The sequence below is a fragment of the Pagrus major genome, chromosome 22 (assembly GCF_040436345.1).
Source record: "Pagrus major chromosome 22, Pma_NU_1.0".
Taxonomy (NCBI): domain Eukaryota; kingdom Metazoa; phylum Chordata; class Actinopteri; order Spariformes; family Sparidae; genus Pagrus; species Pagrus major.
The window spans coordinates 21,673,660-21,728,854 of NC_133236.1; the positions used below are offsets into that span (position 1 = coordinate 21,673,660).

At 41.0% G+C, this 55,195-nt stretch overlaps 1 protein-coding gene across 1 annotated transcript; it reads left to right on the top strand.

Annotated features, from left to right (window-relative positions):
- The first annotated feature begins 233 nt into the window (after positions 1-233).
- LOC141018321 (low density lipoprotein receptor adapter protein 1) lies at positions 234-47,589 on the top strand. Its single transcript, XM_073493254.1, has 11 exons — positions 234-318; positions 23,511-23,653; positions 26,856-26,968; positions 34,788-34,902; positions 36,408-36,480; positions 36,788-36,874; positions 37,986-38,012; positions 39,136-39,263; positions 40,489-40,523; positions 45,360-45,388; positions 46,761-47,589. The coding sequence occupies exons 1-11, from the start codon at positions 234-236 to the stop codon at positions 46,805-46,807; spliced, it is 882 nt and encodes a 293-aa protein (XP_073349355.1). The 3' UTR covers positions 46,808-47,589.
- Positions 47,590-55,195: the final 7,606 nt, after the last annotated feature.

Here is a 55,195-nt window from a genome sequence, read left to right on the forward strand (position 1 = left end):
TTCCTCAGCCGGTGATCAGCCTGTGTGTGGAGAGAGCCAGCGACACACATTCAGGGGTGGGAACTTGTATTATCACTCTTCGTCTTTTTCTCCCCCTCCTCCTCCTCCTCCTCCTCCTCTTCTTTGGCGCATCCGCCCGCCGCCGTCGAGCCCAGCCTGCCTGCCGCCTTCAGCTCCCTGTGGTCCCGCAGACTGGGGGGAATCCACCTGCCGGAGAGCGGACACACCTCGGGATGGACGCCCTCAAATCCGCCGGCAGAGCGATTATCAAGAGCCCCGGAGTTCCGAGGCACACATGGGGAACTTCCAAGCACGAAAGTGAGTGAGGCAATGTGTGTGTTGAAGTGTTTTAGATGTGGCACGGCGTTGCGAAGGCGGTGAAACGTACCTAGAGAGGGGAATAAGGACAGTGTGTGCCTCTGGCTGTGCGTAGTGAGCTGACGGACTGTTGACGGAGCTTTTGTTTGTGTTGGTGCCAGATGAAGCTGAGCTGATGTGCAGTTGCAGGCTGAGTCCAGTCTCAGGTGTAAAATGCTTTACTTTTACTTCCCTCTGAGTGATGATGGATACTCCCACTGCCAGCTGTAATTACCAGAAGCAACTGTAACATAAATTAAAGCCAGCTAATTAGAACTGATGCCGAAAATGAGTTGAACAACGGAGGAGTTGATCCACAAAACAATTAGCTGGCAAGAGTCAATTATTCATTCTTATTGTTTAATCAAGCACAAAAAAAGCCAAATAATTGCTGAAGTTCAGCTTCTCAAATGTCAGGATTTAAATGTTTTTTTTTTGGCTTTAGATCATTGAGAATTGAATATCCTTGAGTTTTGGATAGGGATGCATGACATATATTGGGCCAATAATAATATTTGGCTGATATTGGGAAACCTCAGCAGGGTGGTGCAGTGGTCAGCACTGTTGCAAGAAGGACATGGGTTCGAGACCCGGCTGGGGCAGACCCTTTCTGTGTGGCTTCCTCCCACTATCCAAAGACATGCAAAAAAAAAAGTTAGGTCAATCGGTTTTTCTAAATTGTCTGTAGGTGTGGATGTGAGCGTGAATGGTTATTTGTCCCTATAAGTCAGGGTTATCTAGGGTGAACCTTGCCTTCGCCCAATGTCAGCTGGGATCAGCTCCATCCCCCCCCACAACCCTGAAAAGGATAAGCAGTTTCAGATAATGGTTGGATGGTTATCGGCCGATAATGAAATTGAATAGAGCTGATAATCTGAGGCCAAATTGCTTTCACTAATTTTACACAAGCAGCGTCTACACACCTTTTTAAAGTTGGTTTGCAATCTGCTGATAAACACAAAGAAGAAGACAACGAGAGAGCCAAACACGTGGTTGCCCGCGTGGATCGTTTTTTTTACAGTTTAAGAGGAATTCAACGCAATTGCAGGAGACAAAAAGTCTTCGAGTTGTAACACAAGAAATCTTATTAGAGCTGTGGTTACCCTCATGTTAGCTTCACCTACAGGAAAGGACTTGTTTTAGATAAAAAAATGTAAAATTATTGTTTATCTTATCGGTATTTGCACATGAGAAGTAGGTAATCGGTTATTGTTAATGGCTGAAAAACTCCATATCGTGCGTCCCTTGTTTTGCACTGTATGTCGGACAAAACATGACATTTAAAGGTATCACCTCGCTCTTTTCATTAGACCCCGACAGATACTCGTTTCTTGGGGCTGATGCTGATATGAGGTCGATAAATTGGCTGTTATATGCACATTTTTTGCAATGATCCCTCAGATGTGGCTATCAAATACTTGTGACAAAGATGGAGACAGGATTTTCAGACTAACAATAAACATTGTTGTCTGAAATGACATCAGTGTGATGAAATGGTAAACTTCACTGGGAATTTAATAATTACCTAAGCATCTTTTTCCTGCATTGTAATCTCTAAAAAATAAATGTCGGGCAACATACAAGCGGGTACTGATATCTGTGATTGGCCAATACTATATGCTAATTTCGACTGACCGATAAATCAATCAGGCTTTAGTTTTCATAGAATAAACATTAGACCTGCAACAATCACTATTTTCTTAATCACGTACTCATTTTGAGTACATTTTTGAGAAAAATGAAAGTAAAGTAAACTGAATATCTACGTTTTGTGGACAAAACAAGACATTTGAGGACGTTTTTCACATTTTTCTCATATTTTTTCAAAACCAAACAATCGATTAACCCAGCCTGAGTAAATGGTTACTAGAGTAATCAATGAAATCACTTTGTAACTTTAAAATATAGTAAAATCCACCAATTTGCACAGCCAAATCCTACAACTAGAAATGAATATACTGAAGTGGGATCATTTTTATTTTAGACCCAATACTGAATACCATAATGTTAATTTTTCTGTCTCCCTAAGGTAAAATCACGAGGTAGTTCATACTGCGCCTAACAATCTTCTACATGCGTATTTTTCAGCGAAACATTCAAGACGATATAATAAATACTGTTATTTCAGTCAAGTTTATACTTTTTAAGGTAGTTTACAGTAGTACCATACAGTAGAGGTCAATTGAGAATGGCTAAAGACAGATAGATAGACCACAACCAAACAAGAGTAACTACTTGAATATATTACCGTCAGCTTATCAAATTATTCAGAGGGTAAATCTTCAAAATGTGTAAGGCTGCTCCTCGGGTTACTACAGCGTGAAGTACAGCAGGCTGTGAGCGCTGAGGGAAGAGGTCATAACAACAAACCTCATCGCACCATCAGTGACAGGCAGTGAGGAGTGAGGGGCTGCTCCGCTGCCTGCAGCCCTGCTGTCTCACCGATGTGTGAAGTGTTGTCTTGAACGCTCCCTCCCTTGCAGCAACATCGCCTGCAAGCTTCTCCCTGCCTTAAATGCTAGCACGCTGGTTTTTTCCTCCTCATCCTGGATTCCCGCTTGGGGAATAATCAGCCGCCCGTGCCAGCTTCCATTAAACATGGCTGATTAATTCCACAGCCAGGAAGATGTGCTTGGTTTCCTCAGCCTCTCTAGGAAATGTTCTACATCCATTATTGAATATTGAATATTGAGTCAGTGGGATTTAAAAGTTTTCTCACTGGATTAGGGCTTTAATGAGCCTCCCCTGATGGCTTTGCATGCATTACATCTCGTGATGTCAACGTTAAGTGACAGGTTGTCTTCAATGGTTCAGGCTGTTAATGGCAGCTGGACTAAAAAACTTCAAATCTTTGGCTTCTGTGCAAACATTGATGGATGGGAGTCGTTATAATTGTACCCAACACCGCCAGCATCACGACACTCTCCATCATCACCATGGCGACTTTATCACGACAAAAGCTGACAAACAAACAACCACATGTTATTGACAGAAATCGTCTGTGTCACATTGTCAGCGGGAGCCACCTCATTGTGCTTTTCTTCTCTTACTGTTGTTGGCGCCGGATAGAGAGGGGAAGAAAAAAGGCAGAATGATTTTTGTCAGAGGCGAATCCAGCTGGATGCGAGCGCCTGGTGACAGAGGCAGTTTGCTGTCTGGTTGAACCCCCATCAGAGGGAGTCAGGCTGTAAAAATGTGAACACAGCAGCCACACACTGTACAGACAGACAGACGGACGGACAGGGTGACAGCTGATGTCCAGAAGCTACTTAGCAGGCAATTTGGAGAGAGGACAGCAGTCTGTATGCCAACATGTGGCAATGCGTCAAAACCGGCCGTCGGAATGCAAATAAGGCGACATTGCAGCTGCTTGGCACATTCGCACAAATTAGGTGTGAGTAAAGTTAAAAAAAAAAAGTGATAGATCATTTGTGTCCTGTCTACTGCCTCGAGGAAATTTCAAGTAAAGTAACAGCCAAATTAACAGTTAATTTGTGCGCAGATTCCCTACATTAACTGTGCTAAGTTGTTTAATAGTGAGATTATGCAGGAACATTATGTAAAGACTCGGTCATATAATGGAAAATCAATGTGAGTGTCTGCTGAAAGGATGGCACGTTAGTGCTTTGTTCTAAATGAGACTAAAGTAAGAGGGCGAGATGAGGGCATTTGATTGGACGGTTAGGGGCCACCGTAAAGTAGGGTTACAGACATGATTAATTAGCTGAGCGCCTGACCTTTCTGCTAACATCACTGCAAGGCCAAACTCTCCCCTTGACCAACACTTGGGTCAGTGTGTCTGCTGAACCCCTTTCAGACACGTACCTCGTTAGGTTAATGACAGTTTTTCATGTCGGTCTGCACGCCCTGGTCACTTATTTTAAAAAGTCGTGACGGCACTCTTACTGGGTTGGACCAAGTAACCTTTCTTCAACATGTCCGATGCTGCACAAGTCTGAATTGGAAGCTGTAAAGGCTCTAAATGAATAGTTATTAAAGTGCATGTCTCTTATGCTGAAAGAAAATAAAAGTGGGTTAATATTGAGACTTGTTTTAAGATGGTGGGGAGCTTCTTCTCAAATCAAATCAGTCAAAAAGAAAAAAGATTTTATTTTTCCTCGTAGAACAAAAGACGCTTCAACCACAGTAATAATCAAACCAGCCCTCCCTTACTAAATTTTGTTAACAGCATGGAAGAAATGATGAATATCCAGCGAAATGCTTTACATACATATTAAACGCACATATTACACTCACACACTTCTGTGCTTGGGTGCTGTGCTGACATTATGAAACGGACAACAGAATGTGCCGTCTAATAAATAATGGAGTTGATGAGAAAATGTGTTCACTGATAGACGAGAGGCTGAGGGTCTCTCTCTGTTATCCAAAGCTTTAATTGCAAAATAACTTGCCTGTGAGTAAGCACAAAACACTTTTCTCCCTTGGTAACATTATTTTACTGCAGTGTCAATACTCATCTGAGCACGATGTGCCAAACATCACACCATCACTGTGGCTCTTTCTGCTACAATGAATATTTAAGCACCTGCCACCTATTTCTAAATGACCAAACACTGTCACTTTAACAGATAGATGGATCCGGCAAAGAAATGTGTTTTATGTCTGAGAAGGGCTAAAAAGTAATCTTGTATTCTCATGAAATTCACTGTAGATGATAACCTCCTTTTTTTTACAAGGTATTCCTGATCCCCAAAAGAAGATTCGGATGAATTAAAACAAAATTGAAATGTCCTGTTACTGTCCCCACACCTAATGTACGTTTTGAACACTGTATTCTGCAAGGCTGACTGATCCCTTAGTGCTTGTTTCATCACTATTTATAACAACCAGATCTCTTCCTCGGGATGAGACACACAGTCTGCATGATAAATAAGTGAAATACAGGCTGCGTTAGCCCTAAAAAGAGCCACTGTTGTCACAAATTAAAGACCAGGCAGAATCATTTCATGCTCACTTTGCCTGACTAAAATAAAAAGCTCTATTTCCGGACATGTATGAAGCCAGTCTTCAGTTCTTTGTGCCAGCAGAAAGCTGACATGTACAGCACTTCCCCATCGCCCCTCGTGGCCATCCGTTGTCATCTGTTGAGGTCAAAGCCACTGGCAGGACGGAAGAGGACACAGCATGTGCCTGGAGTACAAGCCTTCCCCTTGGATCACATCACACAGAAGCGGTACGGACCTCTCTGCATCTCAGAAGTCACACACACTTGCCCTTGGCGCCAAGGACGTCCGTGCTGTTACAGTCTGCATCAATTTAAAATGTTGTGGCTTTGGGAAAGAGTTGAATCCTGTGAGAGTGTGTCCTTGGGTAATAGGGTTGTCTTTCTGTAATGGTTTTAGTGGTGTATATATCTGAGCTTTTTTCTGCTGCACAGCCGTGTGATCGGCATCAAATAAAAAACAGAAAAGAACTTAACTTTCTTCTTGAACAAACATCTCAAGCGTTATTGCTTTGAGGCACATGTCAGAATTTGCAGCTTGTATTGCTGTGCTCAGCAGCCCAGAGACGAGCTTGATCTGAAATTAGTGGACTCGGCAGTCGTTAGGTTTCGACCGGTTTGGAAAGTCTGGCAGCGAATGCAGCCTGCAGTTCTATTAAACCCGACGGAGGCTTGACTGAATGACGCGCGGGAGGCGGTGGTGTCAGTTAGCACTGACCCTCGTGGAGCAATTATCTCTCAATGGCTCGTTAAGACTCAGGAAGCCATGAGTCAGGGACGTACCAGTGAGGAGGAGGAAGAGCAGAAGCAGTGGGGGGGTGGCGGGCATGATGGGAATATCCAGGATAATGAATGACAGAGGGAATGTCAGCGATATATTGGTAATGAGGAGGGTGAATGCTGGGATTAGCGGGGATTCCTCTGCTTTCAATGTGACAAAAAAAGACGAGGAGCTGATAATTGGGGACTGATGGAGCATTTGAAAATTGTGTTATGATGCAGAATTCAAGTGTCGACAATGCTGTTTTGAGTATCAAGCTTATTTAAAGGGAGGTTTTACTCAAATTACAGAAATCATATTTTCTCACCACCTCTAGAGATAACAGGCCAAGTAGATGGTTGGGTTTTTTACTGAGGTATTCAGTTGGTAGACCAGGAAAGGTTGAATTTGCATACAGTACGTGACCTGTTTACAGTGCACGCACAAACACACATACTACATGAACAGACAGAGGAGGATAAGAAACAAGCAGGGTTCAAGAGTGTATACATTTGTTAGTATTGAAGTGGCTTTGCAGAATATTCTTGCTGTAACATTTCTAAGCCCTGTATCGCATCATGCTGTCACCAGGATCTACAGCATATAGAATATATGCAGTTATTTAGACCTGGTTAAGCCAATATGTGCTCTTAGCTGAGCGTCAGTGTATCAGACGACAGTTTAACTGAACAGATTTCCCACCGATACCCTGCATAATTCATGCTCACACACTCATCAGTCTCACCAGTCGCAGATTAGATGATAGTGTTGCTAATGAGTTTTTCATGGAACGTGCTTTTAGGAAAGCAACCTGTCTAATGGATTTCTTATTTCAAAGTTCAGCCGTTGCCAAAGTTGCGGGCTGCTGCTGGCATCACATTAATGATTTTAAGTCATTTAAATCTACGGCGTCTGCCTCTGGATCCTTTTAATTCATGGCTCAAAAAACTAAATTATTATGAAATAATCAGGCCTTCTCTTGTCTTCTGTAGAATAGAGAGGAAATAAAACGTGGCGCACGGGGAATGTGCCTTAAATAGACTCAACACTGTATTTTTCCCATCCAGAAGTACCTTATAGCCCTGTTTGGCAATGACTCAGGGAGGCTGATGCTCAGTTGTATTCAGTTGTATGAATAATAATCAGGGAGTAGAGGATTTTGTGTGAGTGCACGACCTTTTGACTCTTTCTGCTTTTCCCAGAAGAGAACTTTATGAGCCAAATCCCCCCCCATCATTGTGATTAGTTGGATTATTGTCAAAACCTCAGTGACAGCTCTGCAGACTTTTTATTTGTCTGCTCCCTACATGACTCTTATTTTCACCACTAAGTTTTTAATTTCTGTGGAACATTATGCACAATTCCAGTGACAGACTTCTTTGACTTTATTTCCTTTTCTGTGTCTCTGACATTAAGTTAAATATTATATTTTGTCAGTGTTTGACTTGTGTCCCTTTCAGCCATGCTAGCGACAGGCTCTATGGATGGCAGTGTGTGGTCGATCGGTCCAGACTGAAATATCTGAACAGCTATGACATGGATTCTGATGAACTTTTGGAGACATTCCTTGTTTCCCGATGATGTTTCCTCATAACTTTGACGATCCCCTAACTTTTTCACTAGTGCCTGAGCGAGGTTGAAATTGAATTTCTCTTGTGAAGCATCTTGAAAACCTTAAAGTTGGATGGACTGCCACTAAATTTGGTACAGATATCCATGTCCCTCTCAAGATGGATTGTAACAACGTTGCTGATATCCTGACCTTAACTCTAATTGCATCCTCAGGTCGCTCGCCGACACACTAAACTAAGATGGTGAACATTATACCTGCTAAACACCAGCATGTTGCCTCTGCAAAAGAGACTGCAGGGGGTTGTTTTTCCTGAGTCATTGATCTCTTCTCGGCCGATTGATGTTCAGTAAGTTAGGCTCCACGGCCTTGACCATGGCTCTGAAGTATCACTTGCGTAAGTGTGCTGTGTATTGATAAATCCACAGTGCTGTTTGAGGCGTTGAAGTATCAGACAGGTTTGTAACGGCACATTCGTCTCTTAGTCCTTCATCTACAATAGTCTCTCAACCATATGCTATAAAAACTCAATTCTATACCATCTCGTGGCCGATATATTCTTTAGAGTGATGTCACCTTCACGATCAAAGTGACAAGTACCATCATGTAGTCACAGCAGAGCAAGGATCATAGAGACACAATATTTCTATGATCATTCAGTAGCATCTGTGCTGCTGAAAACACAGCCCAGAAAAAGCCACCTCTTTAACAAAATAGGGTATTTTGGGTTGAAAACAATGAATACCAGTCTGTCTATGTGGATTTATTATCTGTTTCGGTTCAATCACCCTCTTGTGAATCCACTTCAGGTTACAAAGGTGCCATTTTTGGTCGTACTTTCCTCCATCAAGAGGATGTATTAAATGGATTTAGGATATTGTCACACTCAACATGCTTCGAGCAGGTTAAATGCACCTGCGGAGCAATTTTTTCCGGGTTTGTTTGGGTGGGCAGGTGAGGACAAGGCTATTCAGCCCCACGCTGGGTTGACAAGTGCTTCACTCCACTAAATGCTCCTCTTGTCGCACTTGTCTCCTTGTGTTTTAATCCGGCGGTTGCCATGGGTATTTTGAAATTTAATAATGCCCCATTCTTTTCCTGTCAAAGGCCTGGGTTTAGTCAAAGCTTATCAGGAGCCCCTTCTGTCCTTTATTCCTCAACTATCATTTCTGTATTAATGCCTAAAAATCCTCAGTGTGCCAGGGAGATTCAACTTAATTCTTCCTTTTCGTTTAAAGATAACTTTATCACAATTTAGCGGAAGATACGGTGGGGATCTTAGCTTTCTTTGTAGTCACAACAAAGGCGTTTGTGTGAGGGATCTAACAAGATGTGTGTGTGTGTGTGTTAATGCTGCTGTCACTTTCCTTAGTGTATTAGGGGGGTTTAGTTTAGCTGGAAAGGTTACTGCGAATGTTACGTAAAATCTCCATCAACTGTTGACTTCTGTATTGATTTTATTGTATCTGAGGTTGAAGATTATCCTCCAGTTACCCAATTTCTACCCAACATTCATATGCTGAATCAAATTTGTCATGACTTTGATTTTGTCCCCTCCTTCACATGCTGTCATATCCCTGCTACATCTGAAACTGCGAGTTTATTTTCTGTTGCACTCAACACATATTGATTTCTAAAGCCTCGGCCTCATGTTATTAAAAACTGCTCCACATCATACTCTATATTGATTTCTTTGTGAGGCCTTTGGGACTTGTTATGGCAAGTATATAACGTGGCCAACAGTATATATAGTGTGAGTTGTAAGGGGATATATTTGGTTACTCGTATGATCTGTTTAAAGCTTTCCGGGTTATCTAAGCCTAAATCTGATCACTGTGTTTGCCGGTTTAAAATTGACAGCCATGAGAGCTGAGGGGGAACACAGACTCAGTTTCACCCTCTGTAAGCACTAACACATGTAATCAAACCACGGCTCAGGGTCTTATCTACAGCTCATTATTATGCAGCTCTGTGCCGTCTCTCTGGAGTGTTTTTAGCACCAACAAGGTTCCCTGGCCTGAAGTAAAGTGAATTATGCAACGAGAGGAAACTGAGAGACCCTATCTTGGGAAAGATGCCTGCTGCAATGATAGCGCACACATAGGCACAATCCAGCTTCCTGCTTAGTGTGTACAGTGAGGCCCTAACATCCGAGACCTTTTTGTGTGTGATGTGTGTGACAGCTGTCTGTGAAATGGGATATGCTGTCAGTCCAGTGTGGAGAGTCTTTTTTCAGCATGTTTTCAATTGTGAAACTCTGTGTATGTGTGTGTATGGAGGAGAGAGATTAAGTGCTGCAGATGCCTGTGTGTACTCTATGTGTGTGTGCGTGCATATCAACTGAACCTGCTCCTCCACTGAAGAGCTAAATCCCATCTCCGTGTTCTGTTCCTCTGAAAAATTCAAGCTCGCCTCGCCATTTCTGACACATCATGTTCCCATCTGAGCTCAGCACCAATTCGAGGAGCCCACACCTAAAAATAACTTTGTACCTTCATAGTGAAAATGGAAAACTCCTGTCCGCTGTATAGAAAGACAGCGTGCGTGCCATTACGGCTCAGACAAAGCACAAAGAAGCCCAGCAGAAGTTTTCTCACAAGACCAGTTATCCTGATGTTGTGGTTGTCGGTCGAATTGAGATGAGCTGTTGATGTTCAAACCAGCTGAGATTACTTGAATTAGCTTCCAACTGTTTCCTCTGACAGACGTGATTTTAAATTCTGAAGCCAGATGATGGGGATTGACTTGAAAAGCTGCAGAAAAACGTAAGAAAATCGCTGCTGCTCTTTAGTCGTCTTGATACATTTTTCTTTTTGTTTCGTCTCTAATTATTCACATCTATTTTACATAAAGTTATTTTTAGGCGCCCTTGGCTAAGTTGGATAAGGTCACACCATGAATATAAGGGCTTAATTTCCGCTGGGATTGTGGAGGACATGTTTACTTACGCTTTTCAAAATCCTATTTTTGTCTCATTGTTCTGTTTGCGTCCTCTCTCTGTTCAGCTGCTTAAATTTAGATGAGAGAAGGCGCCAAGGTGATACAAATGTTGATGGGTACATTTGAGTTGCCTTCGGTTGTAACTGTGATCACAGCAATAAGCATCAATAGCAACAGCAAGTGATCTGCAGTCTTTTTTTTTAATTTGCCCTGGGTATCACCTTTCAGGCAAACTCTGACAGGCTGTAAAGATGAAGAAAGCACTTCTACCTCCTGTGTATGCTCTTCAGGTTTTGTTATTCTCCAAAATGATGGTACAAATGGCTCAGTGCACTAAAGAAGATGGAAAAATGTAACATCATCATAAAGTATCAAGTTTCTGTCAAAGTAACTTATGTAGCATTTGTCATTTTTAGCCATGCTAGAGACATGATTCTGTGGATGGTAATGTCAGTTTGTCAGTGTCAGCAAATTCCTGCAAAACAAGGGACATCCCCACAGTCACCATTGTGAACATATTAAGGTTGGGTGATATGTTAAGATTTTCAACCGTTCACCAATGATGTGATGAGAAAACGATTGTTTAAAGGTCCGTCTCTTTCACCTGCTACTAGTGAACTGTCTCATGAACGTTGTATTTTCGAGTTAGGACCATTCAATTCAATCCAAATAAGAGAGCAACAACAATGTTTTTTTTTTAAACAATTGTTTATAGGCTGTTAATAGTGATGCGTTACCAGTAGCACATTTTTAAATTAGTTTATTTTATCTGCATTCAGACGAAAAATCACAGACCGATAATCAGAAAAATGCGGAATATTGGCCCCGATAATCAGCCAGGACTATAATCAGTCTACCCTTGGTATATGTATCTCTTCAGCATGTTGTAATTGTTGGTGTGAGCATGCTAACATGTTTCTAGCGTTTAGCTTAAAGACACTGCTGCCTATTACAGCCTCACAAATCTAGTAGTTTAGCTGAAGGCACAATAACCAATTTTATCATATGTCATTTGCTAGAGCTTAATTATGCCCCCCTCACCTCTGAAACAAACCCACTGTATGCCCTTTAATGTACAGCCCCATCAACCCTCTGCAGCCAAATCCAGCCCAGGATCTTTTTCATACACATTCATATTAAGTAATGGCCAAAAATATATCAAGAAGAAATGTCTAATTTAGTTTGAATGAGTCATTTTTGAACTGACCAGCACAGCTCAAGCACTCCCATTGATTACCCCGTCAGTGCCCCCTGCTATCCCAAAGACGTGAGACGTGAGAAGCTTGAGGTATCCGGCTGTGTCAGACTATAGCGCCCATCAGTCAGCTGGAAGGGTCTAAGTGTTCTGCCGCATTAGAGGGGATTCCTGTGGGAAGCCCTCATCTATTAAAGGGGCTCAGAGATGCACTGTCTCAAATGAGATCAGCAGCTCTCGAAGGTGACTTGTTTGGCTTCGGTGCGATGATGGATGGGAAAGCTAATGATTGCCCAAGCAAAGTGTTGTTTTTCTCGCACACAGCTTGACACAGGGATCGGAAAACACAGAGATTCTGTTTTTCTTTTACGAGTCACAGCTTTACCCTTGAATAGAAAAAAAGCAACTGAATATAATGCTGTTATTTCATGAATGGATTCGTGTTGAGGGAGCTATTTATGGTTGATGAAGATGTACAAAATAGGAGCCAGTAACTCCAGGGGGAATAAGATCTGTATCGGCACAGAGAAACTCATGCCCTGTTTGAATTGCTAATGAAAACAATCCTTCCACGGTGCTGAGCGATTATGCTTTATGAATAAATAGCCGCGAGGAAAGATTTCCTTCGGTATGTAAGAGTCTGCGTTGTTAATGTGGTTAATGTCATTTGGCATGATTCTTACTCTTTCTCTATCTTAACTTTACTACACCTCATAATAAAGGTGTTGATGGAGTCCTTGTTCTCAAACTGCTATCAAAATGTTAAAGTAATAAACTTTAGGATTTAATATGCTTACAGCTCAGTGGGTAGAAAAATGGATGTCGGTGCTGCGGACCTGTATGGAAATCTCAAAAGTATTAATTTAAGAGACAGCAGCATTGATGTCTGACACTGACAAACAGTGTCTGCTGAGTCACTCAATAAAAATGACACAAGGCACTTTCAGTGGACATTTACTGTTGAAGTCACCTCCGTATTTAGTGCCCTTTTGTCAATGATAAGCTATAACTGTCAGCTTGTAAACAGTCTGTCCTCTCTTGCGCCGTTATGTTTTGATTAATTAGCGCACAGTGAAGTCGATAAATGAACCTTTAAATGGCTTTACACAAGAATTTCTACATAAATCCTTTATGTAACAGATGCTAACAAGTCATTTTACCTAAACAGCAAAATAGATTGTGGGTATATAACTGCGAATGATTCATATGAGATTTTTTTTCAATCTTCCACCTCTATGATTTAAGTCGGTGTTTTTCAGTCCTGCTGGGTTAGATGTTTCCCTGCTCCAACACCCCTGATTTGAATTGGTCGTTATCAGGCTGCTTCATCAGGCTGACGAGCTGATCATTAGAATAAGGTGTGTTGGAGCGGGAAAGCATCTAAAACATGCAGGAAAGGGACAGGAACAGGACTGGAAAACACTAGTTTAAGCAACTTAAATTACTTGGTTGCTGTTGGAAAATGGCGATGGTTAAAAAACAAAAATCACAATGTTGAATATACAGACACAGGCTGAAATCTGTGATCAGCTGTTTCCAAGTCAGAATAAAGTCATTATTTTCACAATAATAGGCCGCTAGGTGGTATTTTCTTGGCCACTTTGGCAAAAGAAAAGAGACTACTTGGCAATATTTTAGGCTTTAAACCCAATGCAAACAGGGAACCTGATAACGTTAATGAGGGAAAAGGAGTTAGTTACCTCACTGAGAAGTTGGAGGTGTGCAGCCTGTTGGGTATAGCTTTTTATCTAACAACTCCATCTTGTTCATCACTGACTGACTACTCCTTGACAAAGGCCGAAAATGAACTTTGTTTTGCTCTGTAGATGAATTTTTGATGAACGATAGCAGTGTTAAACTCACTGAACATGTTGCATTTCCTGTTACTAGTCAACGTCAAAATAGTTTCACCAGTTAAATGATTTTAATGTGAAGGTGCAGCGGTAGGAAATGTTAATTTTGCATTAGCAGTTCATTAACTCAGTGCTTTTTTTGCAAAACGCCGGTGTACTGGGCATTACCACTGTTGTTCAGGCTTATCAGTCGGTGGAAAGATTTTGTCCCTGTGGCAACCCTACCAGCAGCATCACTGGACTTGGATTTGCCAGGTGACCTGGAAAACCTAAAAGCTGAAAGCTAAAAAGCTAATATCTCAGTGAAGCTGAGGGGAACTGTGTCTGATGATAATTCTCTGTTGACTTGTCAATACAAGTGACCCGTTTCATAGACACACAGACATTTGATCCATCCATCCATCCGTCAAGGGAAGAAAATATAGATTTTTAGCTGCTTTAATCATTGAAAATATGACTTATGCTGCTGTTTTTTGAGGTGAGGACAGTTTCAGATAGGCCTGACTATGTTATACGAACTAGGTTAGGATATGATCTTTCCAGCCCTTTAAAAAAACATGAAAACAAAAGGTTGCTTAATATGGATTACATAAGAGCATTGTGAATTAATTCTGGCATTTCCACCTACTCTTACTTTGTAAAAAATAACATCCTTACTAAGCAGGAAGACACATGGGGTTTAAAACCTTGTTTTCCACCTCCACTTTAATGGAAAAATGCTGCTGCAGTGACATCCGAGTCTACTTTGAATATCATTTATTTGACTTTAACCAGATACACAGCACAGCGTGATTTTTCCTCAGTCCTCTGGGGGAAAAAAATGCTGCTCCTGGTTTAGAGAGATTGTTATTTTCATGTATTGTGCTGCCACTGTACAAGATGAATTCTGCATCCTGGAAATGTCGCTTTATAAAAAAAAAAGAAAGAATCATTGTGTGCTTTTCTGGCTCAGTCCTGCCCAGCATCGTGCCAACCAACTGTCACTGTCTGCGGAGCAAATATTAGCACTGTGGGACGCCAGCTATAAATAGAGTACAGGAAGTCATTCAGGAGCCGTACTCAAATGTCTGTGTTGACTTTTAATTTGAAGCATGTAATAATGCCTGCCCGCAAAATAACCCCTGGTGTTAATCCCATTTCAGTCCCTGGACACTTCTGAGGACAAAAACATGCTTCTTAGAGTAGAGTAGATAAGACTGTTTAGCTGCTGTGTGTGAGAACGTTTGTTTGATCCTTTCTGAATTAATGATTCACATAACCTTTGGAGGATGGATACTGATGGGGGGAGTCGAGGCCTATGTTTTGCATAATAACTGCAGTCAAAGGCAATTAGCATTCAGGAGATTATAGGGAAGTCTTTCATCAAGTTGCGATCATTTTTTTGGTTATCGTTTTCTAATAACTTGCTTATCGCACATAATGTATCTGTCATGCTTCAAGGCACACTTAAAACAGTTATGAATGCTGATATCTTTTATGTAAAAATGAAAGCTCAGTTTTTATCAGTTATACCATAAAGTCCTACATACTTGTATATTATAATAGCTTGCCATTTTTGGGAATACTGTACAATTTATGCTGAGACCTAAACTAATATCTCTCACGTGTCTGCATGCTAAATATTAAGCTACAGCTAGCCGCTGGTTAACTTAGATGAGCACAAACTGGAAACTGGGACACAGCTAGCTACATAACTAAGTTGTTTTTACACTTAACAATTACCTTTTGACTAAACTGAGCCCATTGTTTGCCTTTTTCCGGTCTTTGTGCTAAGCTAAGCTAAGCTAAACTAAACTGGCAGCTACATATTAGCTCTTGGCTGGAAAGCAATTGAATGTATTTCCCAAAATCTATAGCTGTTAAAAAATCTAACCCCTATTAATATATTATAAAGTGTTATTTTTAATTATATTACCATATCATACAGTTATTCATGCTAGGTCATATTTGATATCTCTAAGCGAGGCTACTTTGTTAGCCTTGGTGTAGGCCTTTTTCATGAGAAGTTAATCCAGTCGAGATGTGTCCACAGTCTGGTAAGCATATACACAGGTTTATAACACTTACATAAAAATGTACTTTAAAAAATTGTACTTTAACATTGTAGAAACATTTAATGCAGAGTTTGGAGCTCAGTGTCTTGGAAACGTCCGGACATGTTACACAGACGCCATCTTGCCGACCCTTTCCCAGTTTTGGTGAGGATGGCTGAACGTGAGCAAAGATAATGGAAGTAAAGGTGCCACATAAATGGTAAAAGACATGAAGTTTGATCACGCATTTGATCATCTTAACAAACAAATACAACTTTTGAAAACACAGGAACATTTGAAAAGTCCTGCTCCCAACAGGGTTTGTGTATTCCAGCTGTGTGTAACGCTTCTTTAAGTAATGGGTGCCGAAAAAACTTCTGTAAAGGAGACACCTGTGCATCCTCCCTCTCCTTCGAGATATCCTTCAAGGTAGCCCTCTTAGATCGATTTCTGGGCCACAGGCAGCAGGACGGAGGCGAGAGGAGGCACAAAAAAGAAAAATGAGAGCCCATAGAAATCAAACAGTTTGATGCATTGATAATGTTGTGAAATTGCATCGTAGCTCTCTGAATCACATTAAAATGAGTCATGGTGTGCCTACAGATTCCCACCCCTGGTAAAAATTACGAAGCTACATGATGTCAGTCTCTTGCAAATTTCTTCCTTTGTATTCCCAGACTGTCCTTAACAGCTCCCACTTTGCCGTACCTCTATTTGCTCAGCCATGCATATACTTGATAACTCACATCATCATTATGATTAAGAGCAGATATGGTGTTTGAAGTGAAAGCAATTAATGAACGGTTTTGGTGAAAAGAGTATTATGTTGAAAGATCCACACGAGCACTGATTCATTCAAGGACCTCCAGGGCAAATAGTTGATTCACGAACCTGAATAATTTTACTCCAGATATATTTCACCTGTCAGTGAATCTGAAATAGAAAGCTTAAAGGAAAATGTCTTTCTAAGTAGACACAAACCAAATTGAATCTTGGTTTAGTCTTCAAAGATTTCAATCATCTTTCTCTGACAGCTCTTGTCAGCAGAAAAAGAAACCCTAACCCATCACGCTGAAATGAGACTTCAATGAAATCTCTATTAAAACAAGGCTTTTCAAGGAAAATATAATGTTGTAATTAAACAGTGATGTAGTGGCAAATAAAAAGGTGGCTGCGCTTGAGTTAGTGATAATAATAAAAGAACAGAGACATCATAGTTTCAGAGGATTTTTGCTGTCTGCCTCTCGATCTAAAAGCCATATTGTTATATGATTCCCATCAATTTTACACCAGCGATGTAAAAAAGAATACACCACGGAGTAAGCCCAGTTTCTAAAAATGTGCTCTTCTTGCGTCTATTTATTGCTAGAAAAACAACTCGGTAACACCGGCTTGTTGGAGGTGTTTGTGTTTATTTAACCACCGTGTTTTGGCATCGGGCCTTCGTTAAGATGTGTATTCATTACAGGGAACAAGAAGAAGCGGAGATTAGTTGATCAACGGAAAAAAATAACTGCCAGCTATTTTGATGAGTTATTTTTAATTTTCAAGCAAACCTCCCTCAATTCCAGCTTGATTTGCTGCTTTTCTTGATGTTAAGTGATTGTAAATTGAAAATCTTAGAAATCTGGATAGTTGCTCAGACAAAACAAGCAGTATGAAGATGTCACTATTTTATGTTATATCTCACTTATAGTGTTTTGTCTGTAGTAGAACTTGCTCCTTTATCTGCAACACGATGTTAAGGTTGACGGTGCTCTGTAATGTTACTGTTATGTTAGGGTAGTGTCAGTGTAAGGTAGGGGTGTGTCATATCATATTTTGAATTTTTTAATATGATTAAAACAAAAATCATATTCTGATGGTGGACTTATTTGTTGACACAATGACGTCATGCTATTAAGCTTAGCAACAATAAGCATAACTGAAAACGAAAGTATCAGTGCCATTGGCTCCACAGTGGAGGAGTTGGTTCTAAAAAGTAGTCTGAAGATTAGATGTACAACAAACCACCCCAACATGTGACTGTTATGGTTCCACAAAAAAAAGGACCCGAACGCAAAAACACAGGCATGCAGGTTGAAAAACTAAGAAAAGTCTAAGGGAAAAAAAAACTAATGTGGAATACAAAACTGAGGACAAACCAGAAGCCACGGAGAACAAAAAGGACACACGAGGACTGGACTTAAATATGTAAAGTAGGGCTAATGAACAAATTAAACAAATTAAACGCATGTACACAGAAATAGGGCAGGAAAACAGACAAAGACAGGAAGTGGAAAAACACCAGACACATGAGTATATCACGACAAAATGAAACCGTCGAGTACGAGGCAAGCCAAAAACCGCTATTGTGAATTATAAACCAAAAATATTTTTTATTATTTTTTATTTTTAATATCAAGAATATCATTGCAAAACTACCCTAAAATATTGTTACAATATTTAAGGGTCATATTGTCCATCTTTAGTGTGAGAACAATCAAATGAAGGGAGTCAAAGCTGAGTTATCAGCAGTTTGTAACAGGTGGTTTTGTATTTGTGCCCATTGGATGTGTAATAATCAGTTCTGGAGGTGGGAGCTTTATGTACTGCTACAGCAGAGTGCAGGTTAATTCCACCGGGCACTTTATGTGGTTTGCACACTTCTTTGATGCCTGGCCAAGGTGTTCAGTCATGTAATTTGCAGGTACCACCTCCTTGTTGCTGCCGATGGTGAATCTGCGGTCGCTTAGCAACATTGGCTGTTTGATCACATGCCTCCGTATCTGTTACTGTTGATGTTGTCAAGGAGGAGCCGGTACTGTAGGTCTGATTGACAGCTTACTAATATCCCCAAGCCCCTCTAATAAGCCGGCCTGTTTGATATACGTGAGGAGGGGGGGATTTATTTTAATTTGTAGGTTCGATCGCAGCCAGAGGGAGTGACGGTACAGTAGGTGAGCGAGGTGAGTGGAGGGATAGAATTAAGAAAAAGACAGTCAGAAGAGCTTGAGCTTGAAAGGAAGGACTTAGCTTTACTTGGTTCCCCCTCAAGGCAGAATCAGGAAACCAGTTACAACCCCCCCCCTCCCACACACACGCACACACATACACACACACACATCCCAGCCCACCATCTTCCCTGAATGTGCGGCCTATTTTCCCTGTCAAGGTGGTGTCCTAGATTCAAAGTTCCATCGGATGAGTAAAACAGTATCAAGAAGGATGTGGAGGATGGGGGTGTCAGTTGGATCGAAAAAGCAACTGAATGTTTCCTTACTCGTGTATTGATGTTGTACTGATTTCATTGGATTAGAACCAAGATGGCCTTTTAAAAAAAAAAATGGCCTACTTTCTGACCTGCAGGGGAATTGAAAACAGGGAATGCTTTCGTTATTTTGACCCCGGAGCACGCACTTATTCAAACAGTTTTTGCAATTAACTGGGATGACGGTGTCTCGGGGAAATCATGTGTGCGTGTGTGCCCCACTCGCCTGCTTTTTGCATTTGCCCTTTAGTGCAGTATTGTGGCTGCGTGCACATCTGTGCTCTCCTGTTTGCTTTATTAATTAACCGTCAGTGGAGGTGTTCAGCCAGAGAATCCACCCGGGTACGTTTTTGACTTCTTAGTGCAAATTAAATTACTGAGCGTGGAGCTCGCAGAGACAGCTGGTGAACGCCGCGTGTAGCTGAAGGCGTGCTGAGCACATGGTGCCCATTATACTACAACAGTCAGATCAGCTACTGTGAAATGCTACACTTGTCAGTCGTTCGTTCAACAGAGTGTTGAATATTTTACTGTGCTCAGCATCTCAGGGCAATGGTATTATAACTTCTAACTCGAGGCCCAGTGCAGCAGAATGTCATCAAATTGCTCTGCGACTTTGTTGTAATGCGCTGATTTTTTTTTAGCGTGTGTCCCGGCAGTGAGGCTTTTGTGTGCGCATAATGGAATCAGGGTTTGAAAGTGTTGCCAGGCATCAGTTTAATAAAGATGCACACGTCACCAGGGCACCACCACCTCCTCGTCCTCCCTAATCTTGTTTGGTGCTCTTTTGAATTAGATTACCTTGACACCCACTCTCTCTCTCTCTCTCACAAATACACACACAACCACAGATGGCAAATGTACAGTGTATAAAAAAAAATAAAAGTTCAAATTTTTAATCTTTCACTCTATTTTCTTGCGCATGTTAAAATCCAATTAGCCTCCGCGCGCTTGTTCCTGTCACTCTTATCTGTCCCGGTCCCTCTGTAGACTCACACAGGATTTATTAAAAATTTAAGCGCTCCTCTTTTAGGGGGATAATATATTGGAAACCCTGCAGCATCAACATGAAGCTGTTTAATAATTCATGTGTGTAGCCTGGCGAAGACACAATATGGACTGTAGCACTTCAGCTTTGTGGTGCTGTGACATTTTAAAGAATGCGGCCACACAATAAATATTTTCTGGAGTTGCTGTACGATTGATATCGGAGTTGATCAAGGTTAGGTCCATTTGAATTGTTTGGCGTTGACACTGTCAAGTTTTCCATTCTCGTATGCTGCATATGCAGTTTACAATGATAAGTGTTTGTGGTATGATAGTGTTAGATTAATCACACAAAAAAGCCCAATACTTTTACTGGCACGACACTGGTTTAGATGCCTTTTTTTTTGTTTTTTCTAGGATTAGTACACTCAAATCTTACATGTGGCGGAGACCCTTGCTGGTAGTTTGGTTTTATTAGATATCAGACAAGAATGTTGAATATTTACTGCTGCCACTCCAATACAATGGAAGTAAATGGAATTATGTTGCTAATTTAAATCATTATATAATGTTTTTGTGAAACTTGGCAGTAAAACAGAAGACGTGTCCCGTATTTTGTATTACCTTCATGTTGTTAGACTGAAAAGACTGAAAGCCTTTGTGCTGTTTTCCAGCTGACCCTGACCTCTGACCTGGATGAATTTCTTCCCTCATGGATCAATAGAGCATTAAGGAACCACTCTTGTGTGGTGGTGACCCTGCTGGTTTAGACCAGGATACATCTGACATTTACTTTTTGAATTGCTCAGTATTGTTTAAAGGCACAACTTTCACGGAAGACTCTTAATCCTCACACGCTTCTCATCCGGAACGGTCAAAAGCAATGAACCATGTCGACTGTCCGCCATGCGCCTAAGCAGTCACATTTGATAACATCAACTGAGCTCTCTGGTTTTGAGGCAGCTCCCACAGTGCGATAGACGATTAGTTAATAATTCAGAGTTGTTGGAAGCGTTGCACGGGGATGGTGTTCTCTGCTGTTCGCCTTCACAGCTGCATGGGGCCTGCCAGTGACAGATGGCTCAGCCCATGTGGAGGATCTGGTGCCAGTATAGCCCAGCAGAGGGAATAGTGTGTGTGTCTCTTTCTCTTTATTTCTTCCTCTATGTGCTCTTTGTGTTCATACTCTTTTTCTGTCTCATTGTTTTTCCTGCTTATAATACATACTGAAAATGAGACAAAGGAATTTTTCAGTTCTATGTCTACTCATCTGCTGGCTGTGCATGGTCGTCTTTATCACAGCGACGTCGGCGTTTCGAAGAATGCTTTGAAAGGCTGCGGATTAATGGATCGTGTTTCGGTTTATCGTCCCATTACGTTCAACACAGAATGTGGTCTGTTGCACAGTTTAGTAAGTCATTCCTCTCCTGATGCTCCACTGCAGGGTGTCCAGGTGTTGTCGAGAGATATTTTAAGTTCTCCGCATGGCCGCAGTCCCCCCCCCCCCCGCCCACAGTAGTCAGCTAGAGGACAGCTTGGTGCTACCTGTTGGAAATCACAGCAACAGCAGGACACTGCAGCCGTCATGTGCAGTTTATCAGAGTCCAGCTGATACTGGCTTTGTGGTATCAGGTGGTGGTTTTTCAGAGATCCATACTGTTTCCCCCTATAGAAACCTTCCTATCCAGTAAGAGATGGTGACAGATCAGAGTAAGATGTAGTGGTGAATGTAAGGATCGCTCACGGATGGTTTCGTACACAAAATAAATGATCAGACCATGTGTTCGTTCTCTCAGTAGAGTTGGCGTTTTTATCTTCTCCTTATCTTCCGATGCACATATGGTTTTCAACTTTTCTTATCACACAAGTGCAATAAAAAACATATTGCAGAGCTCCGACAGAGAGACATTTTAAGCACTCCAACAAAAAAATAAATTCATCTGAAAAATTCTGGGTGATCTTTATATCACACATAATCTGTGCAAAGTCTGACTCTATATCCTCGGCAATGTCTGCCCAGCTGTGATGCTTCTCTGCCAGCTCTCATGCTGTCTGTCTCAGCATTGTAAACAGTCTGCTCAACAAACTAGGGAAGAAGGCCTTGATTTGAAAAGACAGACAGACTCTGACAGACTTTTAAATGAATATTTTAAGGGTTGTGACACATTTCTGTCAAGGTGATCGAAACGAAACTTGAACCCACTTTCAAAACAACTTCTAATTTGATCTCATGAGTGGAGTGTTATGACTATTTAAGTGGATGATGTGACATTTATCTGACATTTGCAAGCATCAATCCACAAGAAAAATATATTTCTTCCCTACAAAGCCAAACTGTGATAACTGCATATTTATTACAAATGTAGCTACAACCAAAATCTGACTTGTCGACATTTATTTATCCATCTAACAATTTTTTTATGGATGACAAATTTATAAATCCAAAGTAAGAAGCATATTAAATGTGAAGTTACAACCAAACAAAGCTAAAAAATAAAAGATCAGCCAAAAGAGCCAAATCCCTGAAGCTAACTAGAGATAGTCACACCTAGACGGCAGCCCCAACTGTTATAAATACATCAAATTTGGTGAACAAACAGTTATCCCACATAAGTAAGACAGAAACTAAAGTCAGTCATGGGGAATATAAACAGCTGAATTAGTCCTGCTAAAAGTTAACTAGTCTAAGGTGAGGCAAAAATGGGAGAAGGAATCTGGAGGATTGGTTGACTATGTGTCTGTGCAATCTTCTGCAAGTTCAGGTCTTTGGAGAGAGTTCTGTAAGTGGAACGTGATCAGATATTTGTATACTGGCAGGTGTGATGGGAAGAGGTCTATGTTGGAGGAAATGTGGTGAACAGCTGGCAGATCATTTCCCTGTATTTTGGGGCTGCCCAGCCATTCAGTCATATTGGCAGGAGGTAACACAAACATTTATTTGGGCAACATTGCAGCTCATTTATTAGCACAAGACGAATACCCACTAAAGATATTATTAGCTGCCAGCAAAAAAGCTGTATCAGGAAAATGGTTACAGGCCAAACCTCCACTTACTGCATTAGGAACAACCATTTCCTAGGTGAAAGTCCCACGCTTGTTTGACCCGACCGGTGCCTAACCTCCTCCTTTGCTGCCGTTACAATTGCTAAGCCCAATGGAGGTTGACGCCTAACAAGAAACGCAAATACGGGTCGTAATGAGCTGCCTTCGCATTCGATCCATATGTTTGTTTTTCTGAGGACATGCTGAAGCTGGAAGAACAAATTGTTGGAACTGTGTTTTTCCCTTGATGATATTCCCTGAAGTTTTTCCAAAGGCTTACATCAGTAATTTTATTGTTGTAAAATAATAAGCCCCCAAAAGTGCATAGAATAAAGGGAGTAAATCCTAACCATCTGTTACAGTTTACACAGTCAGCTTAGAAACATTAAACCCTTTTTTCTCTGCTTAAGCTTTTCAGGAATTACTCCCCTCTGCCTTTTTAGGACAGAATAGTTGTACAGAAGATTTTTCTGGACTACAATTTTTTCTAATTCCCTTGTCTAGTCATATCAGAGCATTTTTATGATTTCCTGTGTCCTGTCTTTCTGTCCAACCAGAGCTGCCAGAGAATTGGACGGACACCAAGGAGACTCTGCTGGAGGGGATGGTGTTCAACGTGAAGTACCTGGGAATGACTCTGGTGGGCCAGCCCAAGGGAGAGGACATGGCCTCGGCTGCCATTCGCAGAATTGTTGCCACAGTGAGTCACCGGTCCCGTTCTGACTCACACGACCCTGTGATAGAAATTAAATTGACTCTGACATTTTATGATCACTGCCTGTCTCGTCCTGCCTACCGCACCTGGATTTCATTGTAAGCACTGACTACTGTTTGTACTGATGTTCACAAACAATGTTACATAAAATTCTCTCAGCAAGGTCAGCATCTTCAACAGCAGCATCACATTTCAAGAGTGACATTGTGAAGATTTCAATCACAGCGATGCTTTTTATAGAAGTTCTCCTGAGGATTTGTGAAATTACAGCCTCAAACTGCAGTGCACATTATGAATGACTTAAAGGGGAATTTAGCTTTTTATCCATCATTCGTTATTCCGATGACCCAGGACAATATTTTGCCATTTAAATTGCTGCACCATATCTACAGTATAATACAACTTTGGGTACCACTACAGACGATAACGTGGGGACAGAATTTGGAGATAAAACGTCATTTTTGTCTGTAATTCAGACTCAGCAAATGTATTCTCATTGCCAGAAAACTACTGTGGACTCTTTCATAATCAGCCACTTCATTATTCATGCATGAACTTTCAAATTAGTGCGCAGGACAAACAGTCCATTCAAGAAAAAAAGGTTCAGATCAAAATGTTCTTTTTTAAATATGCATCTGCACACTGAAATTACTTTCAAATACAGTATGTGACCTTCACTGCCACTAGTTATCGCATTAGAGCACCAGCATCACAGAGCAGAACAAATGAGTGCATCTTTCACCCAATAAAGTTTGAAAAAAAAAGAAGGAAGTTCAGATTAAACTGTAAAATTAGGCAGTGCAAGATTCTGTTGCTGCATAGCGTATTTCTCACCTCCAGCTATAATCTGAGAAAGTTTGTAACCAGGCCACTATGTTGACATGAGGAGGGCAGAGAAAGACTCACAAGCACTAACATGCATGCACGGCCAGCCCAACTAGGCTACCTCAACAAAGAACAGAGAAGGTCTGCTTACAATACACACAGAGCAAGTGTGACACCATTCTCTGGTCAGAGTCTGGTCCAGCCATGACTCCACTATATCTTTTTTATCGCAAATAGTTGTTTGCTGCTGAAATACTGTTGAAAATGTAAAAGTCTGTACCAACAGAAGCTCCTCTCTCCCACAGAAAACACTGCTCCTATAACACCTCGTCAGTAATCTCGCCTTAAATTTCATGACTTTGTGACATCACATTATATCACCATGTCACACATTTGCATAATCTATGCCTAGTTTGGCACGTAATAATTGATTTAACACAGCTGCTCTGTTGATGTTAGCGGTGCTGGGTCAGGCATGTGTGAGCTGACCAATCAGAGCAGACTTGGTATTCAGGAGGGGGGGCCTTAAAGAGACAGGAGGTAAAACGAAAGAGCGTTTCAGACAGAGGGGGAATACAGTGCTGCAGTACTGGACAGTATGAGAAAACTGATTTTTTTGAGCACTAAAGCATGTAAACCTGTTCTAATAGTAACCCAAAATAAAACAATGAACCTGAAAATGAGCATAATATGGCTTCTTTAAAGTTAGCATGCAGTACAAACAGTCCATTCTTGGGAAAAAGTTGAGATTTAAATGTTCTGTGAAATATTCAGCTACCCATTTACTTGTAAACTGACTAATCTTTTCTTTCCCCTTCAACATTGTGCAATTCTCCTGGCATGTAGTTATAGCTGGGCCATGTTTATATCAAGGTCCCTGCATGGAAACACAGCTGCTAATCCAGGATTATCAAGGCTTGCACATGTGCAGCAGTCGAATCATTGATATGATGTTTACCTAACAACACTGAGCCATACAGGGGATTTCTGAGCACGGTTTTCTACATCAGTTCAGAATCCTGTCAGTTCTCACAAGACTGTTTTGAAATAGACTGTTGCATTTAAACCAGGCAGACGCACAAAACCCCATTATCGGTCTGTTTTTTATGCACACAAACTTATACATTTCCTCCTCATTTCATGCACACCTTTTCACCAACAATAAAGTAGCCTAATCTGTTGGAGGGGCTTTCTCTGCAGAAAGAAAAGCCTGGCACAGGCAGCCTAATCATAAACCTTCTACTCCTCAATTAGAGACTGAACCGAACCTAATGGCAGGATTAAGATTCAATTGATTTACGCCAGGACAGAAAAAACTGAAACTCAGTTGTCTCTGTCTGTTCCCTTGGAAACCAATCAACCTGAATGGGATTACTGAATACATTTGTGACATTTCCATTCGCTACATGCGTCAGTCAGGCATGATAAGACGAGACTGAAGGCCCAAACGTATAGAGAAAGGCTGAACTTGGCGTATCTCACGCTGACAGATTGGTTTTTGCCTTGTGGCACGACAAGAGTAACATGACAGAAGAAAATGTGGCTGTTAGCACTTCCTAACATGAATGAGCTGCCACAGTCAGCCAAAGCACACGTTCCCTCCCTATTATAATGCCAGTTTCCAACATTGTAAGTGCTGTGGGTTTAAGGAGAATGAGCCGTTCACCGTCTCCAGGGCATTTAGGCTCCTAGAGCACGCCACGGCACCGTTCCTGTTGTCCTTCAGAAGACCTTGTTTTTGTTTAACAGTAAAAGCTTCTTTTCATCCTCAGCTCCTTCCCTGTTCGATTTTATTTTACCGCCTGTTAAAATGAAAGAATCTCTAATACAGGGTGAATGTAGAGATGTGCAGTAAATGATGAAATTCTTCCCTTTAATTTCCATTCCTCTTGCCCTCTGTATTCCCTCACAGTCGCTCAACTGATTCTTAACCTGATATCATTTGGGTGTGAAGCAAAAAGTGCTCTCATTTGCTAGCTAATTGCATGGTAAGGAGGTCATTGTCATTGTCAACAGGCACTCTCACAGACCGCAAGCTCAGCACTATGGCCGTATTTTCTGAAACTCCAGATGGAGCAGAGCGGCAGGGTGAGTCGCTGGCTGCCAGCCCGACCTCGAGTACTCACTCTGGGCTCCACATTGCAGCTTTCCTCCCCCCGTTCTGTCGCCTTTTATAAATTCCCCACATTTCTGGGACAACTCATGCAGGGTGCTTAATTTTGCTCGGCAGCTACTGTCGCATTTGAGGGCTCTCTGCGTTTAATCAGAAGTACGATCATCCTGCTCTGTCTATACCGACTGCAAGATTCCCTGTCTGATTTTTTTTTATGTGCATATATGTGTTTTTCTATTTCATATACAGGCCAGAGCCAGTGCTAAGAAGTTCAGGAAGGTAACGCTGACAGTCTCACCCAAAGGCATCATCATCACAGACACAGAGACTACAGACCTCATAGAAAATGTCTCCATATACAGGTAAATAAAAAGGAGTGAGTTCAAATAGATTTTTAAGAGGCAAATGCACAGAGGTTGGTCTGACTGAAGCAAGCTCTCCAGCAGAGTCCATGTTTGACTTTACTAGGCTTCCCTTTCACTGCAGGCATTTTTCAGCCATGCTAGCTGCATGGCTCCTTGGATGTCAGACTGTTCATCTGTTCATCTGTCTGTCTGTACGTCAGCCGGTCCACCCATTAGCTCAAGACTCAACTATTGGATAGATTGACATTCATTGTCTGATAGATCCCCTGACTTCTACTCTACTCTCTATTTTCTCTTTTCTACTGTCAGGATGAATAGAAATCACCTTGGTGTTTTTTTTAGTCATAATTAGTACTATTAAATACTTAAGTTAAGAGGACAAGTTCACCCAAAAATGACAATTCAATCATTATCTTCTCAATCATAGGTGAATTGAAAGTTGGAGTTTTGCAGTCCACAAAACAAAACAAGCCCTGGGATCCCAAACTGATGTCAAAACACGTAGTTTACACCCTCGATGTACGGTCGAGCTTGAGCACCCACTTCAGACGTGATGTGCGCTAACACTTTTAGCGTTAAAAAACAACTGGGAAGGCTCTAGCATTAAAAAGGGTGTAAATAACGTCTTTTCAAATTAGTTTGGTAGCTTGGGGTGTCTGGAGTCTTGGATTACACCGGGCAAGCTGTATTGAGCCATTTTAAAACAAGTCCCCATTTTCTGCAGTTGTTTAGGTGAACGCTGCAACGCTGTTTTGCTGTGTCCAGAAATGTTTTGTGGGTGAACTTGATTTTGATTGAAAAACACTTAATTACTATCAAACTATACAGAGAAACCTGAAGAGTGGCAGAGTCAGACAAGCACTCCAGGAGAGTGCACATGTACACTTCAAGGTTCAATTTAGATTACTGTCAGTGTGGAGCCTTTTACCGTTCAATGGAAAGCTGTGCTTTTAAATGTTACAAGAGGCAATTACCTCACTAAGGACTATCGGCTTTGTGCAAATGATTGAAAACATCGTGCAAAGCATTAAGAAATGTTTCTTTAAATATTCATACGGTTAGCTCAAGGAGTGAACGGCTGACTTTATGAGAATGGTTGAGCAATATCACATGATAATCACTTAAAATGGGTTTATTGAATGGATGAACTAAATCATCACTAATCCATTTATTTCTTCTCATTAAACGGTTAATCACCTGTGCCTAACAATGATGGTAATTCTTCAAGTTGAGTCCTAAAAACAAAGAAGCAGCCTTATCTGATACAGGAAGACACTGATATCCTCTATGTAGGTCACTTTCCCCCCTGTCCATTGCTAAGGCTTCTTCTGGCGGATTGAACCGAGCAGTTCTCGGCTCCGAGCTGTTGTGTGTTTCATGTTTGATCAATTCGCTCGGAAACCAATAATGGGAGGGCAGGAGAGGGGTCGCTGGGGGGATGTCTGTTACTGTGCCTCTGTGTCAATGAAAGCTAACCTTTTTCAGCACCATGCTAGGTTTCATTCTATCCTGAATCATTGAAAAGTGTGTGTGCTTGTGTGTGTGCGCTTGTGATATGTTTGGCTGACTTCCTCTCTCTGGATGGCATCCTGTAGTAGACTGGGCCTTGTTACATTGAGGATTACAGTGTAAACATCATATAGTTGGACTATGATTACAGAACGGGCTGTGATAAAGACTGTGTGTGTGAGAATACATGTGGTTGGTGTTCATGTGTGTGTACGTGCACACACACAGGTCCGCATCCCATTCTGATCCACCTTATCAGCGGTAACAGACCACAGGCCAGGGGAATCAGCCCCCGTCTTTGATCTCCTTCCCTTCTCTCCTTATCTCCCCCTCCTCTCCTTCCCACTCTCCTTTCTGCTGTCTAGATAGGAATTTTTCTTTTCTGCTCATATTAACATAAACAGGACTCTGAACGCAGGCGTACCCACGACTAATTGACCACTTTGAAACTTGCGCTGCCGCTCTCGGCCAATACTCCCGAGTAATGATACAGGAGAGATTGAGGGGCCACATGCAGAGCTTGGGTTGGCTGAGGATTGATTTATCCCCTTTATGAGACCCCACCCCCCACCGCCACCTCCTTACAGCCCCTTTCCCCTCTTGCCCCTCCTTTCTTGTGTCTTATTTTAGTTGCACATAATCCATTTATTGGCCAGGAAAGGAAGCGAAGGGTGAAAAGAAAAACTGGAGGATAAGAGAATGGATCAAATCACAGTGTTTATTGTGCATAACAAATGAGGAAGAAAAGAGTTAGATGCACAAGGTGTATGTGCACATACTGTGGGCACACATGGATGGGCATTTACTGTAAGTATGCACCTCATACAGCGAGTGTGTATGTAAATGTTTGTGTTTTTAGAGTTAATTGTGTATTCACACTTACTGGAAGTGGGGCTGTTTCCCTCAGGGGAAGCTTAGTGGGGGATAGAAAAAAACAGACAGGAAGACGTTGTGCATCGCATTGGAAATAAGATCCTCACGGCCATGACCCTCCCACCTCCTCCACCCACACACATACCCACATCCACCCACCCACCCACCCACACAAAAACAATGGCATTTACGTTTTCACAGTTTAACAACCTGATATTGAATTCAGCAGCCTTGACAGCACACTTCACAGAGCATCTGACTTGCAGCATCAGACACTCAGATTTTATTATCACAGACTTGATCTTCAAAAACCAAGTCTGCCTTGTAGTGCTGCTGTAGGTCTAACTGCTGGCACTGTAGGGATTAGACCAAGGACTTAACCACACAGGAGGTTAGATTGGATTCTGCAACAGTGGTTTAACCTTTTTGAGTTGAATTATTCAACATGGTGATATCGCTGCAGTTCTGGTCTCGACTGGTCTTGTAATAAATTCCAGAGTCGTCTTAGTCTGAGATCGAGATGAGACCAAGTAAACATGCAGTCGATTCTGAGATGTAACCGAGGCGAGTACTACAAACGGGATCAAAATATGAAATAAGGCAATATTTTGCACATGAAAATATGAGCCTAGATGTACATATGTTGATATGATGATACAAAATGCATTTGCCAAGAGTTGTCTTTTAACGGTGACCAGGAAAACTCAATTTAAAGTTGAAGGACAGGAAGGCTCTGGAGGAGGTGAAAAAACCACCCAGTGCATCATTGGCATCAGTGATATCGGTGAGGGGAGGGTGAGGTGTCTGCACAGAGCCCAAAGGATACGAAAAGACGATACCCACCCTGCTGCCATCAGACTACAGAGCAGCTTCTTTCCTCAGGTTGTGAGGTTTACCATAAAATGAAAACCGCCCATTTTTCCAAAACAACAAAAGTTCGATAAAAACAAAAGCCACTGCTCTGAAGCCCTGGTTTTATCAAAATTACACCCCTCCCTATTTTCTATCCCTTATTATTATATTGCCTAGTTAGGGTGAGGGTACGTCATTTGGTTTAAAAGTGTGGAAAGTGTGTATTTTCAGAACAATGGGTCTTCAGAGCACTGGATGTTTGTTTATTTTGGGATAATGGGCTGGTCCAGTTGGGTATTCTTGGGATTTTGGAATAATGGGCCTTCGGAACAACGGCACGGCACCCATAAAGGGACTACAACTTACATTTGTTTGTAATCCTGCGTTGCAGAGTGACAAATTAACCTTGAGCCTTGAAGTAACCAGACATTCGGGTTGGCTAAAGCCCCACGTGATATCTAATCTCTTGGAATGGAAATTTTCAACACCAGAGCTTAGCATGAAGCAGGGGTGAAAAGAAGTTCTGGCATATATGAGTCAAGCTAGCTGTTTTCCTCCTGCTCTCATTCTTTATGCAGAGCTAAGTTGACCATCTCCTGGCACTAGCTCCATAGTTCATGCACAAACATGAGGATGGTATTGATTGTGTATCGTACGTTATTGGGTTTACTTCTAAAAAACTGAAATTGAATCTTAAAAACACAGACGGTGATACTTGCAACTCCCAGTGAGCGACTCATTGGATGGTGTTCAGCCTCCGTCTGGACTGGTCTCACTGATTCATATTCTGACAGAAGCTCTCAGACACCGACCAGCATATCAATCAGCAAAAAACATGCAGGTCGGAAAAAGGAGAGCTGGAACTATGACTGACACTCCACCTGGTAATGATGCATTTGCTCTAACATACTAATAGATTTGTGAGACATGCATGATTCCTGAACAGCGGGGATGAACAGGAATGTGCCGGTGTTTGTTTTGACTTTTCTTTTTCAACCATTTCGCCCGTGTGTTTTGATGACTGCTTCCCCTGCAGCAAAAGCATAAGTGCTGTTTTTCATTATTGCACATGTGTCGGGTAAAAAGTTGAACGGAAGTAGTTCATTGTTGCGTTAAAGAGTGTACCTGCTTTATTGAGAGTATGCAGAGAATTTGAGGCTTTGAAGTGTGAAGTTCTATCCAGGCTTTGTTCAGTAAATATTTAAATATTTCCATTGATATTCCCGCTCTGCCTCACAAACACCGGTGCTCTGCACAGTGAGGAGATCAAAGGCTTGCCGTCCGCAGAGCCCCTTTGGAGATATGATGCAGACTGACAGCTCAGCTTCTGTTGTTCAAGCTTAGTGAAAACTCTGCGATGCTGTCAATTATTTATTTATCTTTCTCCGTTGTTGTTTCAAGCTGAAGGCTTATTTTCTGAATATGATCCATTGTGTGGCGGTAATTCAATGATCTTTTTGTCTTTATATAATGAGTGAAATCTGCATGCAGGGGAATCTTAAGAGACCTTTGCAGATGCACATATTCATCACACTCCATGTGCAAAGCGGAGAAGGAGCGTGTTGGTCTTTGCCAAATAGATGGAATCTTAAATGTGTATTCACTCCAGTGAGATGCCTTTGTTTAGACATTCACATTATTGTCACATGGATGCCTTGTTATAATGGCTATAACAGCTGTCTGTGTTACACATATTGTATAGTAGATTCTTGTATGTGTCACAATCCACCATCGTCATATGATTTTGTACACAGTTCAGTGTTAAGATTACACTCGTGTAGACTCTTGCTGGTACTTATTAAGAGATATAGGCGAGTTGAGCTGTTTGTGCTACGCTCTGACCTATTTGCTCATTTTGCTTATGCTTGCAGCCGAACGTTCTGAGAAACCAAACGACATGTTGTGGACGACGAACAGCACTTCTTGTTAGAATTCATTCGTAAAACTCTCTTCTCTAAGAACTTCTGGGTATCTCTCTTCTGCACTGTGCGATAAGAGAGAGGAGTTTGCTGATTTCCAGAGACTGGATGTGTTTGCAGACTTTATCTTCATGCCGCAGTATTTATCTGTCGATGGTGACTTAGAACCTTTGTGGGACATTTATTTCAACTTTGTGGAACATGCTCAGAGTGGGACTTTTTCAAAAAATAACTTTCATTCTCTTACTTCTGTTTTATATTGTCTTTTATTACTCTGAAGCGTTGGTTCCTTAAAGGGTAACTCCACCAATTTTCAACATTAAAGTGTGTTTACAGGTCTTGGGGAGTACTACTGCACATGTGAAAAAAGGAGTATAAATCTGTCACGGCTCCAGAGGAAGCTGCGTGTAATCGGATAAATTGCCTCCGGTGATGCCGGCGTCTAGTTGCATTGTGGGTAATGTAGGTGCCAGTTTTTTAAAAAAAACAGAACAAATGTCACTGTCTTTCATTTGATAAAGATAAATTGTGTCACAACATACCAAAATGCAATAATTACCATTCCCATTGAAATTGCGACTCATATTGCAAACAAACACTCAAAATAAATGGGACACGATCATGTTCAGCCCCTGTCTTACTCATTATATAGTGTATAATATTACTTTATAGTCATTGATTTATGCAGTTATTCATTTTATAGGAAAACAAATTGAAATTTAGAGAGCACACACACAGCAAGAGTCTGTTGAGGCTTAAACAACACAAGTTCAAATAGGAAATAAGTGGAGTTGAGGTTGCGTGAAATATTGGAGCTGAGAAAAAGTAGATAATGAGTAAATAAGATGATAATTAAATGTATATTGAGCATATTGAGTACTTTGGTTACATCAGGCTTGTTTTCCAAACTTAAATAGGTCAACTCTTTCAACTTTTTCTCTGCTCATATTTCCGCAATTAGGGTCCAAATATAAGTTAGAGCACAGGGGGGAAGAGGGGGAATATATAGAGCTGGGTGTCCTGGGCATTGCAATGTGGGTCACGCATCAGCGGTGCAAGGCAGCAAACAATCTGAGAGAGAGGCGTGAAGGCTGGTGATTTTATGCTTGTTGTTTTGATCGGATAAATTACATCATTTTAGGGCCCCTCTTGAAGTGCAGATGAGTGGCTGCCAGCTGCAGATCCCTTTTGTGTACAAGTTCGTGTAATGATGGCAGATTTTTACAGAGCTCTGCACGCCACTGACTGCAGTCCTGTGGTGTCTTTACTCACTGATGGTGACGACATGCACGCAGAGACCCCGAGTATCTAAGTCTTATTGAGATGCAATGACTTGATGTCTTCTAGTCAGAGAAAAACAAAAACTTCTGTTGAGATCTATACCTGGAGTGATGAGAATAAAAGCACCCAATCTTGTCCTTGTGCTGCTGATATTAAAGGTTGTTTCTTTAATTATAGCGACAAAGGTCGAGTGCATCACTCACTGTGTCTCATTTACACATCTATTTAAAGCAACAAACAAGGCGCGTGCTACTGGTTCAGGTAACAACATCAGATGGACACACAGGGTGACTCGAGATCAATACAGCCTCTAATAGCCTGCATAAAATCCGGCAAACCGAAGCCATCAGGTCTGTGTGCGTCGCTTCAGTGAACCCATGCGGGCCATTGCGGGGGAGCGAAATGGCTCGGTGGACTTCGTCTAGATTGGTTTTAGATAACCATTGAAAAATAACGGGCCATGGCTGTCGGTGGGTTTGCAGACATTGGGCTTTCTGGAACAGATATTAGATCCGGGAGAGATTGGGCATGACTGTCGGGAATGAGGTCTCGAGTGCAATGTAGTCACAGCGGAGATAAATTTCGTAATCCGAGGCTTTCCATTTCCCACTGACAGTAGAAATTCAGATATTTCAACACAAGTCGCACTTGTATTATGTAACCGCCAGGGAGGTCACTTTGGAAATGAACAGTTTCTATATCTCATTTCCTGCAGCTTCACATGCCTTTCTATATTCATTCATGTCCTCAAGAGATAACGAACACAAAACTCTTACCTGAACACACCGAATTCAGCATAAAATGTGCACTTATTATGCTGGTGTGTTGGTGTAAAGGTTGTCCCTGTAACTTCATTAACATAACACTCAACTAAAAACCTTGAATCCAAAATATTATATCAGCATTATTTCAGTTGATTTTGCATCAAAATCATACTTTATTGTAAAATATGAAGCACTGAAGAGCTCAGTCACAGATTCAAGCATCACTCATGGATGTCACCACCGCTCATCTGTCTCCTGTTCCACTGTTCCCAGCTGTGGGACTTAAAATCAGCATAATATTCATAACCATTGCTCTCATCCTGCTATGATTGGACTGCTTATGCATATGCAAAAGGTTGGGCGCTAAAGCAAAGTTGTGGCCTATATTGACATGTACGCAGTGTCTCTTACTTTGATGTATGTGTTTTTTGCTAATGCGCGGTACATGCCGTCCTTTTGTTCTGCATGTGAGTCCTGTGATTAAAAAAGGATGTCTGCCCGTGGTTCCTGTCTGCTGTAATTGCTCATTTATCATCGTAAGTGCACTTATGTCAGGTGGATGGATAGTGTTGGGAAATTAGGATAATGGTTGTTGGTATTTTTTTTCTTCTCTTCCAGAATCTCGTACTGCACAGCAGATAAAACTCAGGATAAGGTCTTCGCATACGTCTCTCAAAGTCAGTTCAACGAGACCTTGGAGTGCCACGCGTTTCTCTGCCAAAAGAAGAAGATTGTAAGCGTGCAACTCTTGTGATTTCTTTGTGTATATCTGTATGTATCTCTATTTATCTAAATGTATGGAATATATGCTGTTGGAGTTTCTTTGTGGAAGGAGTCAATGTGATGAACTGCACTTTAGGCAGCAAGTAGCATGAATGTAGATGGTGTGTGGCTCCATCTTGTGGCAGTTCACCTGACAGCTCACTAGTGCAGCATTTCCCAGTTTAGTTTTTCTCTGGGGATCCACTTTTTTCTTTTTTGACAAACAATCACGACCCACCTCACAATAGGCCTTGTAATTGTGTGAGGAGCAAATTTCCGTAACAATTTTTACCGCCTTTTCCCCCATTCCCTCTATATGATCCTAGAGAGATAAACGAGCAATATCAAAGAGATCATTTGATAAGTCACAACTTTGTTTTATGAACATGTTAGTAGGCTCATTGTCTGTATTTCTTCTCATTAAAACAATACACATTTTAGATACTTTTAATAATAATTAGACAAATGATGTGCATTTAAGAGGAGCTAACAGGCTCTAGCTTTCCTCTACTCATCGGTAAAATGAACTCTCACCCGTAAAACGGACGGTTGTTTGGATAACATCAGCTGTAGTCTGGTCTCTAGCTGGGTCTTTCTTTTTTTACTAGCCAGGCATTCGTTTTCGAGAACCACACTGCAGTGAGGGGTTGCTGTCCATTTTCTGTGGCAGAAACCTTGAAGTGTAGTAGATATATTCCAGTGTGCTCCCTGATGTTGCTCAAAGGGGTACTGCAGATATAAATTTTCAATTATTTTCTCCTTGTTTGGCAACCCAAAGTGTAGAGAGACCCAGTCTCTGGGAGTGACTGCAGTAGTGCGTACTGTTTACTGTTAATCCTACCTAAATTGATAAAATTAGATACAGAAATAGTCTATAGTTTATGGAATACATTTTGACATTCATACTGTAAATCCAATTATTGCAATAGATGGTTAAATCGAAGACTAAAGATGGGAAAACATCACCGGATGTCCTGTATCCATTATGCTCACTATGATTTCATTGTTTTTTTTTTTAATAATTCATTTTCATTGATTTTCCATTCCCGGGAAAGTAGATACACACAAAAGGAAAAGACAAAAACACATGTTGGGTCTGGATTGCCCGTCTCCACATAACCAGTGTGACATATTCAGTGGTTCATTTTCTTATCTTGTCGTTGACATGTAAACATCGTCAATTTCTCTGGACATTTGTTCCTCTTAAGTTCTTATCTTTAAGTTAACTGTTCCATATCATATATTTCAGCCACGATTTCCAGCCATTCATCGTGTGTTGGTGGTTCAGCCTTATACCATCTCTCTGTAATGGCCTTTCTGCTGGCTGCCAACAAGATTTTCAACAACTATCTGTTTTCTTTTCACACAGTAGTGCTACAGACAACTATCTGCCTTTAATTTTGGGTGTAATAAAGAATCTTATCATTGTTTATTTCTCATTCATGTGTTATTCCTCCCTTCTTCTTGTCTCTCCAGGCTCAGGCTGTGACATTAACGGTAGCCCAGGCCTTTAAAGTGGCCCTCGATCTTTGGGAGATTGCTCAGGAAGGTGAGTTAACTGAACAAAGGGAGGGCGTCATCGTGACAGTTCAGTGAAAGGCTTTAATCCATTAAATCTGTGACTAATGTGACAGGGAATTCATTTGGCTTTCAACCCAAGTTGGGAGGAGAGTTAATGAATATGTTTAATAACCAAAAGGAAGAGAAAGAAAATGACCTCCACAGTCTCCAATGTGCTGTCTGCATTTAAAACTGCCACTAAACTTGAATTACTGACAACCAAAGGTTCAAATGGATGTTATAATTTTCTTCAGGTTTGGTTTTTAAGGGCGTTTTTTTTTTTTTTCTTTCTGCAGGGAAAAGCAAGAAGGCGAGGACCTGCTGTTCTTGTGCGGCGAGCAACGGGCAGACGGACACGCCAAATGCTCCGTGTGTCCCAGCGGGTGAGTTCATCTGATTTTTGTCCTCATCCACGAGGTGTCTCTGCTCATCAGATTGAGTTGAACTGCAGTGACAAGAGATGTGATTTTATAACTAAAAGGCTGCTCAATTCAACCACAAGCCTATTTGCTTTCTTGCAGAGCTTTATACGAGAAGATTGAAACCACTCTCTTCTTTGTCTATGAAATATAAAGCTAGGATAGGATTATCTTACTTTACACAAAGATTAGAAATGGAGGAACAGCTAGCCTGACTGAGGTAAAAAAAATCCATCTACCAGCAGCTGTAGAGCTCGATAATTATGTTATGTCTGGTTCGTTAAATCCACACAAAAAACAATGTGTAAGAGCTCCAGGTTTTACACGGCAGGAGGTTACAATGCCTGGCTGAGAAATAGTCGGGCACGTAAGCCGTACACCCACAGTGTGTTGTTTCTACGCTTCAGTCTGTATTTACTTTATAAACATGAGAGCGGTGACAATCTTCTCATCTAATTTTCTGATACGCATTTTTTCCAAAATGCCAGACTACTCCCTCACACTCTTAATTAAGAAATGAGTTTCCCATTGTACACCTCTGTAAAAAATAGTCTCTAAAAGAAGACAGCATGTTTCTCACTGGAAGTTTTTTGCTGGATTCACAAGTCACTATAGTATATATAATACACTTAATAGCTTTTATTACATTCTTTCAAAGTCTTGAGTCGGTGATTCGAGTTTTGGTTTAATCAGCTTCACAACCGGATGCATTTCCAATCCTTCACTTTGAGCCACTCACTGAAACTCTAAATGCACCTCGACCCGATCATCAAATCGTCTGTAACAGAGCCTGACAAAATGTTCGCACAATTCATTCTGCAGCCACAAAGTGTGAGATAGTGTGAGCTGTCCAACCTTGAAGCGAGGGGTTTCTTCCTCGCTAGGTTCTGTGGAAAAACTATTCACCACCTTCCTGGAGTTTTTACATCATATAAAATCTGTGGCACTGACCATATCATTACAGCTGACAGCTGATTATCCACACTGAGCTCAGCGGGAGGTATGCTTCTTGTGATAATGGACATTTTCCACCATTTATTTTTGTGATTGGTGCAGTTTTAAGGCACAAAATTAGCTTCACATGTTGATCTCTCCCTTAGCTGTGGAAACATTCAGGTTTGTTTTTATTGCAGCCCTGCGTTGCTCAGAAACCCGTCAGTAATTAAGGATGTTTTTTTAATGAACTGGACCTTTTGATTTTGCTCAGTTAGTTATTACTCTGAGGCTTTAATATTCATCAGCAGGTTTTTGTCGCTGTGCAAGTTGATGTTACAACTGGCTTGGAAGATTTCTTGTGCTGTAATTCTTGGAGGATGAGGATAAAGATTATATAAACTCCACACACTCTATAAATCTGGAGAGAAAGAAATTCTCTGTCTCTTACAAGATTACAATGATCTGATTAGTACTTTAAAAATGACAGCTGTAGTCACTGAAATGAGACAGCAATTAGATGCAGATTTAGAGGAATGCTTGCATCCTTGTGGGACCGAATTCTTCCAGACTTGAGGGTTCATAATCCTCAGAAACCCAGCAGTTTCCAGTGGACATGATTAAGTAAATGCTATTGTAGTCAGTCACATAATGACTTTAATATGACCTTCTAACATGCACCCACAATGGCACTTGTAGTTTCATAGTTAGACACCGGCACCCTCTCACAAACAGATTTAAATGATGTCAGTCACAGCTCTCATATTCAGATGGAAAATCACCTAATTAAACGCTACTCATTAGCCATTCGGGGGAGCAGTGGATTTAAGTACTTTCCAGTGGCCGTGACATTTATAGGTCAAAATGTTTTCCCCACCTCGGGGTGTCAGAGGGGGCTGCAAAGTGAGACTTAATCAGCCATTCAGTTTGTAGTTAGTTAAGAGCCGGCTTTTCCTGCTTCTTTCAATTAAAATTGGCTCTGCTTGCAGCGACAGCGGCCCGAGGACAGAGAGAAAATTTGATGTGAAAGCCTCCATGACCTCGGGAGCAGCTCTGTAGCACTGAGAGACGTATGAAAGTTTGACGGAGATGATTTAAATTCTGCCTGTTGCGGAGGAAGCTGCGAGTGCCACGGGCTGGAGTTGATGTGCTGCAGAGTTAAAGAGACAAAAAAGCTGACTCGATTCCCCCCCCCGCCCCCTCACCTCCTGTCTCCTCCATGTTTACCTCTCTCCCCTCTTTCACTCCACCCCTCCGTCGACGTCTCGCCCACACCTCACCATCTCCCTCAGATCCAGAGGCACACAAGCCTGTTGGGATAGAGGAGAAGCTCCGGAGGCCCTTCTTCTCTACTTCGCTCAGCTCGCCCTCACCCCGGAGTAACCCGACTCGAAGGCGGCCGATCAAACACGACTCTTGGGTATGTCGCACCATCTGCCTCCAGAATGATGATTGGGAAAATATTATGGTTTGATCAGTTTAATGGTCTGTGATAGCATTTATTTTTGAATGGATGCATCAGTTAGAGCTGAATTGAAAGAAAATTAGTCGGCAACTATTTTTAAGTAAATTTTCAAGCAAAAATGTCAAACATCTGCTTGTTCCAGCTTCTTAAAGGACCAGTGCGTAGGATTTCAAGGGATTTAGGGGCAGAAATGGAATATAATACTCATAATTGTGTTGTTATTAGTGTTCAACAATCTGAAAATAAGAATTGTTGTGTTTTTGTTACTTTGGAATGAGCTTTTAATATCTGCAGAGTGAGCAAGTCCTCTTCCACAGAGTCTTCCACTCATTTTTTGGTCGAATGCTGAGAAGGATAGTGAAATAAAATGGAGTACATGATAAAATAAACTCTTGTTAGAAGATGTTCCTAGACATTAGGTTAAGCACTAAACTGTGTGCTCAGTTTCCATCAGTAGTTGTCCTCTCATTTTAAAGGTGAGTGCACTGATAGTAATGTAGCTGTAATCGGAGCAGTTGCATGCAGATATTGTAAATCATTTCACAGCGGCTCATCAGTCCCCATCCTGGTATTCACTTGCAGATTCTTAACACTAGGTGACACCATATTCATTAGAATATCTCAACAACAGACTGATCTCAAATTCCTCTGAGTTCGTTCTTGCATATTTTGTCCGATAGGATTTATCTCTCTGCTGGGAGAAGTGATGTTTTAATGGAATCAGATTTTCATCTTCTTTAATACTCTCCTCTCTTACTTTTGAGTAGTTTATAATCCTTTCATGCTTGCTTTTTATCAGGTTAAATTTTATATGAATTTCAGTGTAAAATGGACAGAATGGTATTTATTTTATATTTATTAGCAGGTCATGAAGTAAAACAAAGCTATTGCAGGTAAAGGGGAGCAGAAATCTTAGTCCTTGTCCATATGTTTCCAGACTTCATGTAATATAGCCACATAAATAGTGCCTTTATTTTTATACATTCACAGTGACTGGAAATATGCATTGTGCTGTGTTTCATTCTTTAGCTCATTAATTAATTTCTGTGTCTTTCGGATAAAATAAGTCATGACAGACCGCTGACTCAGTGAAGAGGCACATGAGTATGAAAGAAGCGGCATGACTGTAATGTGAAGTCATGTCTGTGTGTATTGATTCGTATTGTTTCTGTCCCAACAGGACGTGGAGGATGGACTTGATGATGCATTCTCAAGGTAACCTTTGCATATGACTACAAGTCTGCTGCTGAACACTGGATGTATACGCTTTAATTTATGAAGGGAGATGGGATTGTTCTGAAATGTCGCCTCCGGAAAAAACAAATTTATGAAACCAGTTTGATGCTGACGCCAGCTCCAAACGGAGACGGATCACCTTTTGAATACTGTCAGGCAATTTCTCGAGGATGACAGCTGCACTGAGGGTGACAGTCAGCTGTCAGTCACCTTTCAGACTCTTTAAGATAAGAAAACCTTCATATGACAGTTTGACTGACACAGATTTTTACTGAAATTCACACACACAGACAGACACAGGCAGGGAGATGCAATAGGCTCCTTTTTTCAGGTAACTCCATGCAAAGCGATGACGCTACATCCATGCTAATGACCTGGTGTATGAGAACAAGTGTCTCAAGGTTACAGATTCAGGTCATATTGGTTGTTTGGTAACTATATTGAGTGTTCAAGAATTGGTGAGGTTGTGAATCTCTGATCTCATATTAAACAAGAGCTGAATGGAGTGAGACTGATAAGTGTTAGAGCCGAGCAGCTGTCGGCTCTAATTAAAGCAAAAACAAAGGGCATTTCAAGTGGTTGGATGTGACTTGATCCACTACCTCGTACACAGCCAGTTGTGTGATGTTGAAGTACTTTTTGTAGTTTTTGAGCCTTGGGTTCTCTCAGCTGAAAAGTGATTATATTGTGAATGGGGATTATGCTTTGGCTGAATGTCTAATTAGTCTGCATTTACGGTGAGACAGTGAGTGTTTTTAACCGCCAGCCATTGGATTTACGGAAAGAGCTTTAGAAATCCTCTATACATTTCTTGGCTTGTTTTGACAATTGTGTATTTAACAAAATGAAATGCATTGAAAAGGGAAACGAGCCAACAAAAAAGAGCCAAACTCACAGTTTCCAATTCATTCCATCGTCAAGACAGAAACCTTTTAGAAACCACTTTGATCAATCACATAGAAGAAACAAAACCCATATTAATAATAAAGATAATAAAAAATGAAGAAATTATTGACTTAAATAAAAAGTCACAACTTTCAAATGTAAATTAATATGGGCACAAAACAAATAAAGAAGAAAACAACCAAAAAAATTAGATAGTAAGTCAACAAGAAAGGGAATCCAGTTCATTCCCAGTTGGCAATATTTCTTAATCATCCATTGTTGTTACCAAATATAACTGTGTACAAGCAACAGAGAGGAATGCTAATATACATGAAGTTAAGTTTCATTTGAAGTCTTGTCTTCAGGGTTTAATGATCTCAGTTCACTTTAACCAGATATTTATTTATAAAGTCCATTCTTAAAGGGGCTGAAGTTGTAAATACTTCTCCTAAAGTCTGCTGTGTGATCCCCCTTTAAGGGCGAGACCAGACTGTGTCGCTTGTGCAGAGAAGTAATGAAAACAGAACTCTCTCCATTACACTTACAGACTCCTCCACAGGGAGAGCTCTGTCACTTTCCTCTTGCCATTTCTCTTTTAATATAAAGTGCCTCCTCTGATAATCTATTTAAAAAATACCAGGAGTAATACTGGATATAAATCTAGTATTATATTCATGAGTTAGAAGCAGATATGAGTATTTTAATTATACCGTCCTGTCAAATGAATCTCATCGGGGATTGTGATGAAATAGTTCTGCATTTGGAGAAATCTGTAGAAATCTAACTGTTCCTTGCCCACATATTTAATCTTTTGTCCATCAGATTAAGGAAAAATTCACCACCGTAACAGTTTTGATCTTCTCTAGGAACTGTTGTAAATATTGGATAGGCTCGCTTGTCTTTTAGGTGAATACACACCCAAATATCCGTGTCCCACTTCGGCTGGTGTCTCCAAGCAGGACATCAGTTTGGGTTTTTGGATTGTTTGGGTGTTTCTAAACATATTTATCTGTATAATGTCTTATTTTACAGTATACAGTGTTCTCCTGATGTCTGTGAAAACTACATAACATACATTAACTACACTTATAGGTCCCAAATTATCACATTCTTTTCTGTTTTCCCCCCTCTTAGGAATAAGTGAAATAACTGCCTCTCTATAAGTTTTTGTAACGACCAATTATAGACCTTCATTAATATTTATCCCTCCTCACCGTCTACCATTTGGAGTTGAAGCCTGGGGAGCCATCTGCTTTCAGTCATGTGATAAGATTAATTTCTTTAAGTATCATCCCGAAAAAAATGTGTTCTGGTTTTCTTTAATCGAGGTTGGGTTGAGTGAGTATAACAAGTAGGTTTTTAAGTATAGGTAATTCAGTTAGCAGTGATACCTGTAGCATTAGCTTGGAGCTAAAGAACTTTGTTAACTTTAGTTTGATTTTATTATATGCTGTGTGATATATCACTGTATGACAATGCATGTGAATAGGTCACTTTGAGCACTACGCTGACTGACTACAGGAATCATGTGCAACTAGCGAGCAGTCTTTTGCATCTCTTGAACGATTCCAGCCCATAAAAATGACTTCCTTTACTGCCAACATGATCACCACCTCTCCTGACAGAGCTGTCAGGAGCACTGTGACTGAAGCCACGAGTGCACTCTGTAGTACATCAGCACCTTATCTCTGAACCTGGACTACGATGCAACACCTTCTTTCTTTCCTTGAAAGTGTGACAGTCTGTGAAATAGTCATTTTGTGGCTGTGAGATGCCTGCAGAGTAAAATGTCTCAAAAAGTAAAGTGGACATGGACGTGCTGAAATACGAGAGTACGTTTACAACTTCCTGCTCTCAGTACACTCTTCCCAAAACTCCAAACCCATCCAAACTTTTTGATGATGCCCAAGAAACTGTTAGGAATGTAGGCCAAACAGTCCAGTGAGTGTCTGAGCACACTGAATGGCTTTTCATCTCCTCGTACAACCCGCTGATGTGTGTGTACGTGTCCTGCAGAGAGCTGTGTTATCCCTCCATGAAGCGAGAAGAGCAGCTCATTAAGTGGTGTTGCCTGCGGCTAATAGATCTGCTTGTTGTCTCTTAGCATGAAAAAAAAACTTGGGTTGAAGCAAACGAGTAAACACGAGGCAGAGATTCTGCACTGGAATGTCTATGTGGAAGCTGGCTTGGCGAGGAGGGAGATCAGAGGAGGCAGGCGGGTCATCACCGAGGCTGTTCTCAGCAGGCTTGATAGGATATACTGACCTCGAGTTGTCAAGTGGAGGAGGTGGAACGCTTAAGAGAAGCCTCTAAATCTGACATCCTGGAGGAAACGCTAAAGGATTTCGGAGTGTTAGAGCAGACTTCCTCCGCAGAGGTCAGCGAGCATGTCAAGCTCTGCTGTGGCGGTGCACGAATGGTGGATAAGATCTGCCCTGAAACACGGAAGTCTCCAGATCACTTTGAGCCATCACGGCTGTCGCGCCGCTTCAGTGTTATGAGCGACTTGGGGAGATCGGCAGAGGAGGGTCGTGGTCTCTGTTTTGCCTGAATGTTCAGGGATCATACGCTTGACTGCAGTTGCCAAGAAAAGCTTAAGGGCTGCAATTAACAATCATTACTGATAAGCCTGCCAATTGTTTTCTTCCAAATTATTAATTGCTCAGTCTATGAAGTGTCAATAAAGGGACACAATCGAATGATCAAAACAACACAAAAGCAACACATGCACAAAATTTAGAATAAAATACTGCAAGGTGAGAAAAAACATTTGAGTTAAAGCTGTGCGACCGAAAGTTTGGTAACCTCGACTTCATCCAGTGGTGAAGCGTTTATTTACACCTGGTCTTAAGGGCCTTGCTGAAGGGCACCTCTGTGGTGATAATAAAGGTGAAGCAAGCGCTGCCTTCACTTTCCCAAACCAGATTTATCCTGCCGGTCCAGGGATTTGAACCCTCCGGTCACAAGCTCGCTTCTCTAACCTTCAGGCCACCACTGCTCCTACGGTATATCAGTGTTTTACGGACTTACAGATTCTGAAGATATCATGGGAACTTGTTTATCTCAGTTTGTCCCGGCCTCTGCTGTGAACTGGTCAGCCAGTAGCCTCTCAGATTAAATGTCTGATCAGGAATTAGTTGTTTACACACACACTGGCAAATAATTAAAGAGGCCTTGTTCTTATCCTTCAGGCTTGATGTTTGAAGGCTATCTCTACTATCCACAGGCTTCTTGACCTCATTTTCTTCGTTGAGCCTCTTTTAAGAGAATGTGTGAATATAAAGATGACATTTTGGGGTCAATATTTTTGATATGTGTGTTGGTGGGTCACTTTAAATCACTTCATTTCAATCGTGAGCAGCAGATCAGCCTCTCGGGGTCGATAGCAGTGCTTCATAGTCTCTTAAATTTAGCTACAACTGAGGCAGCCAAACCCGCTTGAGTCAAATCATTTTTAATTAACTGTACAGGTCAGGGTTTAGGCCTCCTGTAAAAGATCGAATTGGTGGAATAGTACATAGTTATTCAAGTGGAGGCTCGGGGGAATTGGTGCTGACAACTATTAACATCAGCTTCAGTTCAGATGGGTTTAATTTAATGGTTTGAGCTAAGATTTCTGAAATGAATGGCGACCTTGGAGTTCAGATGAATATTATGCAACTGCTGAAGTGCTTGAATAATGTAACCTTGTCTAAATGTGACGAGTTCTTTCTTTTTTTTTATGTTTTTAATTTTAAGCTTCTTTGAGTGTTTCTCTATGTTATGCATGGTGAAGCAGGGACAAGCTGTTGTGCACGTACACTTGTCAGGGTGTTCGTGTTCTCTCTGTGAACAGTCTGCGAGCTGGAAGTCAGTGTTTTAACACATCTTAATCTTCTACTGTTGAGTCACATTGTCACGACTTTTCTCTGTCTCCTACCTGACATGCAGCAACATGGAAGTAGAGGAGATGGACACCGGTATGTATCCACACGTTTGGTGATGCATGTTTCATGAGGCCTTACATTCAGAATACCACCATTTCATTGTTTGCATTGTCCATACAAATCATTTGTCATTAGTTCTCATTCTCTTTTTAATGAGCCGACATGCCTCATGGATCCGTTCCATGAGGGAAACTATCAACATCTGCACATTTGTGAACACATCTGTATAAGAAGGGGGCACACACAAAGACATATTCAAGTAATTTAGCCCATTGAATACATCTGGAATATAAACAATAATGGCCTGATACTGTAGTTGTGGAAAGCAACTACAGTAGTACAGATGGCAAGTCTGATTGCTGATTGTTAAATTGAGAATGTCAATGTTTAAAAAATGTACCTCAATTTACTGACCTACAGAAGTTGAAACTAGGAATGTGCCACATTTTTTTTTATCCAATCTTCACCAAATTTGGTACATACCATGTTAAGATGACCATGAACAAAACTTAATTGGGTGTCAAAAGTCTGAGGGCGTGGCCTGATGCAGGCTTTCACACTTTAATGCAAAATCTAATCCAGAATTTTATTTGTACCATCGCTGAACAAATGTGTAAAAATCTTGTACATTTCTACCCCCAGGGGGCGCTACAGTAGCAACATAACATGATATTTCTGCAATTCTGTTGCTTTAAAGAAGATGAAACTTGGTACAAAAGTTCTTCATGAGCATTTGCCCAACATATTAAAGCATGGTACCAACAGCACCACCTTGTGGCCATTAATAAAATGCCACCATATCTCTGAAATGCGTGATTCACTCACCACCAATTTCAGGTGGCATCATCAGACGTAAATCGTCTACGCTGCTGTGAGGTGTGACTTCATTCATCTCTAGGTGGCGCTATAGTAAAAAATCCAATTTGATCTATCTCTTACAGGACATTGATTGCGGTAACTTGGAAATTAAGCCGCAACAAGTCACTTCACTTTAGTGGCGTGCTGAGAGGATGTTACTGGTTACTAGAGACTAGTTGGCAAATTTCCTGGAAACGCATTAAAGAAATTACTCGCTGTTTATTAACTGCTTGTTGGAAAATAGCTGAATATTATTATAGAATAATTTTGGTGTAATTTTCATTATATTTTGAGGTTATGAATGTGGATATTTGTGGGTAAATACAAAGAAAATGCAAACATATGTTGCTTGGTAATTTCCATATATAGACACAATTATAATATGTGTTCATATGACACTTTATTCATTCACGATCATTCCAACGTCCTCTTCGTGTCCTTTATACATTTTATTCTTCTGTCAGTTTCCAACCCGCATCTCCTGTAAACCCTTCAGATGAATAAATATTTAGCAGTATTACTTTTCTCTCTTCCTTGTCTCTGTCAGACTGGCCGAGTCCCGCTCCGAACCCGTCACTGACGATGCAGCTCTGAGTCCGCTGGAAGTCTCCGAGGAGAATCTGTTTTCTATCCGCAACAATGAGTTTGAATAACACACACACAGGGCAATAGCTGCCAAACTCGCAGCACCACAGAAATTAGACAGAAATCATACCACAGGCCCGAGACCAACAAACAACACAAAACAGCATTCATCACTTGGACAAACAGGAAAAACATATCACGCTTCCCGGTGCACAACCTGAATCAAAGAGGCTCTGTTTGATATTCAGCGGCTGCTGCAGAGAGGCCAGAATGAAAACCCTGATATCATAAACTGCTATTTCTGTGAATGCCTGCCAGTCAACACACACTCCCCTCAGTGTAAACAGCCATCTCACAGACATATTCAAATTCCAACAAACTGCCAGATGAAAGACGGTGCACACAACACTGCAAGGAGAGCGAGAATGACACATTTCTTCTCAAAAGAAGTTCCTGTAGAAGATCGTAGGATGAATACTGTCTCCTTCTTTTCATCTAAAAAAAAAACCCTTTCACACGTGGATTCCGCTTGTAAATTCATATGAAGATTTTTTCCGCATCAAAAAGTCCAGAAATGTGTGTATATAAGGCTGTCATCTCCCTCTGATCTTGGCGTTTGATTGATAGAATAGCAGCTGGCGGTCTCAGCAGCCACTGGAAGAAGTCCAGCGTTAGACGACATCAGCAAACATGGTGCAAATCTTCAGTCATGATACTGGATGATTTAGACGTTCATCATTCAGTTTGATGTGCAGTTTGAGCATATAGACAAACTGTACCCATGGGTCATCTTTACCAACAAATCAAACATAAGCTCAGTTATTTTCTTTTTCGTTATCAGTTATAAAACAAAACAAAACACAAGGGATGCTTACTTTGTTTATCCAAGACTTTTAACCCCACCTCTTGGCCTTCCTCAGCCGACAAATTTGCTCAGTTTTCATGTAGGTGAAGTTTGTTATACAGCGACCTAATCACTGGAATTAATGTTGGCAATGTATGTTTCTGCAAACCACTGATTTGTTGAAACTTTACATTTGTTTATGTTGCAACTGTTGGCAACTTTGTGTTTCTTTAGGTTCATTTTTCAGTTTTATGTCGTTGACAAAACTGTGCTCATGGTCTGCCTAGGTTTAGGCACAAAAAAAAAACACTTGGTTAGGGTTGGAAAAGATTATGTTTTGGCTCAAAATACCTGGCTGGCAATTGTTCCATGGTCTCCTTAAAAATAGCCAGTGGTGTCACGCTTACAAATGTTGAAACACAGTCTCAAACTCCTGATATGAAAGTCAGGTCATTAACATGTAATGTGAACCTGATATCGTACATTTTGCAGAAATGTCAATATGGTACGTAGCCTGTGACATGTACAAATGTGAACATGTCAGTGGTTTGCAGAAATGTTAACTGCCGACATTTTATCCTGGCAATTGGGCAGTATAGCAGGCGGTGTTGTGGATCAGGGGTGGCATCAGATCATAAAAATAATCCAAATCCAGCAATAGAAATAAATGATGACAAACGTATATACAAACTAAACCATCACCATGACAACTCAGCAACATTTCCTGCTGAGGAAGGCCTTGAGATGCTTTGGACCTTCAAGCTCTCTGTTGTTACTCCGTGGTGTAAGACATTCACAGCTACTCTGTTCAATCTGTCTCATTATTGGAGCAGCAGTGCAGTAAACTAGAGTTTATGGACCATCAGCAATGCTCTTCACATTTAAAGGGGTACTCCAGTGGTTTAGCACTGTAAATTCATTAAGTTGAGGGACTCAAAAGCGACAGATTATGTAACGCAGATCAAAATTCATCCACTTCATCCAATTCAGTCATCCACAGATGACTTGTAACGCTAACGTTAAGTCGAGCTTGAGGCTGCTTTTTCAAGGGTCCTCGTCAAAATTTTTGCCAAGAGCTTTTTTATTATTTGATGAACATGGGTGCTGCTACACAAAAATTAACCGAACGGGTTCAATTTCTGTAAAAACAAGAAACTAAACAATAGTGTTGATGGAGGGCTGGTAATTTAAAGATTTGTAATTCTTGTATGCCTGTCGAACACTGACTACCGCGGCAAGCTTACTGAGTAGTAAGCTACTAGTCATGACTAGCAAACTGAACTTGATGTGTAAAATTGATGGAGTGCCCCTTTAAGGTAAACAAACCTTAACCAGGGTTTTAAAGATCCATTCAAAAAAAACAAACAAGACAACCTCACTGTTGTGAGGAATGTGGCTTCAGTAGTCAACATCGCTAATCCGTTGTTAACCCTTGCTTCATGTAAACAACGTCAATAGAGAGTCAGTGAAAACACAACCACAAACATTTCCCCTTACAGAAACAGACTGACATCCCTGTAACAATCAAGTCCAACGCTGTCTTTACTTGAACACGTAACCAAAATGTGACGACCACTTTACGTTCAGTCAGCTGTACATAAGGATTACATTAATGTCGAAGAATAGTGATGATGTAAGGTCAAGAGGTCAACTGTATGGCGAGGCCGAACTATTAGAGTAAAGAAACCTATTTCCATATGCTGTATTTTTTCAACGTCAAAGCTGTGTAATTTATGTATGCATACTGTATCATTATAAATGACGTAGGATGAATAGGATCAGGGCTTGTTTTTTTGTTTTTTCGAAAATAATTACCACTCTTGTTGAGATGTGAATGTGTAGATGCTTGTACGTTTTGCATTAGGTTAGACGATTTGTACAAATGTAATGTGGTTTTTCTTACAGCAGGATTTGCTTTATTTTTGCTCCAAAATAGCCATTAGCAACCCACATACTGTATACAACACATGAATTATCCTGTTCTCAAGTCAGTAATCCCCTTTTTCCTCACATTTTCCACTCTGTGCCACACAACACGCCCTCCGTCCCCTTCGCCCTCCGCTCGCGCTCTGCAAATTATTTTTATCCGCCGCTCAGAAGATGTTCGCCGTCAAGAGGATATTATATTGTGCCTCCGTCTGGCTGAAGTGGTCTTTCTCTCTGTATTCATGGCATCATGGCTGAGAATCATTGTGACGGCACGGGGGGGCGGAGGGGGCTCGGTGTTGTTGTCATGACACCCGCTGCCGAATAATTGGATGGCTTATCAGGTTACGCCACGAAGCTTAATTGCATTGTTTCGTTCCTGACTGGCACAAACGCCAGCCGACACTGCGTATTTGAAAGAAAGAGAGGATATTAAAAATAGCCCTCCACCATGTCTGTGTTTGCATCTCCGTATCGACTGTAGAGTTCAAGGTCAAAATGCAGCGGCGTCATTTTGCCTTACCTTTTTCTCACGAGCAGAAATGATTTTTACAACATTTTCTAACCTTTTTCTGCTCTGTCATTGACTGACCGATTGATTCACGCGCGGATGCTTCACTATCCGCTGATTCAGTGCTATTGAGTGATATTTGGAGATGGGCTGTCATCCAGGAGCTCTCAGACCCCAGAATTGGTTTTCAATAACGACAACCAAAAGCCAGTCGTAAGTGTTTGTTTCTGCACGGCTTCACCACGAGGCTGCGCTAGTCGATATTACACTTGGATCACCTAGTCTTGCCCTTCCCTAATCGATTTTCAAGCAATCCCGCATCCTTATTTAGAACTGATTGATCCCTGTATGAATTATATTATGGGATGGAATCGATCTGCTGCACTGTACAGGCACCCGAGAGTTTTGTTCCGTGTAGCCAGAATACTGTATACAGCACACTGATGTGGCCAGATTCCCAGCAAATCTTGCAAATCTTTGGCACGGCCGAGACATTTTTTTCCATGCAGGAGGGGGCACTTGGAGGTATAACATGCCAATTTGAGTCTGGAGTGCTCTGAATACAAATCAGCCTGTGACGGTTTGAGGCCAAGAATCATTTTGAGGCTTGTAAAAATGAGAAACTGGGAAAAGAGGAGAATCGTCTGATAAGCTATTACTACCCAAATTAACCACTTTGACGTTTACAGTATCGGTTTACTTTTCAAAGAAGGTGCTTATTTTCTATCTATGCAATTAGTGGGTTTCCAACAGTGTTGTGATATTATGATAATAGAAATTTGTGTAAACACCACAAGCAGTTGTCCTGAACTGTGTAAAAACATGTACAGAATTTGGAAACTGTTATGGTTTGTTACATATTTATGCTTAATAAAAGACTTTGTACAAAACTGTCATTGCACTCAGGTGTAATTCTTTCATTTGAGGCCACTCGCAGAAGCCACCGTTAGATACAAAGATACAGCTTGGCCTTCAGTAGTGCTAGACAGTAGACTGACTACATTGTGTGTTTTTATATCAAATCAATTTGATTCCAGGACTCTGCTCAATGACTCGATCAATAATGAGCTTCAGCACATTAAATAACCACAGCTCAGTCTGCAAAATCAAATATTTGAGTGTGTGAGATTTTGATTCACAGCCGTCGTCACAGAACTCTCCAGTTTAAACATGAAATTGAATTCATTATGTCTCTCTCTCAAACATTTTCGAGCCAGCTTCGGTCGATCCAAACCAAGGACGTTCTCTTGTCTGTTTGTCTGATTGACGCAATCACATCGATGTCTCTGTTCACTCAGCCCACTGCTCAAACCTGAAAGGATGAACACCAGGTGCAGGCAGAAAATGTCAATATGAACTTTGATGAGAGATAACATAGTTGTGCATTATATGATTAAGTGAATTATACCAGCATACTCGTGTTTGCAGCTTGTGGGTGTGAATATATTCTATAACCAAGGCAATTCAGTTTCAGGTACAATTATTATGTATTGATTTCTCACACTGCAAGATGAAGAATTAAGTAAGTAAGTGATGGAAAGAAAAGATGTCAAAAGTTCAGATAAGAGCTCTTTCTTCAATGTTTTGCTGGTATGAAACCCAATCTAATCTAACGCGCGTGTCTTTCCGTGAGATGACAGAGCTATCTGAGTGTTTGTTTAGTCTGATGACTGTTTACAGAAGTATGCAAATCTTTTAATTACTGTAGACGTGGTGCCTCCAATCCTATTACCAGACTGTGCAGCACCAACAGAGAGATTCTCGGAGATCACTCAAGGTTTCATTCTCAGGGTGGCTACGAGCTGTCATTTTTTATTTTTTTTTTACATTAAAGGCTTCTTCAGCTAGTCAGAACTGAAGAGGGCTCTTGGATGAGAGGTGAAACGTCTTCAAAAAACTGAAACGAGTCCAGTTGTCCATGATATAGCAATCAGGACTCAAATTTAATAGTGTTAGTGTCAAAATAGATTTTTGCTTTTTATCGTTATATAAATGTAATTTATGGTATTAGACCGACTGGATAAAGGAGTAATTTGTCAAATATGGCCAGAATTCAAAGGTAGCTCTAAAATATAGGGGCAGCATATCACCACGGCTCAGTTAGCCACGGGACGAGAAGACACACCAGGCGGGGACAGAGAGGGCGGGCAACGGCGGAGGAGCGGGAGGAAGTCGGGCCACAGCAATGGGCTAAGACAAGTAGCGTGTAGAGCTGGAATATTTTCACATCTTACTCTGTGAACAGTGAACACGTTGCTTTTGAAAACAAATATGGTTTGAAGCAGAATATATTGATAGATAAAAACATGTTGTGAATTTTAGGAGCAAGAACATCTTTTCTTTTCTCAATATTGATTTGGTAAATTGTTATGAATGAAGCTTCAAAACGTTCGATACATCCCTCGTTCAGACATCAGTGATTCAGAGATAAAAACATAAATATGAATACATCCTTTATTTCACTTTTATAAACCTGTCCACTTTGGTCTGCCTGCGTGGAGGAAGGTGGTGAGTTGGAGCCTCTGAAGGACTCTCCAGAGTTACAGTCCTGTGTTCAGAAAGGAGATCAAAAACTGCACTTTGATATTTTTCAGAGAACCCACTGGAGACTGAGAGGTTACACTGTGTTATTCCATGCAATGAATCAACAACCACAGCTGTTTGTACACTGCGTCTGTCTGCGTGCTGCGGTGACAACAATTCACAGCGCTTGCTTTTAAAATGATAATGGCTTTGTTTTGATCAGCGTGCACGCGACTGACCGAGGATGCTGAGTCAATGACAGGAGCCCGTCTGCGTCTCTGCACTTCAGCTGCTTTCTGCTCTCCTGTGCTGATCTCTGGCAGATCTGATCTCACTGCAAACAGACTGCACCTGAATGTCACGTCTGCAGAGCCTACAGCAATGAGTCATAAACCCTGGTTTTATGCAAGTGTAGTTTGATTTCGAAAATATTTTACAAGGTGCTGTTGGCGATTGGTTGACTGTACATTTCTTCAGTCAGAACACTTTGCAATTAAAAACAGCATTGTCACCTTTAACACTCTATTAAATAGGGTGAAAGAGACAAAACAAGTGAGAAAGAAAAATAAGATCTTTGATATTGTCTTAAAATGTTGAACTATTACAAAATAAAATACCTTTATAAGGATTGCAACTCACTAGCTTCTAATTCAGCAATTCTTGTTTAACTTCGGGGTGATATAATCATTACCGATATATCTAATTCGTCCATCGTGTCCTGGGATCTGCCAGTGAGCAGCTCTTTCAGCATTCATGACTGTGTAATTAATTGCTAATTGGCTATTTAACGCAATTTTGAAACGGCTAATTAGCCACTGATAAGGTGTTCCTCGCTGTGCTAATGGCTTAATGTTGTGTTGGTAATGGTTGGGCCGTTTGATATTGAGAATCCACTGAGATTGGCTCGTGAAGGTCGGATATGCTAATGTTTTATTTAACTGCTGCAACAGAGAAAGGGGCATATGGAGGGCAGTAACCTGCTGTGAATATTTCCCTTTGTAGTCAGAGGTATGACCACCGTGAACCATCTGATGTCCAGTTTCTATTATTTGTTTTGATGCATTTGCAGTGTAAAAATGCTATAAAAACGTTCTTCATGTACAACAGGAGGAGGATAACTGGCTGGATTTATAACAGAAAATAAAAAAAGGACCCTGAAAAACTTACTGACAGTATACCGTGGAAGCCTCATTAAACATAACCAGTAATACCTGTGGGGTTTTTAAGTTTCAAAAGACATACATTCTTACTTCCATTAGTCTCGTCCATCTATTTCTGCTCCGTTACTCAGGCAGAAATACATAAAGTACAGATGGAGAACAGGAGGAGGAGGTTGCTAATATTGCTGCACATGGGAACAGGGGGCTGCAATAATGAAAGCAGACTCCTATGCAAACCCTGTATTGAAAACATCAATGTATTTATAGATGCAGTATACATCGGGATCTCTGACTCACATCTAAAATCTCACCAAAGCTTATCTCGGCCATAATAACAGCCCATAAATCACCCAAACAACTAATGGAAAGAAGCCTGCAGCGCTGAGACAGAGTTATATATAAAAAAAAGAAAAGATGGAGGGTGTAGAATATTAGTTATTAATCCCTGGGACGCTGTAATCACTTTCTATTTTAAGCTTAGCTGTGTCCTTAGATACTTCTATGTAATTACTTTTGTGATTAGGAGCATTCTGGATTAAAGGCCAGGTGAAATGGCTTATTGAATACGTTCTATTAAGTACTGCTGCAGACCGACTTGTCTCAGAACTTCTGGTTCATTGTGGATAATTGTAGCATATGTTGGTGAGATAACTGCAGTTTTTATTATGGAGTTAGGAGAACAGATGGATACGGTAGCTTCAACCGCCAAGGGGCCGGTCCTGTTACGTTTCCCATGTCTGACCTGTAAATATGTCCAAACAATTCACTTCTTTTTCTTTTTTGTTTATTAGTTTTCATGATTGAAAAAGAAACATTATATCTATTAAAGTACAGGAAAAAAACAATGCACCTTTAAAATCTTAGAAATAGGTTTTCAGATCAATTCTCGTTAATTCCCTCTGCTTAAACAACCCTGTATTTTTGTGCTTAACAACAGACACAACTCATTAATGGGCCAATTAGCGAACAATATAATCAAAGGGCCAGAATGAGGTTGTTAAAGGGCCACATTTGGTTCTACAAGCCCTCAGTTTAATAGGTCTGGTATATACTGTAATCCCTCCGTAAATCTCTACTACTACTACGTAAATCTCGAATTCTCAAGCTCGTCACTGTGACACTCATAGTGTTACTCACACTGCACTTATACACGGACGTCACTTTATACACTTTATATTACTTTATACTACTGCCATATAGTATAGTTATTCTTACTGTGCATTCTGTGGCTGCAACTAACAATTGTTTTTGTTGTCAATTAATCTTTTCCTCGATAAATCGATTAGTTGTTGGGTCTATAAGATGTCAGAAAAAGGTGAAAAATGTCAATCAGTGTTTCCAAAAGCTCCTCAGTCCGTCCTCCCCTCATTTACTTATCTAGAGTTTAGTAAAGCATCCCTATGTGCGGCAGAAGTGCGTGACTTTGGAGGCTG

What these genes read in the sequence shown, in the direction of transcription:
- LOC141018321 (XM_073493254.1), top strand. Translation starts at nt 234, where the DNA reads ATGGACGCCCTCAAATCCGCCGGCAGAGCGATTATCAAGAGCCCCGGA. An exon ending in TTCGCAGAATTGTTGCCACA is followed by an intron (nt 23,654 to 26,855) that starts GTGAGTCACCGG and finishes TTTCATATACAG; the next exon opens with GCCAGAGCCAGTGCTAAGAA. An exon ending in GAAAATGTCTCCATATACAG is followed by an intron (nt 26,969 to 34,787) that starts GTAAATAAAAAG and finishes CTTCTCTTCCAG; the next exon opens with AATCTCGTACTGCACAGCAG.